Here is a 72,089-nt window from a genome sequence, read left to right as displayed (position 1 = left end):
ATACCAACCAGATTCCCACTTCAAATCAAGATATTCCTTTTCCAGCTGCTAGAAAGTGTTGGCTGATACAGGTAAGTCCTTCCCAGGGAACTGCCCTTGGCTGAAGGGAGCTGCCTTACCCAACTTCATGTTCCTCTCTCCTGGAGCAGCTGGCCCCCAGTGACTGAGGGTTGCAGAGTTATAAGGTGCAGCAGCCCCTTGTCTCAATTGAGACTTTGAAGGCCCCTCCCCACCCCAGCTCCAGAGCCTCTTATGGGACTGGCTGAAGCTTCTGTTACAGCTACATCACAGCTGAACCTCACTCTACCAAGACTGCTTCCCTCAGTCCATCACCAACATTGCTCCTTAGAGCACTCACCAATGAAGGACCATAAATCCCCATTTCAGAGCTGTTTCCAGAGGGCCCAGTCAGAGGCACTTGGTCACAGAAGTGGTCCTAGGGAATAGATTCTAATATGGGATTTTGGAGATATATTGCCCACTGGCCAGCTGGCAATGAGGACCCCACCAAGGGTGGTAAGTGCAGAACTGAGATCCTGGCACATGGTAGGGGTCAGTTGTCAAACCGTTTAGCTGATGTTGAACTGGGATGGGATGAAGGAAAGGCCGTGCATGGGCTCAGGCATCTGAGAGGTGCACTGAGCATCACTGTTATCAGGACTATGGAGTAGGGGAAAGCTGATTAATCGGGGAGACAGACTTCAGTGCAGAAGTGACCAGAGTTCAAGCCAACACTAAAGGGCAAGTGTGTGTGAGGGGGAGGAATGATTATAAAAGAGCCTTCCAGCCAAAGGAAATGGCATCTACAGAAACTTTGATACAGAAAAGTGCCTGGCAGTGAGAGGAACTGAGAGTGAGACAGATCTCTGGAGAGTGGAAATGAAGCAGGGGAAGAAGGGTGCCAGATGAAGCTAGGGGACTAGGCAGGGGCCAAATCACAGCATGGTAGAGATTCTCGTCGTTCACAGCAATGATGAATCACTGGAGGGTTTGGAGCATGAAAGCTACAAGATAAGATTTTCCTTAAAAAAGATCTCTTTAGCTATTTCTGAACTGAGAGAAGAGAACAAAAATGTACACAAGGAAAGCCTTTCTGCATTGATCAGAACCAAAACGCAATTTTATGTAGGAACAGTGAGTGACCTCCTATTGAAGAGGCCTGCACAGGTGAGTCTGTGTCCTCTTACAGGCCATTGGAGTGGCCCATACTGGGAGGCGGTGACTCTCATTAGAGTCTTGTTTACTCACTGAGCTCTCAAACCGCCTTCTTGGTGATGGGAAGTGGAGATGCACTTACTGGTTGATGTCTTCAGAAGCAATCTGGGCCATTTCCCTTTAGTTTAAGATTTTAATCTCTATTTGACTGGAATATGGGCTCCACTGTTAATGGACCTTTTATCTGTTATGTCACTGCTGTATCCCCAGCTCTTAAAATAGTGCTCTGTACTTAGAAGATGGTACTCAATAAACAGTTGTTGAAAATGGCATAAATTACTTTAAAAGGAAATACTCCTAATAAAAGTGTAGCAAATTCCTACATTAATACCTCGACATCAGGATCCCCGGGTGGCGCAGCGGTTTGGCGCCTGCCTTTGGCCCAGGGCGCGATCCTGGAGACCCTGGATCGAATCCCACGTCGGGTTCCCTGCATGTAGCCTGCTTCTCCCTCTGCCTGTGTCTCTGCCTCTCTCTCTCTGTGTGTGACTATCATGAATAAATAAATAAATAACCTTTAAAAAAAATACCTCGACATGAGTGATAACTGTGAGCATAGGCTTAAATGGGCAGTAGAGAAGCAATGAATGAGGAGGCTTGCCTACTTTATTATATTATATACTTCATTATATTTATATTTATATTTATATTTATATTTATATTTATATTTATAGAGGTGGGTAGGTAGGGGAGGGAAACAGGTAATGCTTGTAGGTTGAAAATCTTCATGGGACTGGCTAATGATACACTGAGTCAAGCTGTAACCTTGTGCTGTTAAGCAGTTCTTTCAACGTGAGAGCAATTGTCCTGTTTTGACATAAACTGGTCATTGAGCCTTGCTTTTCATTTCCTGTTTTGTTTTCATGGAAAGATTTCAGTGTAATCTTCAAAGGTAATCTAACCTATCAGTGAAACCCAAAGGACCTCCAGCCCTCGCTTCCAAGAGTGGGCCTGTAGAAGAGTCAGTCACTCTTGACTGAAAGATAAATGGCAGCTGTGTCCCTTCTCCTGAGCGTTGTTTCAGTGCTGAGTCTGAGGCTTGAGAGCTGCACTTGAGATCACTCGTATCTTCTAAACTTTTCTGTGCAGCTCAGAACTGAAAATCAATTTTATGTAGGAACAGAAGTGGCCCCATATTGAGGATCCCTGTACAGGTGAGTCTGTGCCCTCTGTCATTGTTGTAAACTAGGATATTGCATATTCATACAGGGAGAGACCGGCTAGGACACCCAGACTCAGGAGCGTGTGAGAACAGTGACATCCAGCGGCCAGTCCAGTGCATTTCTGACGCACGGTGCACCCAGACTTCACCCAGGTGAAGAATGGAGCTATTTGCTCTAGATGCTGACTTCAGCTTTGTCCTTCCAACCTGGGAACCCTGGGACACTCCAGGGAGATTCTGATTTCAGACCAACCAGGTTCTACCAGTAATATTTATCCTTCCACATTTCTGGGTTTTTCTTTCAGACTAATCATTCATCTCCCTCCAGAGTTACAATGTTTTAAATTGCATCAAAAATTTAATAACTGTTAATGTTCAACACTTGAAAAAATGTAAAGTTCCAAAATTACATTTATTCTTAGTTTTGAAAATAAGGTTTCAACAGATTTTTATTGTGCACCCACTAAGTGCCATGCAGTGACCGAAAAAAGAATTCTTACCCTCTTGGAGGTCATACTCCTACTGGGGAAGACACACAGTAATGTACATAAACTGTACATACATACATATAGACATGTCCAGTCATGGTACATGCTAAAAGAAAAAGAAAAAGAAACAAGATAAAAACATAGAATCTGACAAGGGGATTGGTGCTATTTGGTCTGGTGATCATACAAGGTCTCTCTGAGCACATTTGAGCAGCAGTCTGAAATGAAGGTTCAGATAATGTGTATATCAGAGGAAGAACGTTCCCAACGTAGAAAAAAAAGCAAAAAAAGAATAACTGTCATAAGAATCGAAATTCTAGAGAAAATTTAAAATGAGATCATCAGTGTTGAAATAAAAATAATTATCCCTGAAAGCCTAAGCTATGAACCTAAACTCAGCTTTCATATTGTAGACAGAAGAGTGCAAATGTTAATTACAGTCAATCTTTGAATTAGGAATTCAGACTTAAAGTAAAATCCTGCCCAATAATCACAAAATGCTGCTATTTACAAACAGTTTATTTCAGTGAAAAAGCCAAGGGTCGGGAATGTAGATAGACTCTTGCTTCCATCAGTCCCCTCCCTTGCCAAGTAGACTCAACAGGACATAACACAGGCTGCCCAGTGGTAGCTGAGGGCACTACCTCTGTCGCTGTCTCTCTGTCTCTGTCTCTCTGTCTCTCTCTCTTTCACACACACACACACACAACGGGGAAAGGTTCACATTCATCATGTTATATAGTAAAGATACAACTTTAGGAAGGATAATTTGTGCCTTTTCCTTCTTTTTGAGGTGTGATATATTTTTAAAGGTACAACTGGCTTAATTTTTACATCTGTTACATATGTATGGGTTTAACTACCACCCAGATTAATATGTAAGACATTCCCAGCTCCTCAGACTTTCTTTTGTCCTCTCTCCCACAACCTCCAAAAGGAATCATTATTTTGACTCTGTCACTATGCATTTATTTAGTTTAGCCTGTTCTTTGAACTTATAAATGAAATCATAGAGTGTATATTCTTTTTATATCTGCGTTCTTTTGTTCAACATCATGTCTGTCAGATTCATTCACGTTGCTATACGTAGCAATAATCTGTTTTCATTGCTGTCTAGTATTCTAGTCTAAATACATAATATACAATTGATATGTTTCACCCGGGATAAACTTTTGGGTTATGTCTTGGTTGGAGTTATAATGAATAAATTTATTATTAGCATTTTTGTACACGTCTTTTGGCAAAAATAAGCATTCATTTTTGTTGAGTACATCCTCAGGATTAAAATTCCTGATTCATAAACTGGGCCAGCTACATAATTTGCAGGCCCCGGTATAAAATGAGAATGCGAGGCCTCTTGCTTAATAAAAAGTAAGGGAAAAGAGGGACACGTGGGTGGCTCAGTGGTTGGGCGCCTGCCTACGGCTCAGGTCATGATCCTGGAATCCTGGGGATCAAGTCCCACATCGGGCTCCTACGAGGAGTCTGCTTCTCCCTCTGCCTGTGTCCCTGCCTCTCTCTCAGTCTGAGTCTCTCATGAATAAATAAATAAATCTTAAAAAAAAAAAATGTAAGGGAAAAGTGCCATCCACAATGCTAAAATAGAAAACTCTTTCCTTTTTTCCATGATCTCTCTCAACTTGTCATAGCATTCTTTTATTTGCTATTTAATATCGCTTTAAGTAAAGAACAATTAAAAGGCTTAGATATTAGCATGAATTTCACCATTCACCTTTATATTGTACATTGGCAGGTTGTTTTTTTTTTAAGATTGATTTATTTATTATTATAACTATTATATTATTATTATATAAATATATATTTATATATTAAATATATTATTTATTATATTATATATTATATAAGTATAGGAATATAATTATAAATAATTATATATTTAATAATATATATAATAATATATTATTGTTATTACAGGGGAGGGGCAGAGGGATACCGAGAATCTCAAGCAGAGATTCCCAGCTGAGCACAGAGCCCCACGCAGAGTTCAATTCCACTACCCCAAGATCATGACCTGAGCCGAAATCAAAGAGTCACTCAACCTACTGAGCCACCCAGGCACCAGGAAGGGGCAGTTCTAAATGTGAATGTAAGGGTGTTTAATCTGTATGCAGAACCACTGCAATTGCACAATTTGTATTTCATAGCTTGTACATGCCTATAAATTCCATTCTTCTTCTTTTAAAAGCTTATTTATTCATTGGGGGGAGAGCTGAGGGAGGGGCAGAGGGAAAGAATCTCAAGCCTGAGGTGGAGAGGTGGGGCTCAATCCCCAGATCCCTACCCAAGCCAAAGTCCAGAGTCAGCGCTCAACCCAACAAGCCTGCCAGGCGCCCCCTGGATTTCATTCTTAGCAGAACAGTGAAAATGCTGCACTGAACTAAATCAAATATTTTTATTTTGTTTCTTGGTACATGCCCCTTATACCAATGCTTCCTACCCTCAGCTTACCAGTGAGAAAGAAGGACTAAAAGGAAAAAGAACTGTAGGTTACCCTATCTTTTCCTTTCCTTCCATGTTTTCATTTCCAGCGTGTGTATTTGGCTACTGCAGGGAAGTAACACAAGTAAGAAATGATATGATAGGATTCCTTGGTTTTTCACGTTCTCTAAAACAGCATTGACTTCTGTCCACATTCAGTGCAAGTTCGGGTTCTAGTGGAAACGAGGTTGGCCAGGGATGTCAGTGGCCCCCACGTACCTTGTACTCCTTTGAGTCTCGCTGAGCTCTCGGGCATGAGGTTGCACAGAACTTGGTTCCCCTGGGCATGCGCACACCGTAGGGGAATCAGGCCGCAAAGAACAATGGCAGGTACACACGCTGCAGCTGCCTCCCTGCTCAGGCACATGCTCCAGGGTCTCAACAGGACTTCACTTAAAAAAAAAAAAAAAAAAAGTTTAAAGAGAAAATCATGAAGAATTTTAAGATGTGACCAGCCGGGCATTAAACTATGCACAGGGCCCTTCTGAGTTTTGTAACCTGAGTGATTACGCAGGTCATCTAATCCCTGAATCTGGCCCTGTTTGGAAGCAGTTCTGCTAAACAATATTCCAAGGTAGCTTTACTGATTTAACTCCCACCAGCAACATATGAGAGTTCTGGTCACTCCAATTCCTCACCAATGCTTGGTACCATTTTACCATCATACTGGGAGAGGATTAGTAGCTCTACTGTGATTTTAGTTTGCATTTCCCTAGTGATGGATGATGCTGAAGTTGGGAGACCTGTTCTCCACTTTGATAGCTTCTTTTGCTAAAGTACCTGTTAAAACTTTTCCCCCTTTTTATATGGAGTTGTCTATCTTTTTCTCATCAATTTGTAGGTGTTGCTCATATTTTCTGCATTCTCTCCATGTACATATATATTGCAAATATCTTCTGCTCTGTACTCTTTCACTCTCTTAAGGACTCACTCAGTGCTTTTTCAAGAACAATAGTTGTTAATTTTAATGAGTTCTAGTTCATCAATTTTTAGGTTTCCAGTAAGCTTTGATATCTTGGTGTCAGTTGTCCAATTTCATTCTTCTTCAACATTATCTTGGCTATTCCTTTTGAAATAACCTATTTGCCAACCTGGCATTTTCAAAAGTCTTCAAATCTGAATTCCTTAAATTACCCAGCAGAGGGAACTATGCTACAATCGAGTAAAGCCAGACTACCTCTGGATTCGGACCAAAGCAAATTATTAATGTTGTGCTTTGTCTTTCCATACCAGAAAAGAGGAATCTTTAGTTTCTTTTCACATACTCTGGCTAATTAGCACTCCCAGCAGGTGTAACCACTAGCTGACTTATTACACCAACAGTTGTGTTGAGAACTTTCTGGTGATTGTGAACGCCAAGGTCATTCAATATTTGCAAGGATTTTCATCTTTATTGCCACCATTCTTTATGGTACTGACTAACGTAACTTCTGTGGCTGTTTATGAACTCTTTCAGAAGCCATTGTTTCTGCTAGGAGTACCGGTCCATTTTCCCCAGCAATTCTGAACCTCAAAGTAGAAATGACCAAAATAACATCACGAATCCTAGTTAAAAATATTCCTTGAAATTAAATGAAAATTGCCTAGTATTCAGAAATATACACATATACCCAACAACATGACATATATATATAACATACTACATACATACAATGTGTATATATAACATACTATTCTGCATAATATATGTCAAATATGGTCAAATAATCTTCCAGTTGTAACTTGTCTTTTAACTCTATTTTATTGTCTTTTGATGAGCAGAAATTCTTAATTTTAATGTAGTCAAACTTATCAATCTTCTTATTTTTATGCTTAAGAAATGCTTTCCTACCTAAAGTTCACACAGCTATTCTACAATATCATCTTCTAAATTTTTTCTGGCTTTGCCTTCACATTTGACTCTTGGATTGATTTGCTAGCACTGCCATTAAAAAGGTTGCCAATTACATCAGTTTGTTGTCTCACAGATCTGGAGGCTAGAAATCTGAAATCGAGGTTTTGGTAGAGTTTGTTCCTTCTGACAACTGTGAAGGGGAATTCTGTTCCAGGCCTCTCCCCTAAGCTCCTGATGGTTTACCAGTAATCTTTGGAGTTTCTGGGCTTGTAGATGCATGACCCCAAGTCATGTGCTTTTATGTTCACATGACATTCTCCCTGTGTGCATTTTTGCATCCAAAATTCTTTTTTTTTTTTATAAAGACCTCATTTGTATTGGATTAAAGGCCCATCGTACTCCACTATGATCTCATTTGAACTAGCTTTTCTGAGAACTGGGCAGTGGACATCATTTAATCCATAACAGCCCTTTAATCCACCTCTAATTATTTTTATATGTGACATGGCAACTTTCCCAGAAGCATTCACTGAAAATCCCATCCTTTCTCCACTCATCTAAAATACCCTCTTTTCAGGGCACCTGGGTGGCTCAGTGGTTGAGTGCCTTCGTGATCCTGGGGTCTTGGGATCGAGTCCCACATTGGGCTCCCTGCAGGGAAGCCTGCTTCTCCCTCCACCTAAGTCTCTGCCTCTCTCTCTGTGTCTTTCATGAATAAATAAATAAAATCTGTTTAAAAAGCAAAATAAAATAAAATATCTTCTTTTCATTTATCAAATATCTGCAAATGTTGGACTCTATATACCGTTTCATTGATCTTTTATTCTACCACATGGTCTTACTGTACCTTTATAATAACTCTTGAAATGTGAAAGAGAAAGTCCTCCCATCTGAACTTTTTATTATTTTTTATTTTTTAATATTTTATTTACTTATTGTAGAGATAGAGGCCATGTGAGCAGTGTCGGGAGTAGAGTAGGCAGGGAGAAGCAAAGGGAGAGAGACAAGCAGACTCCATGCTGAGCACTGAGTCCAACATTGGGCTCAATCCCATGGCCCAGAGATCATGATCTGAGCCGAAATCAAGAGTTAGATGCTTAACCAACTAAGCCACCACGCACTCCATCAACTGAACTTTTTAAAAGATGTCTTGATTATTTATGGAACTTTGAAATTCCCTATGAATTTTATAATCACCTTGTCAAGAATTTTATAATCACCTTTCACAAAAATCTGTTAAAATTTTCATTGGAATTGTATTTTTTTTTTATTTGAGAGAGCAAGTGAGCAAGAGAGCTAGAGCTCTGTTCATAAAAATGAACAGATATTTAAAACTTATCATAGAACACTCCTTGCAATAAAAAAGGTTAAAACTACTCATATGTGGAACAATATGAATGAACTTCAAAGACATTATGTTGAACAAAAGAAGCTAGAGAAAGAAGAATATATACTGTATAGTTCAACCAATAAGAAGGTCAAGAAGAGTCAAAACTAATCAAATGATAATGAAAATCAAAACAGTGAGTTCCTATGTTTGAGGTATATGAGAAAAAGCATGAGGGAATCTTCTAGAGCGCTGGAAGTATTCTGTTTTTTGATCTCTGGTTGGTAACATGGTCATGTATATATGAAAAAGGTTAAGATTAGTGTGCTTTAGGCACCTTATTTTATGTATGTTATGACTAAATAAAAAAGAACTTGAAAAAAACGCTCAGCCAGTTGTTTTGTGGGAAGTAAAAAGTGATTCTGAAATTTATATGGAAATACAAAGGTCAAAAGATAGCCACGGTACTCAAATAAGAACAAAGTAGAAGGACTTGGTCTACCAGCAAAAAGAAAGGAATTAAAATAGTATGAGATTTGGCAAAATAATAGACAAAGAGACCAATGGAACAGAGAATAGTCTATAAAAATACCCATTAATGAATGACATTTAGTTTATGAAGAAGGTGGAGCTTTAGGGAACAGATGATTTTTTTCCCTAAACAGTGCGGGGTTAGTCAGACTTAAATAAAAATTAAATTTGAACCCCTAGTTTAAATCATATAAAAATAAGTTCAAGGCAGATCATAATTTTACATGTGAAAATAAAGCAATAAAGTTCTCAGAAGAGAATTTAAAGAATATCTTCATGAACTTAGAGTGGGATAATATTTTTTAGACAGGACACAGAATACAATGACCATAAGAAAAATAAGTGGTAAATTAAACTAGATTACATTTAGGAACTTCTTTTATTACTCTATTGAGAGAGCAAAAAGGCAAGCCACAATAAGGGGAGAAATATTTGCAACATTTACAACTGCCAAAGGTTTTACATTCAGCACATGTAACAAATTTCTTCAAACAAAAATAAAATTAAAAGACGATCTAAAAAAAAAAAAAAAAAAAAAAAAAGACGGTGGCTTAGCGGTTTAGCGCCGCCTTCAGCCCAGGGCGTGATCCTGGGGACCAGGGATTGAGTCCCACGTCGGGATCCCTGCATCAAGCCTGCTTCTCCCTCTGCCTGTGTCGCTGCCTCTCTCTCTCTCTCTTTCTCTCTCTCTCTCTCTCTCTTTAATAAATAAATAAAATCTTAAAAAAAGAAAAAAGAAAAAATAGGCAAGAAACAGGAGCAGATCCCTGACACAAGGGTATATCCGAATGGCTAATAAACTTATGAAAAGGTTCTCCATGTCATTGTAACTGATGGGAATGCAAATTGTTATCACCACTTTGGAAAACAGGTTTGGCATTATTTACTTAAGCAAAATATGTCTGTCCCATGATCTAGTAATTACACTTCTGGGTATGTACTTGGCAGAAATATGTGCACCTAGGCAAGAGACATGAGCTAGAATGTTCCAAGAAGCACTACCTGCTAATATCTCCAAACTGGAGACAATCTAAATGTTATCAAAATAGAATGTATAAAGGAATTGTAGCATTGTCACATAATGGATAACTTTACAGTGCTGCACTAAAGCTTTAATGTAGTAACACACATTTCTCAGCATAATGTTGAGTAAAAGAAGCCAGATACAATGGAATATCACTGAAGGACTGACTTGGGGGAGAAAAAAGGGGGCAAGAAGACAGCTTCTGTAGGACTAGCATTGTTCTATTTCTTGTCTTGGACGATGTTTGCTAATGCATTCTCTTAGTGAAAACTCACTGAGCTATAACCTCTGTCTTGGTGCATTTTTGTGTTTGCGTATTATACTTAACTATTACAAAAAAAAATTTAAGTGCATGGACCACTTCTCCAGAAATATTTCTGGAAGAACTGGAGGAAGATCTGACGAAACAGGATTCCATAACATTTAACTATTTGATATTATTTAGATTTGAGCAGAGCGCATAATGTAAACACTGTTAGTGGTCCCAACTATCCACAATGAATGTCAGAGTAGACTAAAAGGATTTCAGAAACCTCCTAAATATTAGATGCTTATTATCTCCCCAGGACTCTCTCCCTTTCTCCTTCTTCCCCAACCACCACCTACTCTCTAATCTTCAGACTTACTTTCGGAACCTCTGTATATTTTGAACCTACCCCTGATTATACTTGTATGTCCAGGGAAGGGCATCTGTTCCCATTCACGATGTACTTTATGAAATGGAAACACATCAATGTTGCATTTTTCATAAATTAATAATTATACATCTTCATATATGCATTATTTTGCATAACAGTTTTTGCTTTATTTTTTTAAATGCAGAGGCATATAAGGAAGTCATTATGAACGCAGACTTTGGAATTAGATTATCCAGGCTTCAGATCCCAGTTCTGTTGCTTATAAAGTGAGCAACCTGACCTACCATGTTTCCTCATTTTGTCATTTAGGGTAATGTGACTAATTCATAGAATTATTGTAAGGACCTAAGAAGGTGGTAAGTGTAAAATTCTTAGCATAGTACCTAACTCAAAGTAAGAATTCAGTAACTTCCCATGACAGTGATGATCATGATGTATCATTCTTGGAAGCTCTTTAGGAGTTCAGCTGGACTAGGAAAAGTTTGTATTTTTTGTTTGTAGTATTAGTGCTGGGATTGAGGGAGAAAGGTATTGGCCTACAGCCTTGCTGAACAGAAAGCTCAAAACCCATACATCAGACTCCACAAAATCAGGATCTCAGCAGGTAGTAAATCATGGCAAGAAAAATTGTCATCTAGACATTTCTCCAAAGAAGACATACAGATAGCTAACAGACACATGAAGAGATAGATGTTCAATATCATTTGTTATCAGGGAAATGCAAATCAAAACCACAATGAGATATCACCTCATACCTGTTGGAATGGCTAAGTTCAAAAACACAAGAAACAACAAGTGTTGATGAGGATGTGAAGTAAAAGGAACCCTCTTGCACTGTTGAATGGGAATGTAAACTGGCGCAGCCACTGTGGAAGACAGTATGGAGTTTTCTCAGAAAGTTAAAAATAGAATTTACCCTACAATCCAATAATTATACTACTTGGTATTTGCCAAAAAAAAAAAAATACAAAAACACTAAAAGAGATACATGCACCTCTGTGCTTATAGCAGCATTATTTACAACAGCCAAATTATAGAAGCAGCCCAAGTGTCCATCAATAAATGAATAGATAAAGAAGATGTGGTGTATATAAACACAGTGGAATATTATTTGGCCATAAAATAGAATGAAATGTTGCCATTTGCAACAACGTGGATGGACCTAGAGGATATAAGCTAAGCGAAATAACTCAGTTAGAGAAAGACAAATACCATATGATTTCACTCATATGTAGAATTTAAGAAACAAAACAAATAAGCAAAAGAAGGAAGGAGAAAGAGACAAACTGAGAAACAGGCTCTTTACTATAGAGAACAAACTGGTGGTCACCAGAGGGGAAGTGGGTGGGGGGATGGATGACATAGACAATGGAGATTAAGAGTACACTTATTATGATGATCACCGAGTAGTGCATAGAATTATTGAATCACTGTATTGTACACCTTGAAATAATATAACACTGTATATTACCTATACTGGAATTAAAATTTAAAACTAGCAAAGTAAATAAATAAATAAAGCACCAATCTTGGGGGGAAAAAAAAAGAAAGAAAAGTTGCAATCTTTATGATAGAAGAATATATCAGTTTGAATGTGTTGAGTCATTTCAAAAATCTCCTGAAGGATATACTAGGATTTATTTTGACTGGGAGGGAACCAGACTGCCTCTTGTTGAAGTTCACAGGGTGGGTGAGACAGTAGAATTTGAAGGTACAAAGGAAACTCCCTAAGGTGAGTTCCAGGGCACAGGTAAAAACAAAAGAAGTCATGACTCCACTCTTTAATTTAATGCATGGGAAACATCAACTGAACATGTAGCAATTTTTTAGGTCACGCTCATCCTATGAGAACCACAGGCATCTATTGAGGACAGAGTGATGAATCTGTTGACATGTATGAGACCAGTGAAATTCTGACCTGCCATCTGACAAGTGCAAAGGGGAACATGCACTTAAGAAGGGTAGAGTATGAGGGAGGGCGAGCTATGTGCCTGTCTGCTTTAGCCCCTTTAGGTCCACAAATGGTTCCTATTTGAACAGAAGCACACATAAGCCTTAAAGTTTAGATACCAAAAATGGCCCCAAATACTTTTGCAGCAACTATATGTCAAATTTAACTCACTAGACTTAACATGATAAGGATGAAGACTTACTAGTATAATTTACGGTCAGTAAGAACAACAGCAACTCACCACAATGCTGATGATGCGCTGCTAAGATAGAGTGCTTCCTAAAATGTTCAGTCCTTCCTAAACCTTACTGAATCTGAAAGGCCCCAGCCGGGAAAAGAGAAATCATACCAGTTATTTTAACAGAAAGAATATCCTATGTAGAATTGATGAAACAGATGTTGGAGAACTAACAATGTAAAAGGGCCGTGGAAGTAACTAACTACAGAAAGCAACTCTCAGCCTCCAGGGCTGAAGGAACAAGGGAAGAAGTGGGGGTTACATCCTGGCAAAGGAACCCAGGAAGCTGGAACTCGCCTCTGAGAATGGGCATGGCCAGCCCATTGCTGGTGTCTCTGAGGGGGCACAATGAAGCTGATTCTGGAAGAATGGAACCAGCTGCTCCTACCAGGGTGAGGAGACACTGTGGGACATCGCTAAGGAGGGCAGCAAATAGGAAGCCCAGTCCCCTCGCTTCTCGTCCGGCTACCAGCATTCCTCCAGTGCCCCCAACTGGTGGAACCTAAAGACCTGGCTGACAAACACCTGTTTCTAGAGGCCTAGGTCCTGAGTCCCAAGGCTGAGTCCCAGCCAAAGGGGGACGGGAGCTGGATTTATTCTGTTTCCAAGTCTTTCTGGGGAGAAGGAAGTAGCATAGTTCAGGGACTCTAAAAATCCAACCCTTCCCCTCCCTCCCTTCCCAGCAAAAAGACTTCTTTCTTTTCAATTACTCTAGGTTCTTTTGTTGAAGATGAAAGTCGTTGATGCAAGTGTAGGGATCTGTTTTTGCACACTCAGGTTATCTGTGAGGGAAAGAGGGAACACGTGCGAGGTGAATGGTTTATTTCTCTATTTTAAGGCTGTGCCCAACCTTTACATCTCCCTCTCAAGGACCAGAGCCGAGACTGGTTGTCAGGTTTTCTTTTTTTTTTTTTTTTTTTTTTTTTTTTTTTTTTTTTTTTTTAATTTTTTTTTTTTTATTGGTGTTCAATTTACTAACATACAGAATAACACCCAGTGCCCGTCACCCATTCACTCCCACCCCCCGCCCTCCTCCCCTTCTACCACCCCTAGTTCGTTTCCCAGAGTTAGCAGTCTTTACGTTCTGTCTCCCTTTCTGATATTTCCCACACATTTCTTCTCCCTTCCCTTATTTTCCCTTTCACTATTATTTATATTCCCCAAATGAATGAGAACATATAATGTTTGTCCTTCTCCGACTGACTTACTTCACTCAGCATAATACCCTCCAGTTCCATCCACGTTGAAGCAAATGGTGGGTATTTGTCATTTCTAATAGCTGAGTAATATTCCATTGTATACATAAACCACATCTTCTTTATCCATTCATCTTTCGTTGGACACCGAGGCTCCTTCCACAGTTTGGCTATAGTGGCCATTGCTGCTAGAAACATCGGGGTGCAGGTGTCCCGGCGTTTCATTGCATTTGTATCTTTGGGGTAAATCCCCAACAGTGCAATTGCTGGGTCGTAGGGCAGGTATATTTTTAACTGTTTGAGGAACCTCCACACAGTTTTCCAGAGTGGCTGCACCAGTTCACATTCCCACCAACAGTGTAAGAGGGTTCCCTTTTCTCCGCATCCTCTCCAACATTTGTTGTTTCCTGTCTTGTTAATTTTCCCCATTCTCACTGGTGTGAGGTGGTATCTCATTGTAGTTTTGATTTGTATTTCCCTGATGGCAAGTGATGCAGAGCATTTTCTCATATGCATGTTGGCCATGTCTATGTCTTCCTCTGTGAGATTTCTGTTCATGTCTTTTGCCCATTTCATGATTGGATTGTTTGTTTCTTTGGTGTTGAGTTTAATAAGTTCTTTATAGATCTTGGAAACTAGCCCTTTATCTGATATGTCATTTGCAAATATCTTCTCCCATTCTGTAGGTTGTCTTTGAGTTTTGTTGACTGTATCCTTTGCTGTGCAAAAGCTTCTTATCTTGATGAAGTCCCAATAGTTCATTTTTGCTTTTGTTTCTTTTGCCTTTGTGGATGTATCTTGCAAGAAGTTACTATGGCCGAGTTCAAAAAGGGTGTTGCCTGTGTTCTTCTCTAGGATTTTGATGGAAAGTCTCCACCCCAAGATTGCTAGAACTCATACAGCAATTCGGTAGCGTGGCAGGATACAAAATCAATGCCCAGAAGTCAGTGGCATTTCTATACACTAACAATGAGACTGAAGAAAGAGAAATTAAGGAGTCAATCCCATTTACAATTGCACCCAAAAGCATAAGATACCTAGGAATAAACCTCACCAAAGATGTAAAGGATCTATACCCTCAAAACTATAGAACACTTCTGAAAGAAATTGAGGAAGACACAAAGAGATGGAAAAATATTCCATGCTCATGGATTGGCAGAATTAATATTGTGAAAATGTCAATGTTACCCAGGGCAATATACACGTTTAATGCAATCCCTATCAAAATACCATGGACTTTCTTCAGAGAGTTAGAACAAATTATTTTAAGATTTGTGTGGAATCAGAAAAGACCCCGAATAGCCAGGGGAATTTTAAAAAAGAAAACCATATCTGGGGGCATCACAATGCCAGATTTCAGGTTGTACTACAAAGCTGTGGTCATCAAGACAGTGTGGTACTGGCACAAAAACAGACACATAGATCAGTGGAACAGAATAGAGAATCCAGAAGTGGACCCTGAACTTTATGGGCAACTAATATTCGATAAAGGAGGAAAGACTATCCATTGGAAGAAAGACAGTCTCTTCAATAAATGGTGCTGGGAAAATTGGACATCCACATGCAGAAGAATGAAACTAGACCACTCTCTTGCACCATACACAAAGATAAACTCAAAATGGATGAAAGGTTTTCTTTATACCATTGTAACTACTTGAGCACATTTCTTCATTTCCACCACCGCCATCGCGTTCTGAAGAGCCTGGGACCTGGAAGCGAGCCTGGGTGGAAATCCTCAGGCCCCTGCGCACAAGCTGGGGGGGGGGGGGGGGGGGGCTTCATCCAAGCAGATACCCTGACTTCCTGAGTCCCCCTTCTCAGGATGGGGGTAACGCACAATGGGATGATCCCTGGCTGCCGCCGGGGAGGATTGCGTGAACTCCAATGCAGTGCATGGCAGAGTGCCTGGCAGGACGTTGAGACATAAATACCCATCTCCTTCCGGCACCGAACTCTGACATTACAAAGTTTAGAGGAGTGACTCTCCGGTTCTGCCCCAATCCCAGACGCCCTTTCCCGTGGGCTCAGCGGCTCCCGTCTCCCCGGGGCAGGTCTGACCGCCGGTCGAGCCGCGGGGCTGGGGACCAGGAATCTGGTCGCTGCCTGGGCGGCGGGGATGTGACCCGGGCCCGCCGCCCATGTGCGCCCGCCCACCCCCGGCGCCGGGGACCCACCGAGGGGTCCGGGCGCCCGGGCGCCAGGCCCTGCGGCTGCTGCTGCTGCTGCTGCTGCTGCTCGCGGCGGCGCCGTCGGGACGCGCAGGTAGGAGGGTGGCGGCCGGGCCGCCAGGTGCGGGCGGGGACGCTCCCGGGCCGGGCCGCCGACTGCCCCCCGCGCCCCGGGGCGCTCCGCGCGCGGGTTTCGGGTTCGCTCGGCGGAGCGGGAGGCGCGGGGGTGGCGCTGGGAGCCCCGGGAGACCGCGCGCCTCGGCTCCCTGGTCAAGTGTGCAGGGCTGAGGGTCTCACACTTTCCATTGCGGGGGAGTGGGGCGCAGAGGGGGAGCGAGTGTGGCAGTGGCGGCTCCGAGTGGAGCCTGCGGCCGGGGCAGTGACCGCGCGCAGCGCCCGCGCCCGCGCCCGCCCCGGCTGCCGCCTGAGCCGGGACCAGGCCCGCGCCCGCCTGCCCGCCGCGCTCCGAACACCGGACCCCACCCGCAGGGTCAGCCCGGAAAGAGCAGCGTTCTCTGGAGCACGTCATAGTTTTCCCTTTGCAGTTACGACCCTGTACAGATATGTGCTCTTTGGCTTTTTCGGAAGTAACAAGACTTTTACCTGATTTATGACACAAGGTAACTGAAATCTGTTTTGCTGTGTTTTTAAGTTTAAATTCTACCGAATGGAATCCAGTAAGCCAGGATGATTTGTTAACCTGATTTCTGTTTTTTCCTTCTGCATTTCTAGTATATGAGAAAAAGATTTAAGATTTTTAAAAAGCAAGATATCTGGGATTTTTTTAAAAAATTAAAACCAGCAAAGCTTCCCAAATACTGTACTTTGTAGGTGGTTCAGGCTTTTATGCCTTTTAACCCAGAGCTGATCAACAGTGAATGCAGAAAGTTGTCCTCCAAAGTGCAGTATTCTTTTTTTTTTCCAGTATTCTTAATAGTCCAAGAAAAAGTTCCATACAGAGTTTAAGTTCAATACAGTTATTATGGAAGCAACTCCAATGTCCATGATAGATGAATGAATAAAGAAGATGTGATACACATACACGCATGCACACTTCACATACAGGAATATTACTCAGCCATAGAAAAGAATGGGATCTTGCCATTTGCAACAACATAGGTAGACCTAGAGAATATTATGCTAAGTGAAATAAGTCAGGCAGAAAAAAGACAAATAACATATGATTTCACTTATGCGTGGAATCTAAAAAACAAAACAAATGAATAAACAAAAAGCAGAAACAGTGAGATCAAACTGATGGTTGCTAGAGGGAAGGGAGGTGGAAAATGGGCAAAATAGGTGAAGGGGAGTGGGAGATACAGCTTCCAGTTATGGAATGAATAAGTCACAGGAATAAAAGGTACAGCACAGGGAATATAGTCATTAGTATTATCATAGCTTTGTATAGTGATAGTAGCTATACATGTAAGCATGGCCTAATTACAGGTTGGTGGGATCACTATGTTGTATACCTGAAACTAATGTAACATTGCATGTCAACTACACTTCAATAAAAATACAGTAATAATAAGTTCAATACAGTCACAAAAGAGGTTTGCATATTGATGTTGGAGAGATTTTTGAACAATAGAAATACCCTCAAAATGTTTCTCTTCTAAATCCTAAATTTATCAAGACTTATAGTTATTTTATTTTATTTAGTATTTATAAACATATTTATAATATTATGTTATATTATTTTATGATTTTATATTGTTTTATAGTTGTTTCTACATATACTGTATAAGAAGAGACTATTCCTGGCTTATACAAATATTGAGCTTTCAACTAGCAGATACGAATTTGCTTGTTTCTATATTTAATCAAAGAGAGAAATAAGGCTTGCTCCAAAATTGCGTTGGGGGGCTGGCATTAGAAAGTAGTAATATTCTTGGTGTTAAAGCAAAATTTTTTTTTGGGGGGGGGAACCCAGAAGAAATTCTTTTCTGATCCATAAGATCCAGGTACTTACTTAGCTCTTCCTTTTTTTTTTTTTTTAAGATTTTATTAATTTATTCACGAGAGGCACAGAGACACAGGCAGAGGGAGAAGCAGGCTCCCTGTGGGGAGCAGATGCAGAACTTGATCCCGGGATTCCAGGGTCACACCCTGAGCCAAAGGCCGATGCTCAACCACTGAGCACCCAAATGCCCCTTCTTAGCTCTTCTTAAGGCATTTATTTCTCTTCTGGGTCTTCAGGCACCCTAAGGACTGCTGGAAAAATCAGGTTGGAAGCTACCTGGATATCATACTTACCCCCGAATAGAGAGTGATTTCTATCCTGATGGAGTAGCCACAATATCCGCTAAGCAATGTGGGCTTTCGAAGGGTTAGATGACGCTGCCAGGCTGTCAATAGATCAGGCTGTATAAACCAAACATTCAAAGAGAAAGAAAAAAATGTCAACGTAGCATCAACATTCTAGGAAAATATTGATATTTAAATTCAGATAATCTTTTAACAGAATTCAGAACATCTGTGGTGTTCCCTCAAGGCAGGCATGACACCCATATCCATTCACTTTCACTCTAAACTCTCCAGAGACAGAAGTTTTGCCAGCAAGTTTATCCCTGTCACATGTCATATTCTGCCCTGTGGGCCCATTCCATGCTTATTCTTCAGTGAAGATAAGGAACTACGGTCAGCATTCTATAAACAAGCTTCCGGAGCCAATAAGAGAGAGCAGAGAAGATGACTTCCCAAAGTCATGTATCTCCTCTCCTCAAGCCCTCGAGAAGTATTCATTGCTATAGAATAATTCTGAACTCACCTACAAGGTTTTTTGTGGACCACTCCTCCATCTCTCAGCCTTACCTCACACCACTTACTTCCTTATCTACTGGCCTTTTTCCAGTTCCTAGAGCAAGCCAAACCATTTTTTCATCTCAGAGACTTCATACTTGTGCTCCTACCCACTCCAGCCCCAGCTAACTCTAACTCCTGATCAGACTTGGCATCTTACCTCCAATATGCCTCCCTCAGGAAGATCTGCCCACAATCCTCAAAGAAAGACAAGAATATGGAGTTTATGTTTAGGAATAAATGAACCTAGCTTTAGTTTTGGAGCTTTTAGAATATAGCCAAATATTACTACTATATCTATGCTTATTAGAACTAATTTACTATAATTAACACAGTGATGGTATTTGTTGAAGTGTCTCTTCTTTAATATCAACATAGCAGCATTTGGATATTCTCTTTCACTGAGAAGTTATTTGTACACACAGATGATTCCAGTGGACTAATTAAATTCCCTTCATTATTTTTTTAACTTTTAATTTTGAAATAATTTGAGACTTACAGAAAAGTTTCAGAACCAGTAGGCTATCCATAAATCCCTTAGCTGGTTTCTCCCGTTTAACATCTTACATAAGCATTGTATGGTGTTCTAAACCAGGACACTAACATTGGTGTGATATATTCACTAAACTATAGACCTTGCTCAGATTTCAACCGTTTTTCCACTAAGGCTCTTTTTCTGTTCCAGGATCCCACTTTACATTTACCTGTCCTGTCTCCTTCATCTTCTCCAATCTATGACAGTCCCTCAGCCTGTTTTTGCTTTCATGGCACTTTGGAGTGTCATCTCTTCTTAGAATATCCCTCAATTTGGGTTCATTTGATGTTTCTTCATGATTAAAGTGAGGTTATTCCTTTTGAGCAAATTATATTGTCTTTCTCAGGGCATCATAGCAAAGGATTTATGATATCAATATGTCTTCTTTGTGGTGATGTTAACCTTGATCACTTGGTGAAGGTGGTTTCTACATGGATTTTCACTGTATAGTTACTATTACTTTGGAGCAGACATAAAACTATTTCTTGTACATTTGCATGGCTTCCACGTTTATCAGCTAGAGGTGCATCCCCAACCTGTCTAGGGAACATCATGTATCCCAGATCCAAGCGTGTGGCTAGAGTATCACCAGCTTCATATCTTCAGAATGTATGTGTACCTACTGCCTGTAACTATTTATTAAACTTCCTATAGGACAAACCCAGGAAAGACAGTATGCACTCTCAAAAGAACAACTAAGGGGATTTGTTACCTCGGTGAGGTGGCATGGATTAGGAACAATGTGGAAGGGCTGAGGAGGTACCCTAGTTCTCTGAGTGTACCTTTTTGTACAGCTCTGGCTGGTAGAGCCATACGTAGGACACATATTTCTCATTTAAGCATAAACTTTGGTCAAGGGACTAGGCAGATGGAATTATTAGTGTTTTAAATATGTTAGGATAAGCAGTTCAACGTAAAACATTTTTGTAGTACTTTTTAAAAATATTTTTTTTTAATTTTTATTTATTTATGATAGTCACAGAGAGAGAGAGAGAGGCGCAGAGACACAGGCAGAGGGAGAGGCAGGCTCCATGCACCGGGAGCCCGACGTGGGATTCGATCCCGGGTCTCCAGGATCGCGCCTCGGGCCAAAGGCAGGCGCCAAACCGCTGCGCCACCCAGGGATCCCTTTTTAAAAATATTTTTGAATTCATTTGAGAGAGAGCAGGAGTGGAGAGAGGAAGAGAGGGAGAAAAACAAGCTGACTCTGTGCTGAGCACGACGTGGGACTCTGACATGGGGCTCGATTCCACGTCCCTGAGATCATAACCTGAGCCAAAATCAAGAGTCAGATGCTTAACTGATTGAGCCACCCAGAGGCCCCTATAATATTTTAAATAAATAAAACTGCATATCTGTGTGTTGCCTTTGTTAGTGCTCATGCATAGTACTTTTCACAAAATATTACTCAGTAAATTTGTGATTTTTTGCTTAAAACCACCTTTAATTTCATGCATGATGTGTTTAAAATGATTTTCTATTTGCATCATTTTCCTCACTGTACAGTTTTACCAAGTATCATTGACACATTTATCTCCATGATGATTAAAAGAAAAAGACACCTTAGAATCAGCTACAGCTTAATGTAGCATACGTTTTAATGAATAAAATCATTTTATCCATCTTACTAACATTACACTTATGCTAGGATTATGATATTTTGAAAGCATTCTGATTTTTCTTGGTCCATATTTACGACTATTTAACACAAAAGCTGATGCCAGAAAAGTGAATTAAACCATTCTAAACAATTCCAAAGTACGTCAATTACTTATAAAATTGGAGAATAAGAAAACTTTAGGAAAAAAATTACTGGCTGAAGACATTAAAATTAAATACATCCTCTATTTTAGTTTTCAGAATTCCTGTGTATATAGAAACCTGGAGTTGACAGGACATGAAAGTCCCATCCAACTGCTTCTCCTATGAATCTCCTTTGGAGCACATTTCCAGATTATTACCTACCTGCTATTTGATTACCTGTCACCATGGGACATTCACTGTCTGACACCCAAAGCAGGATGTCCCGTCTTGGCAAACTTCCAGCTATTAAAATGGTCTTCCATATAATGAACGAAGGTCTTAATCTCTTGGATCTTCACCTCACTCTATACTGCTGAAGCCAAGCAGAACAAGCTGTGCCGATAACTGCATGGAGCATTCTGTGTCTTCTCTCCTCTTAGCTAAGCACCTTCCCAGATGTGCCACGTCGGCCTGTCTTGATCTTTCTAACATCTGTGTGTTTGTCGGCAAGGTCCCAGGCTGCCTCCCTGCCGATCATGATGAGATGGCCGGTTTACTAACATTTTAAGCACTGCGCCTGGTATGTTTGTCCTTGAATGATTCAGCATCAGGTTCTTGGTGAACATAGGGTTCTGGAAGCCTGAAAACTGCCCTCCTTTTCTTTGTTGTCCTCTCCTCAGAGACACGGACTCTGAACCCTCTTCTATACTCAGGCTTTCATATTAAGACAAGTTCACTTTGTGGAGGTTAGTTTTCTGTCTGCTTCTCGAAGGCTAGAAGATGGAAATACAGCATAATGTTTTATCAAAGCTTGGGTCTGTGATGGTGGTCTTTAATTTAACCAAAGATACTCTTTTCTGAAAATAAAAATGTTTACTGGGTATCTCTTCAACTCTAGGTTGAAGCTTTTAGAATATAGCCAAATATTTTAGAATATAGCCAAATATAGCCAAATATTGATTTCTGACTGTGGTGGTCAGCACATTGCATGTTGAGCCACAAAATGGCTTCCATACGGCTATCTCAATCCCTTCATGCGCTGCTTTTGCAAATGCCAGCTCTACCTCTAGTCCCAGAGACCTGGCATCCTTTTGTCCTGTACAGACGCGTCAGTAAGTTGTCCTTCTACTTCCTGATTCTCAACATGTATGCTTTTCATTCAGCTTCCTCAAAGTTCCATCCCATATGGTTGCATTTGTGTTTTGGTCATATGAGGTGTTTTGGCAACTGCGTTGTCCTAGTTAATGCATTTGTTTACATTATTTCCCCCATTTGAATTTCCTCCTCCTTAACTTTGCAGATATTTTCCTGCTTTCATCAATCCCCTCATCTTTACTTTCTGGAGACTCGGCAGCCCTTAAAGCATTCACCGTTCTCCTCAGTAAACACTGTTCATTTTTGAGGATAGATACAAGCAAGCAAAAAATACGTCCTGTATTAGTCTTCTGAGGCCGCTGTAACAAAGTACCACAAAACAGGTAGCTTAAAATACCATAATTTATTATCTCATGGTTCTGGAAGCTAGAAGCCTGGAATCAAGATATTTGCAGGGTTGACGCCTTCTGAGGTCTCTGAGGGAGCATCCGTTCCATGCCTCTCTCCTAGATTCTGGTGGTTGCTGGCCATCTTCGCCATCCCTTAGCTTGTTGATCATCATTCCAATTCTCTGCCTTCACATGGTGCTCTCCCTGTGTCTTCACACAATCTTTCCTCTGTGGATGTCTGTCTTTGTGTCCAAATCCCTCTTCCCTTTTAAATATTTTATTTATTCATTGGACAGAGAAAGACAGAGCACGAGCAGGGGGAGGAGCAGAAAAGGAGAAGAGGTTTCCTGCTGAGCAGAGAGCCCAATGTAGGGCTGGATCTCAGGACCCTGGGATCATGACCTGAGCCAAAGGCAGATGCTTAACCAACTGAGCCCCCCAGGTGCCCCTAAATTTCCCCCTTTTATAAGATACCAATCGTATTGGATTAGGACCCAACCTAATGACCTCTTTTTAACTGATTACCTCTCTAAGGACTGTGTACCTAATTAAGGTTACTTTATAAGGTACCAGGGGTTAGGATTTCAACATACTTTTTTCGGGAGGCACAACTGAATTCATAACACCTACCCTCACTCACAGTCTTGAATGTAGGGCAGGATCCGTGGCCTTGGCTTGCAAAGTGGAGAAAAGCTCCCTTTTCAGCCCCATGCGGTGGCTTTCTCATCCTCAGCATGTTTATAGTCTATGTCTATTGCCAAAGAATGCAGAAGTGTCATGACTGAACGTCTCTCCTAAGAATGTTGAGGGCGGAGATGAGGTCTTCTCTTGTACTTTCCATAACATGAAGAGAGATAAGAGAGAGCCACCATTTGGTAATATATTCAAATATGGAATTATTATTTTGTAAGCCTAAAACTAATATGATGTTATAGGTCAATTCTAGCTCAGCAAAAAAAAGCAGGTGAAGAGTCATCCATGGTGTGTAATAAAGCCAGTGCAGTTTAAAATTCTTCAGCAGAGGGGCTCCCTCTCCTCAGACCTCTACCTCCTGCCTCGGCTTCTCTGAGGTACACTTTCACTGCAAAATCGTCACTCTTGCTCCAACAAGGACCGTTTTCATACTTAAGGCTAACTATCCGTCTAATTCCAAGCCAGTCCTCCTTCTCCATTTTAGATTAAAATATATTTGTTGCAAAGTGCTCTACTTTGTTATTTTAAAAATTAGCTCATAATTTCTAAGTGTGAAATAAATTATCACATGCAACTCAGGAGCAAATAACTTTAGGGGAATAAGGTATTCCAAGTGACCAGATTTAAGGAAGAAGAATTACCCTAGCACCCCATGCATCTATTTTGGGTGTTCAGAAGTTAACATATACCTTGACATAATGTGATTTGAGCACTTTTCATTCATTCAGTGTCATTCATTCATATATATCAGGAATAGTTGTAGGCATCAAGGTGAACAAGAAAACAAGGTCTCTTTTGTCACATAACATTTAGTCTCACACAGGTGATTATTATGTTAAAGTATAAATGCCAGAATTGAGAAAATCATGCTTCTTTAGAAGCACAGAACAAGATAACCAATTAAATTTAGAAGGCAAGTGGGGCTTCCCATAAAGGGGCCCTTTAAACTAGGGCTTACAAGATTTGCTGGTAGATAGATGATAGATGATAGATAGATAGATAGATAGATAGATAGATAGATATTTGTTATGGCTATTTGTGGTCTGTGATCAGTGAGTATGACCTGCTGAAAGCTCAGATGATGGTTAGCATTTTTAAGCAATCAAGTATTGTTTTCATTAAACTATAAACATTGTTTTCTTAGACATGATGCAATTGCACACTTCATAGACAACTGTATGGTATAAATATAACTTTTATATTCACTGGGAAACCAAAAAATTCATTTGACTCACTTTATTGTGATACTCACTTTAGTGCCGTGGCCTGAAACTGAACCTGCAGTGTCTCCAAGGTATACCTGTGAAGCTAAATCAGGGGTTAGCTTCTATCTATAAATTACCAGGTAGTTAATATTCCTTTCCACATAGAATATTCTATCTATAAATTACCAGGTAGTTAATATTCCTTTTCACACCTGAAGTTCTTTCTTTTAAGCCTACAAATCAACAAACAAAACGTGGGCAGGAGTAAGGAGCTCTGTAACTATAGGACAGCCTGACTTGATGGCCATTGGCAGGCTCAGGTCACTGTGGTCTGTGGCTCTTTGCAATACCAGATCAGACCACAAACAGTTATCAAAAGGCACAATTGTTATAGCTGTGGTTTTGCAAGATCAGGCTAGTGTCCTAGGTGCTATTTCCTACTTCCTTAATCAAACAGTCCTTTGAAGGCTCTGTTGGCTTTAATGAGCAAGTGCAAAGGGAATGTCTTAATTGATCCATTCTCTCAGTTATTCCTGAAGAAGTTCCAAGGCTGTCCACGCAGCAGTGCCTGTGACTCTTCTTTATGGGTGGCCTCTTCATTGTCGCTCTGTTTTTCTCTTGACCAGTGGTTTTTTACATCTTTGTGGCAGTTAAGGATCTAAAAGAGCTGATCTTCAGTGTGGCCTATGTAGTGTAGAGGACTTCTGTTCATTCTATTGCATATAGTTATGCAACTTCATCCAGGCATAATTCAACCCAAAAGAGGCCTGATCTTAGCCCCAGCAACCCTCAAAAACATCACTTGTCACTATAGAGAAGAGATAGCCTATTGCAAAAAAAAATTTTACCTTTCTGACAGTGTTGGGTTTTTTTTTAAGATTTTATTTATTTATTCATGTGAGACACACAGAGAAAGGCAAAGACGTAGGCAGAGGGAGAAGCAGGCTCCCTGCAGGAGCCTGATGTGGGACTCGATCCCAGGACCCCATGATCATGACCTGAGCCAAAGGCAGATGTTCAACCACTGAGCCACCCAGGTGCCCCTCTGACAGTTTTGTTTTTTTGATGGCTACTGTACACTTGTCTTGGTCTTGTTCAATTGGAAAATCTAAGATGGCAACTGGTGATCACACCATCAACTTCATTTACCTCAGAATTCCAGTCAACAGTGAACAGAAGCAAATACTATTAATACTTCCAAATCACCACTAAGTATTTACTTCCAAGTTACTTTCCACTAAATAATTATTTTTAAAACTCTCTTAACTTTTTCTATTAATTATTTTCTTACAATTTTATCTTGTTGATTTTCCCTCTGAAAATTTCAAGTGATAGAGATATTAACGAAAGAATGACTTTGCTTCTGTAAGGATAAAAAGAAGTACTAGTTGTGAATATGATTTGAAAAATAGATGGTATTTAATCAATACCTGCTGATTGAACTTGGAATTCCCAACACTATTCTTTTCAATACTGTAGAGGTCCCAAATGGGTTGCCCTTGACTCTCTTCTTGCTTTCATCTTTTCATTTCTAAGGCAAGATATCAAGTAGTAGAGGCCACCAACCCACACTCAAATCTGTTTTTCCATAGTTACTATGATGTTCATTATTACAAATCAAGGTACTTTAGAGATCACAAAATGTGGAGAAAATCAAGTTCCTGTCCTGAAAGGGCTAATTTGTAAAAGGGAAAGGAAGACATTTGTATAAGAGATGATATAAGGTAGTACAACTGGTTTTCTAACAGCAAGGTTGACATAGACAAGTTAATAATGGTGTCTTTAAAATAGGCCCTTTGGAAGGTGATGCACAAAAACCTTACCACAATATATTTCTTAAACTCCTTTTTTCCAAGTTCCAAGTAGAGCTCACATGTTGGTCAGAATAGCCCATCAAGTGGCAAACCTTTACCTTGGAGGTATTATTTAATTTTCAAAAGCATTCCAAGCTGTTTCCAACAAACTTGGGTAATCAGGCTGGAAAATCAGGTTACAATTGGACAAAAACAAGGTATGACTATAAAAAAAGTGAGATGGAATTTTTTGCATGTTTATAAGCTACCTCTGAAACCAGTTATACCTGAAAGAAAGTGTGCCCCAAAAGCCATGAGCTGAGCAGTACTATAGGAATAATTATAAACCCTCCCCTGGGAGCTTCATGGAAGATGCATACTCTGCTATGGGTAAACTTCAAAATGTTTCTTTTAAAAAGTAGTCTCAGCTTTAAGGTTTGCTTGCTATCAGGTACCAACAGCAATAACCAAAAACATGTTTAAGCACATAAATGTATTTATTGAGGTGTGGCTATGAAGAAATAACACTGCTTTTTCTGTATGACTCATGCATCACTCATCCACATAAATGTTCACATTTCTGGCAGGGAAAGCATATACTGATGGATTGTGTCCCAAATTCAAATATATGCTCATTCCATGAGAGCACGGCCTTTTATGTGTTTCTGTCTTCTGCTGCACGCTGGTGCCTATCAGTTTGTATTTCTAGTGCACAATATGTGCTCAGTAACTATGTTGAATGAATGATGTGACTGTGTACAGTTCTGACCAGGAAAAGCTTCAATGAAGAAGAAATACTTGGGTTTTCCTCATTGAATTTCTTCTCTCTCTCCTTAGAAGCAATCATTTATAACATGCAAAATTGATAATGATCATACAATCTCTTCTTCCCTCAACAGTGCTCTTAGGAGCATTTCCTAAAGGCAGTAGGTAAGTATCCTATAATAATAGGAGCCCTGTTATAGTCAGAACACTTGGCCTCAGTCAAGTATCCTCCAAATAGCTGAATAACTACAGCCAAGTCATGCAGCTTCTCCTGGGCTCTATCTAGTTAGCTGTAAAGAGAGAATAGTAACCATGGAGGACAACATTGAGCGAATAATGATTGAGCTCTTTCTTTGTGCCAGGCACTATTCTAGGAGATCTGTGTAGAGATCTTACTTAATCATCCCATCAGTCCTATGAAGCCCATAGTATTATTTTATTTTACAAAGAGGAAATAGAGGTGCAGAGGTTAAATAACTTACTTGAGGGTGCATGGCTCGTTAAGTGGTAGAGAGTGGCCTCCAGTATGGCTCTAGAACTCTTGTTCTTAGAACTTCTCTCTGACCTACTCACCTAAACAATTACTAGAAGACAGTGAAAGAGGGCAGGTGGCAGTGCCATGTAATGTGCAGTATTATTAGAGAGAACATAGAGACAGCACCCACATATAGCAGAGTGAGTGGGCAAAGAAAGAGTAGAGAAGTAACTGTGGAGATGGTGGTTCAGGGAAGACAATCGAGTGTGCAGGAACTAATGTTCACGCTAAACCATGCTCTCTCCTATATAAAACACAGCTGTGTATCTTTTCTTAGGTAAACAGTTTCTGAATCAGATTTTAAGTGCTGTTTTTAGATGATTAGTTTTTAAGGGCCCTTGCCGGATATATAATTAGAAAGAAGAGGAGAAAGAGGAGTTAATATTTTTCAGGAGAACTAATTTACAACTTAAGACAAAAGAAAATCTGCTTTTCCTTTCAGCATGATGAAGTCAGAACAAGACCTGAGATAATCTGTCTAAAGGCAGCAATACCGTTTGGTTCTCATTTGGGAGTGGTTAAGATAAGTAACTTATAACTCATGGTTTCAGAAATTGGTTGATCACCTTCTTGTGCTTTTTGTTAACTCTTTTAACTTCACTCCCCACAATAAAGAACTGATACAAGTGTATTAAGGTATTTTCCTCTTTCAAAAGACACTTGCAGTATGTAGCAACCACTTGCCATGCATGGACTACTGTTCCTTCATTAAAAAGCATCTGTGGAGTCTCTTTGGACTGTGTTAATCCCCTGTGTACAGTGTGAGTTGACCAAAGTGGTTTCAAGATACCAAGATTTGGCAGATCAGGTAGTTCCACCCCCATTCAGTCCTCATGTGAATCTGGGTCCTGCACTCCTCCATGGTTTATGTGAGCCCCACCAGTCCCTGGTTAGTTCTCTTCAAAAGCATTTATTTGCCAGATGCTGGGGATAAAAGACTCTGAGACATGTCAAACAGCTCAGAACCTGGTGATACCTTAACTCTGCTTGAGCTTCAAAAGAGCAGACGGGGCCACGGAGACTGGAGACTTTCTCTGGGCAAGGTTGGGCAGGGGTTCCTCTATGCCAGGGTTCCCTGGTTAGTCATGAACTTGAGAAACCTGAATGGTCCCAAAAGGGAATTCACCGGAGGTGGACACATTTGACTGTTGAGCCTCTTACAATCTGGTTGTTTTCCTCACTGGTGGATGAACATACAACCATAATAAGAAAGTCAAATTACCTCAGCACCCAAAGACAGAGATTTGGGTAACCACGAGACTGATTACCCTGACCCTTCATGAGTTCACTTTGAAAACCTCACCACTTTGTATGGGTGTACATCAGGCACTAATTTATGCATGAGCTTTTCCCATAGTATAATGAAATAGAAATGCCTTTTACCATCAGGCATATAATTAAAATTTCAACATTCTTAGAAGATGTAATGTCAGCTTTGAGGCCACCAGGAAAATGTTGCATACTGTTTTTGCTATACCTAGAGATCTGTATTTATAAAAGATAACTCTTAGAATAAATGTAGTAGCCACATTTTATAATATTCCACCAATGAAGTTGTCATAGATTTATCCCTTTTAAATGTCATTTATCTATTGTCATCCTACTAGAAGGACCCAAGGACAGAGACAGGACTTTCTCCTTATGGTGTGTAACATAAATGAGGCTGGGCTAGAAAACTTTCCCAAAGGCCAAAATGTTACAAACAGAAAATAAACACTGAGAGCAGAAACAAATCTGAATGATGTGACTTACAGATATAGCTCATCAATCATTACTTGGAAGTTCATTAAGTAGACTCGTCCTTGCTGACCTCTTGTAGCTTTGATAAGGCAGAGGCCATGCTAAATAACCACAATTCAAGGGGCACCATTAAGTATTGCTCAAAGTCCATACCTGGTCAGGGAAGCTCAAAAGGAGCCCAGAAGTCCCACCCCTTTTTGAGGTCTGCTGAGTTCCATTTTCTCTTCAAAGAGCAGCCTCATACCCAGATGAATATCATCAAGAATGCCTCCCTCACTTCAGTGGAGATCATGCATACTCTACATAACTTCACAGTATTGTCATGTCATTAAAATAGTATAAGCCAATATTTATTAAATGGATGCACACATGGAGGAATGAGGGGTCTTTTAGTTCCAAAAGATGCTCTAAGAGGAGGACACCAGAACCATAAAGGCGCAGAACAGTGGAGCAAGTTAGGATATTGCAGGTAATTTGGTGTGGCTGGTGAACAAAGTGCATTTGGCAGAAGTGCAAAAGGAAAGGTCAGGCCCGACCTTGAAGAACCTTGTGTTCCATTCCAAAGTTGTAATGCTACAGAACCCCCAGAAATAAAACTCTGTGTGCCAGTCCAACAGCTTTGTGATTTAGGATGTGAAATGGATGGACTATCAGAGAATCAGAGCTGTACTTAGAGGCCATAAACCTATGTGAACAAAAATGCCTTTGTTACTCATAAGTTGGCCCATGACTCCTGACATTGATGTGGGTGTGACATATTTTCACTTCAGTGTTGGATAAATTATCTTATCAGTACTGGCAGGTTAGAAAAATGACTTATCTCAATTTAAATGTTTACTCAGGAGTGTCTTCCTTTATGTTTTCCAAACCTGAAACAAACATAATGCCTAAAAACTTCACAAAGATTTAAAAACAACAAGAAAATACTAGTTATCAATTGTTTTTGTTTAGGTGTGCTATTTCTCCTTCTTAAAAAAAAAGTGTGAATTCTATTTTTTAGCACTCCTTTGCATCATCAAGACAGAAAAAAAAAGGGCAAATATTCCTTGATAAATCCTAATTTGTTAACTTAAGCTTTCACAACATGGTAATTCTGTTGCTGATGAGACTCTTGCAGCTCCACTTCATCAGGAAGTCCTGTTGTTTCTACTTTGAAAAAGAGTTTTGAGCTGCCCACCCATCTCCATATCCATAGCCAGCATGGGGGGGGGTGGGGGTTGGTGGCAAGCCCATCCTTCCTCACTAGGACTACTGTAATTATGGTCTTAGTGGTCTCTCCAGTTCGATTCCTGCCTCCTTCCAATCATTTCTCCTCTCAGTAGTGATTTAATCTATTTGAAATATAAATAGGCCCATGGCGTCCCTTATTTAAAAGGCGTCAAAAAAAAAAAAAAGGCTTCAATACTTTCCCACTGAATTTCAAATGGAATCCATATTCCTTCCCAGGGCTTATAGAGATGAGGACTCCAGCTCTATGTACTTCTTCAATTTGTTCTTGACCACTCTCCTTTTCCTCACTTTTTTTTTCTCCAAACACCCTTGTCTTTTGACAATTTGAACTGCCTTTTTGGATGAGATTTTTTTCCATCCAAGGGGGTTTTGCCTGGAATACTGCCCTCCCACCTGAAGCCAACTCCTAAGACTCCACCTGAGTAGGTTCTGTGACCCAGACCCAACCTTATACTGCCTTTCATAGCTTAATCATCAAATTTATAAGTATTTATTTATTTATTTATTTATTTACTTGTTAATAGTGTCCCTCTCCCTGCTAGTATGGGAACTCCAGAAAGGCAGGAACCCAGTCTGTATTCACCACCAGATATCTACATAGCAGCATCTACATTCATTTCCTGAGGCTGCCCTCATGAAGGACCACAGGTTGACTGGATTAAAACAACAGAAGTTTATCTTCTTATAGTTCTTTATTTTCTTGTACTAGAAGTACAAAATCAAGGTGTTGTCAAGGCTGTGCTTCCTCTGAAGCCTTTAGAGGAGGCTCCTCCTTGCTTCTTCCAACTTCTGGTAGTCCCACATTATTCCTTGGCTTGTAGGGAATCCATGCCCTCATTTTCAAATAGCATTCTCTTTGTGTCACTGCATCTTCATATGGCCATCTTCTTAAAAGGACAACCAGTCATACTGGATTAGGAGTCTCTTTACTCCACTATGATTTTAACTACTTAGGTCTACAACTCTATTTCCAAATAAGGAAACACTTTGAGGTACTAGGTATTAGGACTTCAATATATCTTCTTTGGGAGGACACAATTCAACTCATAATAGCGCCTAACAAATATTAGTTGAATGGATAAATAAGATGCCTCTTGAACTGATGTTTCTCATCAATATAAATGGGATTGACTGTAGTGTATTCTCTATAGGAGACAAAGAGCTAAAGGCCAAGGCAAAATGTATTATTTCTACATCTTTAAATTTTACTGTGATTTCAAATTGGTAGAGGGCATGTACTCAGCAACTAAAAAGATACCAAAATCGATTCAAACATAGCCTTCTAGGAATCCCTGTTTTTCTAGTCACCATACACTGTCTGGGGATTGGCAAAGTAGAAATAGAGTTCCTACTTGCATTCTCCAGGCTCGGATATGGGCTGAAATAAAATACTCTGAGAGGAAAAGGAAAAAGAGTTTCCTACTACAGATTGTAGTGGGATCTAAAGAAATGTACTGACTACATCAATATCTAATATTTATTAATATTTAAATGATTTTATATATGAATATCTGGGATAATATGTATTTTCTCATAAGTCTTCTTTTTGTTTAAATTCAGATAAGGATTATCTGCAAGTTTGCAAGGGTAGCAGATGAGTGAGGAGGTTAAGAGTGTGGGTTCTGAACACAACTCCTCCACTTACTAGCTGTGTGAACTTGTACAACTTCTCTGTGCCTCAGTTTCTGCATCTGTATAATGGAGATGATAATGGAGGTTCTTTCCATACAGCTGTTATGAGAATGTGTATGATTTGATTGTATAAGGCACATAGAATTGTGTCAGCCACATGGCAAAGCTTCAATAAATGTTAGTTACTGTTTTCATTATATACTAGCCATTTGCCTTGCTTCAGTTAAATATAACATGTAAAGGTTTTTCACGATATGTATTATATTTTTAAAGTCTTATGCAAATTGGCTTTTATTCACATTCAGTATCTACTTTTAAAATAAAATTTCTTAGTCTGTCATGAATAGATCTCACTATCAATATAACTTTTAATCATGCCAAAAGACTTCTCATGTCCTACTGAAACCAGAACAAACCCAGTCCTTAGAAGGCTTCTTTGCAGAAAGGTCAAACCTAACCACAGCAAAAAGCATCTATTTCCATTGATCAAAGGTAGATCATTAAAATTCCATAATTGACAAATATTACAAATGATACAGATAAATAAATTACTATCAATCCCTCATCCCAAATTGATAAATATCCATTTCCGAAATACAAGCAGAGAGATAAGGGTGATGAAAGAAGATTACATGGCTTAATTTGCTCTGATTAAAAAGGGTTCAGAAATTAGCAGACCATCTCTGGGGTGACAGAGATGGGCTGATACTAGAATGTGACCTCCTTTGTCATGGTACACAGCTCCTAGATAATATTTTGATTTAATGACAAGGGAATGATCCCAAACTGATATATTTTCCACTTATGTATTCAGATAAATAATGTCAATCAAACAAAGGCTCTGCAGGACTAAAAGCTGGAATATTCCTTCCCCAGAAATAGTGTCCCAAACCACAATATCCGTTTTAAAATATATTTCTATTAAAGGTGTTCACTACTCTGAATCCTTGTCAATGTACAGTGAGCTTAACTAAGCATTATCTTTAAAAAAATCCAAAAAGATGTCGCTGCAATCTTTGCTTGCTACTAAAAGGCTAATAAATTTCCAGTCTTTTCACTGGGTTTTTAATTTTTGTTTAATAAAGATAAAAGCAAACTATTAAAACACAGAGACTAACCCAGATACAATGTGGAAGGGGATTTACAGGCTGTGAATGCCAGGAGGAGGGGATTATCAAGGGCTATTTGGAGGGTAGCTACCCAAATTGTGGTGATACATGTGATTTACCCATAATGTAGACTTGCAGAGGAGTTGCATGTGCATGCATTTCATAACATTTGCAATGAAATACATTTTCTTTTCAAAAAATAGAATGACATGAGAAAAAATGTTTAATGTTTTAATGTTATTGCTCACTATTCATTTTCTTTAACCTATTTTGATAATTAGCAGAGCATTTCTGGAGGATCATTTAAACAAATATAAACATGAATCAAGATGTCTGTTAAACCAATGAACATTAACAATTGACAGCACATTCCAGAGCATAGTTCATTTCAGAATAGCAAAATTGCTTTGGTTCCTCCTAATAACAATGACCAAGGAAATTAAGTTACATTAACTTGAAATGAGTAATCCATTTTTTTCCAGGTTATTTCTTAAAACTGTTTTGAGTATGTTTTAGGCATTTTGAGAATTCTGTAAATCATATACTTACATTAAAGATAAGCAGAAGGGCACCTGAGTGATTCAGTCCATTAAACAACCCACTCTTGGTTTGAGCTCAGGTCATGGTCTCTGACTCTTGAGATGCAGCACCCCCTCCCTCCCATCACGCTCTGTCCTCAATGTGGAGTCAGCTTGAAATTCTTTTCCTTCTTCACTCTCCCTTCCTCTCTACTCCTCTCCACCACACACGTTCACCTGTGCATGATCTCTAAATAAATAAATAAATAAATAAATAAATAAATAAATAAATAATTTTTTAAAGCCAAAATCGATGTTGTCAAAGATAAAGATTTATATAGATTAAACATTGGGACATATGTCTGGACTATAATATCTAACATAACTTGTGTTTTATATCTCCAAATTCAAGTTGCCACAAACTGGAATATCCTAGTTTCTTATCAGTTAGTTCTATGGAGCTATGTTTTGGTAATATCTTCCATCTGTGATATTATAATACATTGTCTATTTTAATTTTCTTACAAGATGCTAACTACTCTTCATGTGCATGTGTCATATAAATGTAGAGAATGACAGGTTTTAGATATGAAAAGACCGTTGGAACTTTTTGTTAAAAGTGTTCCTCACTTTTGAAGGGTTGGGAAATATGATGCTTCATGGCACTGCCTCCCCATGTTCTCAGCTTCGTACTCAAATATCTGATTAAAAATCAGAACCTATTGGTAGCACAGAGCAGTATTAAGTCACTGATAATTATTTTCTGGCATATGATCTCCAGAAAAAAAAAAAAAAAACAGTTGATACACAAAGGCTCCAAAGAGTTAGAAGGATAGAGAGACAGACATTGGGCAGGCTGTTTCTTTTTGAGATATTCTCTGCTCCTACTAGATACAAACCCACACAGTGATCAGCTGATACTGCTTCTCCTTGAGTATTTAACCTTCTTATTAAAAATAAAACAGAGATATTTAAAAAATGATCAAGGTTGAAAGCAGAAGCCATTACAAATATAGCATATGTATACACACCCAAACAAACACTCAACCACCTATATATTGGTTACTCTGCTATGCATTAAAGAGCTTATTCTGAGTTAGAATTAGAGTTACATTACAAAGTTTAATTTTAAAGCAAAAAATTTTTCTTCTTTCTTTTCATTTGGTTTGTGGGATTACAATACATTGTATAGAGCTAATCTTAGCTAATCTTAGCTGAGAAATTAGTTTTATCCCAAGGATAAACTGACATTAGTCCCAGGTAATTCACACAAGAATTATGGGACTGTAGCTAAGATTAGACCAGTTTTTGGTGACTTAGCTAAATTTCATTTCCTAAGGTTGGTTTGAAGTATCAAAATTTGTTATTTTCCAGTCCATTGACTAAAATATGCATATTTCTGATAAGATATGTTCTTCCTAAAATCTGATTGTTTATTATCCAGGACTTTGTGATCTCTCCAATATTTTAAGTTAACATTTTGATTCTTGCATGTTACCAATGATTTTTTAAATTTAATTCAAAGATGATCCTTGTTTTCTTTTTTTTTTTTTTCCTTGTTTTCTTTTATAAGAAATTATCCTCCACTTTCCTTTTGTCCTTTACTTAATTTGTTGGTAGTATCTCAATTCTTTATTGTTTTTCTACAGCAGATTTCTACAAATTAATCCTCTAGGATACAGTTTTCTTAGATCACAGTTGTGTGAACATATCCGCATTTAATTAAATACATTGTCTTCTTTCACTGGTTTCTTTTCCAATAATTGCTTTATTATATCCTTTAATAAAGCTAACCCTAACACCAGCCTCCAAAACTTGAGACTTTCAGGGCCATTTATCCTAAATTTGATTTCTGTATCTAATAAGGGGATTGTTTCAGTTATCTGCTGACACATTAACAACCTAGCCCAAAATGATTTAAAACAGTCATTTTATTATTTCTCACAAATCTGAGGATTAGCTGGGGCTCAGCTAGATGCTTCTTCTGCTGGTCTCATTTGGAGTCTCATGCAGCTTCATCTATGGCAGAAGTGGCTTCATTCTGGCCTCCTGGTTGGAATGCTAGGCTCAGCTAGGACAACTGAACATTTCCCTCTGTGCATGGCCTCTTGTGATTTCTCCAGCAGAGTGGCCCAGCTTTTTAGATGGCAGCTCAGGATTTCCTTTTTTTTTTTTTTTTTTTTAAGATTTTATTTATTTATTCATGAGAGACACAGAGGGAGAGAGAGACAGAGACACAGGCAGAGGGAGAAGCAGGTTCCATGCAGGGAACCTGATGTGGAACTCAATCCTGGGACTCCAGGATCACGCCCTGGGCCAAAAGCAGGGCCTAAACCGCTAAGCCACCCAGGGATCCCCAGCTCAGGACTTTCAAAAGAGCAAAAATAGATACTGCCAGATGTTCTTAAGACTTAGTCCCAGAGTTACTTCTGCCAGAGTTACTACTTTGGTTGAAGTAAGTCATGGGGTCAGCCTAGGTTTAGGAGGAAATAAATAGGACATGAGTACTGGAAGGTGCACCTTGTTGGGGCCATGTCTGAAGACCATCTACCACAGGAGTTATGTTTTCCTTTTTCTAAGACCCTAATTCCTCTCTACTCCTTTTTCAGTTCTCTGCATCTCTGGTGGCTTACCCAAGCCTACGAATATTACCTTCTTATCCATAAACATGAAGAATATCCTACAGTGGAGTCCACCAGAGGGCCTACAAGGGGCTGAAGTTACTTACACTGTGCAGTATTTTATGTAAGTTGGTTCTTTTCCTTTTGGCTAATTTATAAACATAAGATTCAGATACCTGTTAACTGTGCAAAGATAAACCATCTATTGTACTAAACAAGTGGGAAAAGAAAAGTTTTAGATATTCTATGCTAAATTTTCTTGGGATGTTCTGTTAGATTAAATTAGAAAACCATTTCTTGGTGAAGATAGAAACATTGGGTGATTAAGTGAGGGAAAGTTACTTAAATGGGGAAAAGAAATTGGTCAAAATGTTATTCCCTGGCTGAGAAAACAAGGAAATCCATCATCTCTGAAATGTCTAAACTTATTGGAATTACAGACATTTTTAAGTGAAACTGAGTGTAGAAGTCTGTGCTACTAGCTCTTCCTATAAAAGGTAGTAGTGAATGGACATTTTCACATTTCACAAGTCCCGCAAAACTCATTGCAAGCAAGAAAGAATGCAAAGCACATAGATGATGCCCATCTTCAGAGAAACAAAGGAAACGACCAAACCCCAAGCCACAAGCTGTGGAACCTACAAGCCAAGTACTGTGAAATCTGAAGGAAAACAGCTGCAGAAACTGAAAGTGAATCTACCTTATTGAACTCCAACAGTAGAACATAATTTCATAAGAATAAATGTTACAGTACAGTCTAAGGATGTGAATCTAAGGATTTCTCCTACCAGAAATTAAGGAAATGTCCCCACGAGCCCCAGTTTGGTGCCACAGAATGTCCGAGAAGGAGGAGCTGAAAGGGAAATCACGTTCAAGTTACACATTCCCTGTAGAGGGGCCAGTCGCCCTGTTAAAGTGAATGCACAAGCAGTGAGATGGCTTGTATGATGGTGGCTGGGAGGCACCCTAGGGACTGTGATGTCACTAATGTGCCTTGTGGCACATCAGCTTCCTGCAGTTCCAAAACTTGAGGATGGGCAGGCTCTCCAGCAAAGGAAATGATATGATTTGGAGAACAGGTGTGTGACACACCCTCACTCCTATACCCATTTGCCTAATATTCAGTAAATAGCTGGCCCTGTTCAAAGAGTAATAGTCCCAAAGAGTCTGGCATAGCATCTCTCCATTATTACTGGGAAGGAGAAAGACATACACACACACACACACACACACACACACACACTGAAAAGTTCCTGAAAAGCTTTCTCATGGAAATAGGAGAAAAATTCAGATGAATAATTGTTCAGAGTTTGAGTCCATACACATAATCTCTAATGGTAAATCTGAAGGAAAGGAAAGGAGAAGAGAGGGAAGGGGACAGGAGGAGAGGGGAGGGGAGTGGAGGGGAAGGGAGAGGAGAAAAGGAAGGGAGAGAAGAAAGAGAGAGAAAAAAGCAGTTAAAGATTAAAGATTAAGTTAAAGATTCTAATACAAGAGGAAGAATTTTTTTAAGCAAGTGGGTGGAGCTTAGGGAAAAGATGGAAGATCAAAATATTATATAGAGAGTAAAACCCTATGGCTAACTGATAGTAGTAACTGAACAAGTGATAATGACTCTCTGGACTCTCTGGAATTGTGCATTGTAAATGCATGCTCAGTCCAGGAAAATGTAATAAAAACAATAGGAAGACCTATCCTGGTGAGGTTCTGAACTTGAAGAAGATGAAATACTTTATGACTGTCATAGCAAAAGCAAGGCTCAAGGGGGGCAGGGGAGAGGATGATTTGTGTCTGGCAACACTCAACAAAAGACAGTGATACATCCTCTGAGGGAAAAAGGGGTGTAATCTAGGATTCTTATCAAGTTCAACAGATGTATTTTCAAGCAAGCGAGATGTCAGGATAGCACTCCCCTGAGATCTTCTTGAGGGGGAGAAAACCACTAACTAAAGATGATATCCGCTGAAAGAGGTAAAGATGAACCTGAACAAAGACCTTAGTACTGACAAGATTATTTGTTATTGTGGAAAGACTGCTACGCATATTGAGACCATCTAAGTGAAGAACTGAGGCTAAATAATGATAGGAAATGTGGTTATTGAACTTTCTTGTAAATGCTTGAAACCTAAACAATAATATAACAGATTAGAAGATGGGAAAAAAAACTATAAGTGTACTGAGTTTCATAGCAGGAAGCCATTAAATGTGATCTAAAATGAAAATATTTCATCATCTTGATAACTAAACTCTCAATATTTTTATAAACTATTTTCTTAATTTAAAAGATCTTTTAGGAACTAATGTCTCTTGTGATAAAACACGTGAACTACAGCAATTCCTTTCATTTCACTTCAATTTCTTTTTCTATTAAAGTTCAAATCAGGGGGCAGCTGGGTAGCTCAGTTGGTTAGGTGTCTGACTCCTTGATTTTGGCTCAGGTCATGATCTCAGAGTTCTGGGATTGAGCTCAGGGTTGGGTTCCAAACTCAGCATGGAATCTGATTGGGATTCTTTCTCTCCCCACTCATAGTCGATAGATAGATAGATGATAGATAGATAGATAGATAGATAGATAGATAGATAGATAATAGAATCTTGAGAAAATATAAATTCAAATCAGGTTAAATTTACAACTTTGATTAAAACCATAAGTATGGTATGATCTAGTTACTGTCTGTGTATACAGCTATTTAATCATTCCTATGTGAATAAAGAAGCATAATGAGTTGTCCAGAATTATGAATGCCAAATGTTTCAGGCAAATAGGTTTTAGAGTGATTTGTTTCTCTCTTGATTACACATTTCTGATTGTTTGAATTTTTTAAAAGTACCCTATTTACAAAAAGAACACCAAAATCATTTTTCTCTAAGAAAAATATATTCTGATCCTTAAAGGCAGTGAAATACTTCAGCAGCTCTTCACAATGACCTCATTTTCATTTTCGAGGAGTTTCTCTGAAAGTGTTTTAGGAAAGAAGATGTCACTCTGCAAAAAGAAATGGCTCTTGAGTTTGCCCTGGATTCCTTTTCTATTAGGTGAAGCAATGAGCTTGTTCTGTCCTTTACATGTTTATTTGATTCTAAAAAGGCTAACAAAAAAATTGAGTCATCATTACTCTATGAGAGCAAATAATGGAGATAGTACAACTTTCAAGAATGAGTATTGAAAAAGAAACTTGCCATATTGGAGGTCTTACATGCTTATGCATGTCCAAGATGGACAGGAATACAGGGCAGTGTTGTGTCACCAGTAGGACTCCAACCTCAGCTCCAAGGTCACACAGTCCTTGGTTTGTAGCCAGGCTGTGAACTTAGCCAGGTAACCTTGGGCAAGTTACACATTATGCTTTTACACTTTGGAGTGAAGTTTGTTTCCAAGTAAAAAATGAATTTTAACAAAAGTTTGAATTCTACCTGCCAAAAGAATTTAATGCAGAAAATATATAGTGCAGTTTTACATGCACAAGCTGTGGCCCAAGCTTTGAAATGTGGTTCAAATCCCAGATATGCCTGTTATTAGTCATATCAACTTGAGCAGTTCCTTAATCTCACTGAGTCTGTTTCCTTATCCATAAAATGGGGTGAAAATAATGGCACCTGCCTCGTAGGGTCATTAGGATAATTAAATGAGATAAGGCATAGAAATCCTAAGCATTAGTCCCAATACATAATAACTTAATAAGCACTTGATAAAAGCTTTATGGAATTAGCAGAAAATAGTCAGAGACCATTGAGGGCCTCACATGACTTTTTGTCATGCATTAACATCATTACTGAAGTCGTCATTGAATGATTTATGTCTATCAGTTTATCAGGCGTACAGAGCATAATGCTCAGAATCCAGTAAAGAGTATTTTCTCCTCCATCGAACTCTGTCATGGAAAGCTGCCCTACCCTTGGCAGAGTAAGGAAATTAGGGGAGAGGAGATCAAATCGGTGAGGGCGATATTTGCCAAACTGTAAGTCAAGACTTGTTGATGGACCATGAAATCAATTTTGAAGAACATAGCTAGCATTATTTTTAATGGAAAGGACTGGAATGGTGTGAAGTAGATTGGAATGGACAATAACTGAATTCATGGCATGTAGTAAAGTTTAAATATCATCTTATGAAATCTTTGTATTAGTATGTTAAATATATGTATGTTTATAGGAGCTGGGTCACAATGTAAAATGTATTTCTTCTTGTGGCTCACAGCCAAAAAAAGTTGGAAAGCCTTAGGCAGTGGTGACTGCTTGATGGAAAAGTTGGTCAACAAGATCTGAACTGTATTTCTAATGTCTTTTCAGCAGGTATGGTACTTGTGAAACAAGATACATTGTCTTTTGGAAATCTGTTGCTATATTACGAAAAGAGAGGACACCCTTAAGCTTTGACAACACTTGAGAAAGTCCACATTTCCTCATCCTCAAGATATGCTCTTGCCTTGACTTATGTAATGTCTGTTTCTCATTCTCCCTCTTTAGCTGCAATTTCTTTTCCTTTTCTTTTTTAAGTAGGCTCCATGCCTAGTGAGGAGCCCATGTGGGGCTTGAACTCACAACCCTGAGATCAAGACCTGAGCTGGGACCAAGAATTGGAGGCTCAGTCAACTGAGCCATCCAGATGCCCCTTTAGCTGCTATTTCTAACTGTACTTTGGAGCCAACTTTTTAACCTTGATGATCCTGGAATTGTATCTTAGGCTTTGCTGTGGCTCCAGGATAATTTTATTCACACCTATGCCTTCAATGAACAATTTCATGCCTTTGATTTCAAAAATCACTGCCTCCCACTCACATCTCTGTGCTGAGCCCCAGTGCCTACTGGGCATCCGCATCTGGGTATCTTTCACATACCTGAGGTTCAACAGGTGAAAAGCTGAACCTGTTATCTTCCCTTCCTCCCACCCCACCTCCCCATTTCTCAAACCTATTTCTCAGGATTCCTCATCTTGGTAAATGTTACCACTGTCCCAGATGGAAAGATATATCATCCTGAACACCTTCATCTCTCTCATCTCTTACCTACACTCCATTACCAAGTCCTGTCTCCTAATATTTCTTCCTTTGGTCCTGTCATCTATTCCACTGCCACCACCCCAGCCCAAGCCACCTACATCTTCCACCTGGACCACTGCAGTATGCCCTCAAGGGATCCCCAGGCTGCCACTCCTACCCCACTGCTTTCTCCATGCTACACCAGTTAGCTTTCTAAAACCCCAGCACACCTGCTTTAATCCCTTCATAGCTTCCCATGCAACCCTGTCTCTCTTTGTGGCTCTTCAACTCTCTACATCTCAGTCTCTCCCACCTGAAAACTGTTAAAAATATTTCCCCCTCCCCACTTGCTTTGAGTGTTGTGTCTTTAATAAAGAAAGGAGATATCTATATGAACACCCAGTCACTATCATCACCATCACTATAATTACTGTGGCATGCACTCCAATCTAGTGAATTTTCCCTAGAACCTTTGATAACAAGTACATTTTTAAATTTTATGGAAATGTCAAGGTAATTTTTCTTCCAAGAAAAAAAATGACTAATATTTCTAAAAATAGCCCATCAAATTGACCTTCATAGACATGGTGGACTAAAAATCTTACATAGATAATTACTAGAAGAACTGATCACACAACATGTACATTTTTCTGTAACCCAAGAATAATAAAAAAATACATGCTCTCAAATGTGCTATCCATATTATAATTCACAGAAAAGAGAGGTGATTGCAGAAATTCTGACTCATATTCCTGACAGCTAATGAAAAAAATTGCTAGCAGCAAACATGGATTCTTTTTATCTCAATGACAGGCACTTTTGTTCTGAAGTGAAGGTCTGAACTTCCATTCAATTTTGTATAATGACTGTTTCTCCCCCCTATTGGGATCACAGAGGGCACGTCATTATTAATTCAGTTTCTTTCTCAGCAGATATGGGCAAAAGAAATGGCTGAGTAAATCCGAATGTAGAAATATCAATAGGACCTGCTGTGATCTCTCTGTGGAAACTTCTGATTATGAACATCAATATTATGCCAAAGTTAAGGCCATTTGGGAAACGAATTGTTCCAAATGGGCAGAAACCGGACGATTCTATCCATTCTTAGAAAGTAAGTAACATGATTGTCTGTAAATACAGAAAATATCAAGTTCATCTGACCATCAAGTGTGGCGTCTCGGCCTCACAGACAGCATTGCCCAAGAGGCCAGTGCTCTGGTGACTTTGTTCTGTTCTCTGTCCCTCAGCTGCTAGAGTGACCAGCCCACAATGCTCCACCTTGCTAGTACTCAGTTTCGTCTTTATAAGGAGAGGTTTGGCTGAGTCATCCCTAAGATCTCTACCAGATCCAAAATTAACATTAGATGCCAATATTATCAAAATTCAATTTTGTTTCATTATTTAGTGAAGACTGTAATTTGAAGAACTGACAGTTTTTTTTTCATTGCTGTGGGTTTATACACCATGGATATAGGTGCACAAGATTGACACAAGATTGTTCTGCTTGCCAAACTAAGTCTCTTCTTGTTATGAACAGGTTAGTGTGATGACATCATTTCTAGGTGTAACTCAGAATTCAGGCAACATCTTCCTGATATTTGCTCTTTAGATTTTTCCATGTCTTGTTCTGTGCTGATTCAGCTGTAGAGGACCCACTCAGAGCTGCCCTAATGCTCCTAATGCTTACGAGTGCTCCTCCAGTCCTGGAGTTGGAACCTCTCTTCAGATGCCCTTCTTAGTGTGGCACTGCCCCTTTCCATTTATCTGTAGGCCAAGAGCTAAGAATGATTTTTACATTGATATAAATAAGAATTGCAACAGAGATCATATGCCTATAGAGCCTAAAATACTTCCTATCTGTACCTTTATGATAAAAATTTGTAAGCCTCTGCTCTAGATCATTCCAATCACATCTTCAAAAGTCTTTAACACTGCTTCATTCCTCCATGGCTGATTTCCACCACTTATTAAATCATATTAATGTTATTGATCACCAATTTTTCAAGTCACAGGAGTGTTGTAAACACTTTTAATTGTGTTTACCATCTGTTCATCCATGGGACTAGGAACTAAGTAAATACATACTTGAATTTTGTGTTTTAATATTGTGTCAGGGGTGTGAAAGGACTGTTTCAAGATGTGGCAAAACCTTAGAGCATTCTGAGTCATCTCAACTAAGAGGGTAGCTTTAGGGCTTTGATTCCAGTAGGATTATACTGTAGTTTCATACATAGTGATTTCTACATGTGAACATGATACCTCCCTCTCCCCACCCCTTTAAGCACAAATTGGACCACCAAGGGTTGCTTTGACTACAGATGAGAAATCCATTTCTATTGTCCTGACGGCTCCAGAGAAGTGGAAGAGAAGTCCAGAAGAAAGTTCTATTTCCATGCGACAGATATACTCCAACCTGAAGTATAATGTGTCCATATATAATACTAAATCCAATAGAATGGTAAGTCTGGAATGGAATGGGGGCCTCTAATCTGGTGACTTTCTGTAGCTAATGCTGAATAAGCAGCCCTGAGGCACGGGAATCTGGGAAGATGTGATATTCAAAGACATGCTAGACAAGACACAGTGGAAATTGATATGTAAAATTCTCAACAGTGCTCTTCAGATTTCCCTTACAGAAACTCTGTCAGTGGGGTGTGATGTTGCTGTTGGGTGTAGAACGACTGTCCACCTCACTTTGATGGAGAACTTTGTCTTGCATATGATCTGTCAGTTACTCTCCAAGAAAGAAAGAAATGTCAGTGAGAACACAGGGCAAGGTTGAGCAAGAAATCTGTCCTTACATTATTATTTAAAATTGTTCCCAGAATGGTTCCATTTCCTGACCATGCTCGGCTGAGCTCAAGGAAAAAATTATTTTAAAGATATTGCTGAAAAAAAAAGCTTATAGTGATTATGAAAGATTCAGTGGTATCTCAGTGTTTTATTTCCTTCTGGAGCTATCTGTCTGGGGTGGTGCTGGAGTTCTTTGGCCCTAATTGCTGTTTCCCATCCCCTGCCCTAGTGGTCCCAGTGTGTGACCAACCACACACTGGTGCTGGTCTGGCTGGAGCCAGACACTCTGTACTGCATCCTTGTGGAATCTTTCGTCCCAGGGCCACCTCGTCTTGCTCAGCCTTCTGAGAAGCAGTGTGTCCGCACTTTGAAAGGTATGCTTAAAAACCCTCAGCTAGTCTAGAGAAGGAAATCTGATAAAACTAGAAGTGTGGCAATTATAAACAAAGTTTGGACAAATCCAAATCTACCAGAAACAGGTTGAGACAAAAGCGGAGACAACCATCACCAGATGTGCATTGAGAAGCCTGGGACTCTGCCATTGAACTTGACCCGCATTAGGGTGTGTTTACATTCCCCCCGGGGAACTCTTACCACCTGTCCTGATACCTGCTTGCCAATAATCCTCTTCCGTGGGAAAATGACAATTAAGAATTTTTACACGCCTCTTTTTTTTTAATTGTCATCCCTTTCATCAGTAGAAATTCTGTGGTCCTCCAGAACATCAAGTTTTAGTGCTAGAAACAAAACATTACCCTAAAAACACGAAGACGCTAGCTTTTGCTCACTCTCAGGAATACAGATTCCAGGCTCCACAAGTTGCATTCAGATATCACTCACTGGCTGCAAAAGCATCTGGGATCAGCAAATCCACAGTTACTCCCTCACTTACATTGCTTCTCTCTCTTTCCTTTTGTCTCTTCATTTTTTTCTGAATTTGGCTGAAGACTGTCATTCCTGTTAGGAGAGAAAAGAGTTCGGAACTTGGCATTTGTGTATTTGTTCTTCCTGAAGGGTGAGAAGACCTTGAACTCAAAACCTGAACATTGCAAATAAACTCTGACATTTACCTTCATCAAATGGCTCATGATTCATTATTCCTCCATTTCCCTCTTCCAAACATGCTGTCCTAGAATTAATGTCACACCTTTTCCCCCATCACCAGCTGTGGGATGGCCATGGTGATAAGACTCCTGCTTTCCTCTTCCCTCTCACTGAGCCCATCACAAGATGAAACTGTCCTAAAGAATATAAAGGGGATTTTGTGAGTACCTATTGAAAGTGAAAAGCTTTATTTTTGAATCTCTATCCTTTCATACTTTCCCCTTAAAATGAAGGCTTCCTTGCCATATGTCAAAGAAAACTGAAATGCTAAGCAAGCAAAAGACAAAACAAAGCAGATTGGCCACTCTCGGCATACACTAGCTCAGCCACCTCCCTACACACATCCCAAGCTCCAGACCTACCCAAAAAGTTTAGAAGGTGATGCCATACATTCCTGTCTTCTACTTAATATTTGGAAAAGGTTGAGTCAAATGCGTATATGGAAAAGTGGGGGCAGCTTAATAGGATCTTATCAAGAGGGTTTCCATTTTGGGTTTAAAGTGTATATGTTGCTTGAATATTAGACACACTTAGCTTCAAATATAAGACCTGCATGAGTCTCATAACCAGACATAAAATGTTGGAATATCTGCTGAAAGTGCCATGTTGAAGTCTACTAGTATTAGTGTATTATTATCTAAGTCTGTCTTTACTTTAGTTATTAATTGACTGATATACTTGGCAACCTCCCACATTAGGGACATAAATATTCATGATTGTTAGGTCTTCTTTTTTTGGTAATTTTATTTTTATTTTGAGGAACCTCCATATTCTTCTTCAAAGTGGTTGCACCAGTTTGCGCTCCCGGCAACAGTCCGGGAGGGTTCCCTTTTCTTTTCTTTTTTTCTTTTTTTTTTGTGTGTGTATTTTATTTTATTTTATTTTACTTTATTTTATTTTTAAATTTTTTTATTGGACTTCAATTTGCCAACATTTAGCATAACACCCAGTGCTCATCCTGCCAAGTGTCCCCCTCAGTGCCTATCACACAGTCACCCCAACCCCCGCCCACCTCCCTCTCCACCACCACTTGTTCAATTCCCAGAGTTAGGTGTCTCTTATGTTCTGGCTCCCTCTCTGATATTTCCCACTCATTTTCTCTCCTTTCCCTTTATTTCCTTTCACTAATTTTTATTTTCCCCAAATGAATGAGACCATATAATGTTTGTCCTTTTCCAATTGACTTATTTCACTCAACATAATACCCTCCAGTTCCATCCATGTCAAAGCAAATGGTATTTGTCATTTCTAATGGCTGAGCAATATTCCACTGTATACATAGACCACAGCTTCTTTATCCATTCATCTGTCAACGGACACCGAGGCTCCTTCCACAGTTTGGCTATTGTGGACGTTGCTGCTATAAACATCGGGGTGCAGGTGTCCCGGCATTACACTGCATCTGTATCTTTGGGGTAAATCCCCAGCAGTGCAATTGCTGGGTGGTAGGGTAGCTCTATTTTTAACTCTTTGAGGAACCTCCACACAGTTTTCCAGAGTGGCTGCACCAGTTCACATTCCCACCAACAGTGCAAGAGGGTTCCCCTTTCTCCACATCCTCTCCAATATTTGTTGTTTCCTGCCTTGTTAATTTTCCCCATTCTCACTGGTGTGGGGTGGTATCTCATTGTGGTTTTGATTTGTATTTCCCTGATGGCAAGTGATGCGGAGCATTTTCTCATGTGCATGTTGGCCATGTCTATGTCTTCCTCTGTGAGATTTCTCTTCATGTCTTTTGCCCATTTCATGATTGGATTGTTTCTTTCTTTGCTGTTGAGTTTAATAAGTTCTTTCTAGATCTTGGGGACTGGCCCTTTATCTGATAGGTCATTTGCTAATATCTTCTCCCATTCTGCAGGTTGTCTTTTAGTTTAGTTGACTGTATCTTTTGCTATTCAGAAGCTTCTTATCTTGATTAAGTCCCAATAATTCATTTTTGCTTTTGTTTCTCTTGCCTTCATGGATGTATCTTGCAAGAAGTTGGTGTGGCCAAGTTCAAAAAGGGTGTTGCCTGTGTTCTGCTCTAGGATTTTGATGGAATCTTGTCTCACATTCAGATCTTTCATCCATTTTGAGTTTATCTTTGTGTCTGGTGTAAGAGATTGGTCTAGTTTCATTCTTCTGCATGGGGCTGTCCAATTTTCCCAGCACCATTTATTGAAGACTTTTTTTCAGCAGATAGCCTTTCCTGCTTTGTCAAATATTAGTTGACCATAAGGTTGAGGATCCACTTCTGGGTTCTCTCTTCTGTTCCATTGATCTATGTGTCTGTTTTTGTGCCAGTACCACACTGTCTTGATGATCACAGCTTTGTAGTACAAACTGAAATTCGGCATTGTGATGCCCCCGGCTCTGGTTTTCTTTTTTAATATTCCCCTGGCCATTCGGGGTCTTTTCTGATTCCACACAAATCTTAAGATGATTTGTTCCAACTCTCTGAAGAAAGTCCATGGCATTTTGATAGGGATTGCATTAAATGTGTAAATTGCCCTGGGTAACATTGACATTTTCACAATATTAATTCTTCCAATCCATGAGCATGGAATATTTTTCCATCTCTTTGTGTCTTCCTCAATTTCTTTCAGAAGTGTTCTGTAGTTTTTAGGGTATAGATCCTTTACCTCTTTGGTTAGGTTTATTCCTAGGTATCTTATGCTTTTGGGTGAAATTGTAAATGGGATTGACTCCTTAATTTCTCTTTCTTCAGTCTCATTGTTAGTGTATAGAAATGCCACTGACTTCTGGGCATTGATTTTGTATCATGCTTCACTGCCGAATTGCTGTATGAGTTCTAGTAATCTTGGGGTGGAGTCTTTTGGGTTTTCTGTGTACAGTATCATGTTATCTGCAAAGAGAGTTTGACTTCTTTGCCAATTTGAATGTCTTTTATTTCTTTTTGTTGCCTGATTATTGAGGCTAGGACGTCCAGTACTATGTTGAATAGCAGTGATGAGAGTGGACATCCCTGTCTTTTTCCTGATCTTAGGGGAAATGCTCCCAGTGTTTCCCCATTGAGAATGATATTTGCTGTGGGCTTTTCGTAGATGGTTTTTAAGATGCTGAGGAATGTTCTTGTTGGGTCTTCTTGTTGAATAGACCCTTTAAGTATGATATAGTGTCCCTCTTCATCACTTACTACAGTCTTTGGGATAAACTTTAATTATCTGATATGAGGATTGCTACCCCAGCTTTCTTTTGAGGATCATTTGAATGGTAAATGGTTCTCCATCCCTTCATTTTCAGGCTGGAGGTGTCCTTAGGTCTAAAATGAGTCTCTTGTAGACCGCAAATAGATGGGTCTTGCTTTTTTATCCAGTCCCATACCCTGTGTCTTTTGATGGGATCATTTAGCCCATTCACATTCAGAGTAACTATTGAAAGATATGAATTTAGTGTCATTGTAATACCTAATCAGTCCCTGTTTTTGTGGATTATTTCTTTGGGTTTCCTCTTTCTTTTACAGGGTCCCCCTTAATATTTCCTGCAGAGCCGGTTTGGTGATCACATTCTTTCAGTTTCTGCCTATCTTGGAAGCTCTTTATCTCTCCTTCTATTCTGAATGAGAGCCTTGCTGGATAAAGTATTCTTGGCTGCACGTTCTTCTCATTTAGGACCTTGAATATATCCTTCCAGCCCTTTCTGGCCTGCCAGTTCTCTGAGGAGAGGTCTGCTGTTAATCTGATATTTCTCCCCATATAGTTAAGAATCTCTTGTCTTGCGCTGCTTTAAGGATTTTCTCTTTATCTTTGAAATTTGCAAGTTTCATTATTAAATGTTGAGGTGTTGAATGGTTTGTATTGATTTGGGGGGAGGTCTTGTCTATCTCTTGGATCTGAATGCCTCTTTCCTTCCCCAGATTTGGGAAGTTCTCACTATGATTTGTTCAAATATGCTTTGTGGTCCTCTGTCTCTCTCAGCCTTCTCTGGAATCCCAATTAAATGTATATTCTTCCTTCTCAGGCAATCCTTTATTTCCCTAAGCCTTTTTTCATGGGCTTTTAATTGTTTTTCTCTTTTTTCTTCAGCTTCCTTCCTTAGCAGCAACTTGTCTTCTATGTCACTCACTCTTTCTTCCACCTCATTAACCCTAGCAGTTAGAACAACCAGTTTGGATTGCATCTCATTTAATCTTTTTTTAATTTCGGACTGATTAGATCTCAATTCTGCAGTAATGAAGTCTCTTTCTCTTGTAGTGAATTCTTCCTTCTAGTGCAGAGTGGCTGTATGAGTGGGCTGAGTCAAAAATATCAACCATGACCTAAGTAAAATACACCCTAGATGATTCCAAAGAGGTCAGAGACCAGAAAATAAAAGAAAAAGAAGGACGGAACAAAATAAAACAAAAAGACTACTAAAGTGAAAAACAAATTTTAAAACAAAGTAGTATAGGGGGGACCCCTGGGTGGCTCAGTGGTTTAGCGCCTGCCTTTGGCCCAGGCCGTGATCCTGGAGTCCCGGGATCGAGCCCCACGTCAGGCTCCTGGCATGGAGCCTGCTTCTCTCCCTCTGCCTATGTCTCTGCCTCTCTCTCTCTCTCTCTTTTTCTCTCTATCATAAATAAATAAAATCTTCAAAAAAATAAATAAAACAAAGTAGTATAAGTAAGAAGCCAAAAACTGAAAACAAAGAAAAAGTAACAAGGAAAGGGGGGTGGAGATGTTGGTGGTGAGAAAGTGGTAGTGGAAAAAGAATGTAGTCTCCCTGAGGGGTCCTAGAGGGTGATCCTCTTGGTTCTGAGTGTATTTTGTTCTGTATATTAGAATATGCTCAGTCCCAAATTTATATAAACAAGCAATACTTATGTAAAACCCCAACATTGACCTCAAAAACATAAACAAGATAAAAGAGGGGGCCAGAATGGGAAGGAAAACGATATAATCTCACAGAATGAACCATCACGGTGTCCCACTTGGTTCTGGGTACATGTTGGTCATGTTTTAGATGGTACTAACTTCCACCATTTTAAAACAAAATGAGGCAGAAAAAACAAAAAACAAAAACCCATATCTCGTATCTACCAAAATTAAATTGAATATATTGAAGGGAATCCAGAAGTGGAAAATATATCTAAAACATGTAATTGTAGAAATATGAAAGTCAAAAAGGAAAAAACTTAAAAATGAAGAGCTGGCTGGTAAAATACTGTAGTTAAGGTGGGAAAAGAGAAAAATATTGGGAATTTTTAGTCTGATATAAGAATGAGTTGTAATGGAAAAAGTAAAAAAGAAGAAAAGAAAAAGGAGCCTCTAGTTCTACATACTATTTTCCCTCAGTCCTGGAGCTTTCTAGCACTGCTTAGTCAAAAACTTGCTCTTCCCCTGTCCTTCCAGCTGGTCTCTGGGGGAGGAGCCTGCTGTGCTGATTCTCAGGTGTGTGTACCTGGGGGAGCTGCCCCGCCCTCTGCCAGTGCCAGGCACAAGGTGACACCAGGAGGAACAGCTACACTGGTGGGGGCCAGGTCTCCAGCTCTGGAGTCAGCTCCCCCAGTAACTACCGCAGCTCCCAGTCTGCACCGGCCTAGGTGCTCCCAGGGCAGCAAGGGGCACTGACCTGCACAGCTCAGGGGCGCCCGGCGGCAGGAGCGTCCTCGCTGTCCTGTGCCCTCCCTGCCTCCGCCTGTCCCGGGGGGAGCGCAGGATCCTGGCTGTGTCTGTTCGGTGCCCTGTGCTCCTGGAATTGCGCTCCCAGGGCCCTCTCTCCCACAGGGATCGGGGCTCAGCCACCTCTGTCCAGAGCCTCCGCCTGACCCCTGGCTTCTCCCCGATGCCCCAGGGCTGAGCGCTTTCCCCTGGGTGCCCCTCTTCTCATAGTGACCCCGGGGATCTGGAGGCTTCCCTGCCCCTCCTGCGGTTCTGCCCAATCTCCCTGCTGAGCACGTTTGTGTCCAGGAAAACTCGGGCGCGGATTTTTAAAGTCCCCGCTTCCCCAGGGCTGGGCTTTCCTACCCCGAGGCTCCCACCCACCCGGCTCCTCCCCGGGGCCCTCCTCCTCCCCGGGGCCCTCCGCCACTTGATTCTTTTTTATTTTCTTTCCACCTTCCTACCTTGTTAGAAGTGAAAACTTTTCTCTCTGTAGCGTTCCAACTGTTCTCACTTTAAATCTCATGACGAATTCATAGGTGTTCAGGATGTTTTGAAAGTTAACTAGGTAAGTTTGTGGGGCCAGGTGAGTTGAGGACCCCTACTCTTCCGCCACCTTGCCCCTCCCTGCAGAATATCTGCTGATTGGGTTGTTGATGCAGCCATACAGTGAGGTCTACAAGTCCAGATGATTCTTAAAAACCAGCTCTTGTCAGAAAGTAAGAATTCTGAACATTATATGGTCTAATTCATTTGTGGAATATAAAAAATAGTGAAAGGGAATAAAGGGGAAAGGAGAAAAAATGAGTGGGAAATATCAGAAAGGGAGACAGAACATGAAAGACTCCTAACTCTGGGAACGAACTAGGGGTGGTAGAAGGGGAGGAGGGTGGGGGGTGGGGGTGAGTGGGTGATGGGCACTGAGGGGGCACTTGATGGGATGAGCACTGGTTGTTATGCTATATATTGGCAAATTGAACTCCAATATAAATAAATAAATTAATTAATTAATGAAAAAAAGAATTCTGAGACCCCTTATCACTTTTCCTACAAGCTTCTCCATTTATAAATGAAAAACTGAATTCCTGAATGTAAGTGATCAGCCCAAAGCCACCTGACATTGCCAATATTTTCCCACCACATGGAATCATAACCCTCTATCCCCCCCTCCCTTTTTTTACAGACCAGACATCAGCATTGAGGGTTAAAATCATCTTCTGGTATGTTTTGCCCATATCTGTTACCGTGTTTCTTTTTTCTGCAATGGGCTACTTCATGTACAGATACATCCATGTTGGCAAAGAAAAACACCCAGCAAATTTGGTGAGTGCTTAGCGTGGCAGGAGTCGTACACACTCCCTTCCAGAAAAGTAGAAAAGGAGACTTTAGAACTGACACTGGTCCCTTTTACAGGCAGAGTGGGTTTAGAGTTGATGAATTAAATACTTTTGCTACTAGATTCACTCAGTAACATAACCAAAGAGAAGGATTCCTCAGCTTTGACGATGATTTTACATGTAATGAACAGATTAGACTAGGTCTTGAGGTACACAAATAAACTTAAGTCAGGATCCATGCCTTTCCAGAGGCTCTGGTTAAGTTGGGGACAAGTATTTCAAAATGATGCACGAAGGCTAAGATGGAACCAGGCACTGAGGACTGTGAAAGTTCAGGGAGTTATGGGGAGGGTGCTGAAACCCCACAGGGGGGCCAGGAGACGATTTACATCTGGCTTTGATTATGAAAATGGAGTAAGAGTTAGAGCACCTACTGCTGGCAGAAATCCCAGGGGAACCAAGGTGAGTGGATGTTTGGAAAACCACATGATACTGCTTGACCACAGGTTGCTGATAAGGAGCTACAGAAGTGAGAGTGGGAAGGAGGGGGAGGGCCAGGTAACAGGAGAATTGGGTGTTATTCTAATGAACTTGGGCTTTGCATTCTCTTCGAAAAGAGAACTCTCTGTAGGGTTTTGAAGAGCGTCAAGGTCAATATCGTGTTTTAGATCCAGATGGAGAGGGTCTAAGATAACATTGGAGGAAGTAAGATTAGAAACAAAAAAAGCAGCTAGGAGACTCTGCAGTTGTCCAGGGAACAAAGAGGAGAGTCTGCAAGAGGAGAGTGGGATGTAGGGCTGGAGACAGTGTGGAATGGGAACACATTTTGGAGGGAAATGGCCAGGACAGGCATTCACAGCAAGGAGAGCAGGAAAATATTAAGATGGAATAAACCTATACTTCTGGACGGTACACTGAAGGTTTCCCATGAGCTGGGCATATTTTAACCACAAAAATAATTTATCTGCAAATTATTAAAATATAACGTTTACATATGCATGATGCATACATGTATTCCTGTTAGTTTGGTTTTTAAATGTTTCTCTTGTTCTGCCTGCTTTTAGGCTTCAGAGGTAGCTTCCTATGGCAGAGGGATACCTACCTGGGAGGAACAGTCCCAGGAGAATTGAGCACATGTCACTTTCTGAAGCCAAATGTTGAAAAGAATGAGGCTAAAGGTCCTGTTTTGTGATGTTAAATCACATCAGGGGGTGCACAGTGAGGATTGAAACACAGCTCATGACAGGCCATCTCAAAGGGCACCTTCCACTTATCCCCAGTACCAGTTTAATCTCCACCCAGTTTTCCTGGGTGACATGATTTAGAGTATGTCGGCCATAACCTGGCACATGGAGTGCCCTTTTTGGCCTCATTACAGTATGATTAGAATGGTATAGGGGGGAAGTGAGGAAAACCATCCCTACTCATGTGCCTCTTTCCCTCTTTACATCCAATTTTTATGACCGTCCACATTTCATGTCCAGGGCATGTCCCAGTCAGGTCTGGGAGCACAGGTAACCACTGCCACCTGACAAATATGTCGTCAACAGTAATTAACAAAGCAGTTTCCAAACTATCTCACTCAGTGCTCGCCGCTTCATACGTGACAGAAATTCTGAGTTTACAGAATTAAAAACTGAGCCTCAAGAAATTAAATAACTGCCCTGAACTCCCTGGGCCAGGTAGGGAAGGGGGCAATGACACCCAGATCTTTGGACTTGATACACACCCCCCGGGAACCACTTTGCACTTCCATATGCCTTTTTTGTATGTCTTGGGTCTCTTGCCTCCATGTGAATGAGGCTTTCTGTTTATTCCAAGAATAACTTTCACTTCCATGAGTTGGTAAGAATAGGTCTTTAGAACTATGTGATGACAGTATAAGTTCTACTTAACAGCTGTTTTTCGTGTCTCTCTCAAGTGAAAAGGTGAAAACCGTTCTCTTCTGTCTTTACAGATTTTGATTTATGGAAATGAGTTTGACAAAAGATTCTTTGTACCCGCTGAGCAAATTGTGCTTAATTTTATCACCCTCAATATTTTGGAGGATTCTAAAATTTCTCAGAAGGATTTAAGTGTAATGGAAAAAGGCAACGATGTATGGGATCTGAATGAGCCCCACCAAGACCAGGAGCCACATCAGGCAGAAATGGAGGTGAAACAATTGGGGTATGCTGTACATTTGGTGGACATTTTCTGTAACTCTGAGGAAACAACCAAGGGTCTGCCCCTAACTCAGCAAGAATCACCCAGCAGGACAATGCCCACAGGTGAATATGAGTATGCGGTAAGAACTGCTGACATGTGTGTGGGGCCTGGAGATCACGACCTCAATCTGCAGGAGGAGGTGTCCCTCCCAGGACAATTCTTTGAGCAACAGGCAGCTCTGACCGACGTGGGCTCCCCCACACCACTGTATTCCTACGTCCCTCAGCTGCGAGACTTGGACCAGCGGCAGTGGGAGCACCCAGACACGAGAAAGGAGCCAGATGAAAAGTCCTCCACCACACTGGTGGATTGGGACCCTCGGACTGGTAGGCTGTGCATGCCGTCATTCTCTAGCTTTGAACATGACTCAGAGGGATGCTCACATCCTGAGTACGAGGAGTTCACGGAGGAGGGCCTTTTGTCTAGACTCTATGAGGAGCAGGCTCTAGATGAGCCATCAGAAGAAAGTGAAGTCTATCTCATGAAATTTATGGAGGAATGGGGATTGTATGTGCAAATGGAACACTAATCCTTGAACTTCCCTTTGCCACACCCCTGCTGTTACAAGGCTCGTGAGTGTAAACATAGGAGTGATCAAACAATAAAGTACGTGGAATGAAAGACAGTTTACTCAGATTTTCTGTGTTGCTGAGAATTACTGGTTTCTTCTCTATTCTCATAGCACTTCTTTCCTTCTGCCTCATATGGAGGGTTGGTTCATGCATGTGGGTGTCTTGTGACATCGGTGGGTACCTGGAATGAAGGCGCTGACCCATCATTTTGTAAACATTCAAAAATGTTTGCCAAATTGGATGAAGAATTCACTCAAGTGAGCATGTATGGCTTTTATTTTCTGGGCACTTATCAGGTGTACAGCACCGTAAAAAAATATTTCATGAAGCCCATTCATTTTATAAATACTACATTTTTAGAATTTGGTCTCCTGTCAGAGCGATGAAATAGATCAAACAAATACCACTAAATTGGTGGCAAGTTGGTCATATTTAAGCCCAACACACTATTCAATCACAATAATCCAAGTTCAGAGTGAATAAATCACTCACAGTTCTTGATAGTACACACTTTTAGCTACTTTAAGTGGCCATATTTATATTTTATGAGAATTTCTGGAATGTTAATATAAATTATTGCTATTTTGTAGTCAGAAAATATCCTCTCAATAACTTAGTAGGCACTTTTAGTAAGAAACCTACCTGAAAGAAAATGCCACCTTTTATGATAGAATAGTACATTTTATTTCTGGAAATTTGTATTTTTAAAAGATTTTATTTATTCATTTGAGAGAGATGAGAGTCAGTGCAAGAGAGAACAAGCAGGGGATGCAGTAGAGGGAGTGGGAGAAGCAGGGTCCCCATAGAACAGAGACACCCGCCCCCTCCATGTTCAAGCCCAGGACCCCGGGATCATGACCTAAACTAAAGGCAGATGCTTGACCAACTGAGCCACCCAGGTGCCCCTGCAAATATGTCTTTAAAAAGATACTATACAATGGAATATTATTTAGCCATCGGAAAGGACGAATACCTACCATTTGCTTCGATGTGGAGGGAACTGGAGGGTATTATGCTGAGTGAAATAAGTCAGTCACAGAAAGACAATCACCATGGTTTCACTCATATGTGAAATATAAGAAATAATGAAAGGGACTATAAGGGAAAGGAGGGAAACTGAGTAAGGAAAAATTAGAGAGGAAGACAAACCATGAGAGACTCCTAACTCTGGGAAACAAAGTGTTGCAGAAGGGGACGTGGTCGGGAGATGGGGTGACTGGGTGATGGGCACTAAGGAGGGCACTTGATGGGATTAGCACTGGGTGTTATACTCTTTGTTGACAAATTTGATTTAAATTAATAAATGAAATAAAATTTTTTAAAAAGATACTAACATAGTCTATAACCTGGAATATGTTTAGCAGCTGAAGTATTATGTTACTATTATAATATCAAATATTCTATTTGAATGAACGATGCCTCAAAGACTCCTTGGAGTATGTATGAATGAATATCTGCTATCTACATAATCTGAAAGTCAATAAACAAACAAGGATATACAAACAAGGATATAAAACAAGGATATAAAAATATACAAACAAGGATATACAAACAAGGATATAAAAATATACAAACAAGGATATACAAACAAAGATATATAAAATATACAAACAACATACAAAATATATAAACAAAACACAAACAGGTATACAAAAGAAAAAAGTTAAATGACTAGAATATGTAAGGTAGAATGTATTAAAATTTGACACAATTTACTGTGGAAACTAAAGTGTACCATAAAACAATACCATCCTAGTTAATTTCCAGTAACTAGGCCCATCGCCTTCACCATTCATCACCTAGAAGGTTAAATTCTTCAGACACTGCATTAAAATATGAAAGGATCTATAAAGTGGAACCGTATAAAATTACTTGACAGTTTTTGACCTGCAGAAGCAGCAATATTTTCATATTTTACCTTAATATATATTTGTTGATGCTTTTGCAGGAAACAGATAACATCCATATTTCCTTATTTATATTTTGGGTACAGGCAAACAACTCTGGTAGGAGAGATGGATTCTAGAGTTGTGATCTTTAGAAATTGTCCACAAATCCAAACAGTTTCTAATCTAATGATTTAATTAGACCATAATTATGTTAACCAGAATGTTCTGTCCCTCTCAATCTTGGTAGACATGATTCTGCTGGTTTTAAAGAACAAATTTACAATACTAACTGTAAAAGAAGCCGAGGAGTGGAAAAGAACAAGTCATGATTAAGAGCAGAAAGAAAACAAAGTGATTGATGTGTCGTACAGTGTCCTCATCTTCCTCACCTAGGAAAGAAGGATGAGAACTCCCTCAGGGCTGTGTTGAGGTGAACAGAGTTGGAATACAGAAAGCACTTAGAACAGCGCCTGGCACCTAGTGAGTGCCGTGGGTTTATTGTTATTAACAGCCAGAGCATGTGCTTAGTGCCAGAAAGACAAGCCATTTAGACACGACTATTTCAACTTAAAGCCAGAGTGTGCCTCACCTTATTTTCCTAACTGAAAAGTACAATCATAATTTGCTTCCCACTTTATGTCTTCAGGTTGAAGTCATGGGTGGTTTTGTAAAAGGGAATCTAATTCTGAGTTGCTCTTACATCTCTTGTCATTCTAAGCATGTCAGTAGAGTTGAGCATTTCCAAACTTTTGTTGCTTCTACCTCTTCCACATTAGGTGAGTTTTCCTCATGAAAACATCAATTAATGGCCCTATTTTTGTACCCCATAAATTCTAAGCAGAGTGAATGAAAATATACCCACTGCAGAGTGAGTGAAACCTAGTGCCACATCATGAGCATGGGAAGAAGGATGTGAAAAGGGGACATTGAGTGCTCAGCCTACAACATGGGAAAGATCTGGTGCCCCCAGGCTGAGCTAACTCCCAGGAAATCAATGCAGAGGAAAACTATTTGTACAGCCAAGAGCGCAAGTCCGTCCAGCATGGTAAATCTAATCAGAACATTAAATAGAGGGCTCCATCAGCATGGATCAGTGCACCTGGATCATAACCACATCCTTTCTGGCCCACACATTACCACCCCCATGTCTTGAGGGGAATTTTTGCTAACTTATCTTAGAAGAACGGTTTCTATTTTCTTTGTGGTTCCCTTCATGATATCTTCCATAAATCTTCTATCTACAGAGTTGTGTTTTTTTAAAGACTTTACACAAAAGCGTGTGCCTATAATTTTTTTTTACCAAAGAGTGCTATGGTTGTAGGTATTTTAATAGTAGTTGTTGTTTTTCACTATAGAAGAGTAATGTACACATATTAATTGTAGAGTGACTAGAAATAGAGGGGAAAATTACCTGTAATATCCCAGATTTAACTACTGTAAACATATTAGAGAACTGAAACTCAAATAGGAGTGATTTTGTGCTCCAAGGGATATTTGGCAATGGCTAGAGACATTTTTGATTGACAAAACCTAAGTGAAAGGTGCTGCCAGTGTGGGAGCTGGTGGGGAAAGGCCTGGAATACTGCTAGCATCCTAGCATGCACAGAGCAGCCCTTCATGACAAAGAGTTCTCTTGTCTAAAATGTCAGTGGTGCCAAGGCTGATCACCTTGGTTAGAATTTTCCAGACATTTTTAATGTATATATGTATAAATTTAAATGTATATATGTATTTTTCCCCAAAGGAGGGATCATACTGAACTCTTTTATAAGTTGCTCTTTTTTCAATCATAAAATATGGCGAACTATTTTATTTTATGTATACTTAGATTAACTTTATGAAGCATCAGTCATAAACTAGAGCTATTGAAATGCAGATTAGGAATTATTTTTTCTACATTTAATTATTTAAATTTTTTTGTTGAGCAGCAACCAAAAGTTGGAGTTATTAAGGGCAAAGAGCTGTGAGTCCTTTACAGATAACTGAACCTCTCAAAACATTTTCTATCATTCACTACCTCTGCAGAGTGGCTGGTTGATTATTAGATGGTCATTTATCTGCCTTTTGAGGTATTGGCCTTCCCGCACTTAGTTCCTACTACTGTCCTGCAGTCTTTATCTTCAGTGACAGGTGCTTGAAAGCAACCTGGGCTTTCACTATAAATCCTGGATAAATAGTCATGTCTATCACTGATATTCTTTTAGACTCCTTTACCTATAGTAGGTGCAAGATTTCTTTCTTACTTTGTTAGTTTTAGTCTTTAAAAGATCTTCCAGTTGGTGTTCATTTCTGAATGCCAGTAAAGATACCAGGTTAAGGTTCACATTGCTAAGGTCTTTATGTAAAGACTCCAAGGTTTTCTTTAGAAAGAGGTGAGGGCTGATGTGTTGTGTCTGTACAGATAGAGAAAGGCTCCTTCTGTCCTCAAAAATGGTTGCCTGTCCATGTTTTTACCTCAAACCTGTCTCAGGTGCTTTGTTAAATTTGGAAGCAGATGAGATATTTTCTCCCTTACCTACTCAACAGATTTCGTTTGATTTCTCAATCTGTCATTCTCTGGATTAGGTGGTACTTGGAGGCTTTCCGGCTACTCAGAAGATGGACATATGCCTCATGTTTATGTTTTCATATACAGGCCACTGAGACAGTGAACATTGATGGAGATAAATGCCATCCTCCATTTGTCTGTCCCTGGAACGGAGTCCATGAGACATACAAATTAGTCACTACTCTTAAAAGGCTCATATAGTTAAGATAGTTTACATAATATTCTTTCTTCTCATGAAGTGCATTCCTCCACATTCTGAAATTGATTCAAAATGCAGATACTTCAGAATATTTGATGTAAGGGGGAGAAAAATAATAGGAATTTTTAATCTCAACCCCAAAAAGGAGATATGGGACATTGAATCTTTATTAGATTTGTCGGCTTTGTGCTTCTAAAAGAATTTACTAACAAAATTGACTAGCTTACTAATAATTTGGCTAACAAAAGTATATATAAACAAATGAAGAAAAAGCCCTAGAACTTTTCAAATTGTCTGAGTGATTGATTAGCTGAAGAATTGGTATGGTATACTAACAAAGTATAGACTCTGGAGCTAAGAACCTTGGTTCAAAGTCTAGCTCTGTCTCTTCTTAGGCTTGTCACCTTGGGCAATTTACTTACTCTCTTTGAATCAAATACCCTCATCTATGAAATGGAGATAATGATTATACCTACCTTACAGAGTTGTGGGAAGTTTGAATGAATCAATACATTTAAAGTAATTAGAGGAGTACCTGGGACAAAATGAGTGCTTGATAAATGTCAGTAATGGAAAAAGTACCAGGAGGCATATACAAAAATTTTCATAGAAGCATTATTCATTGAGAAAAAGAAACTTTGAAAAAGTGCTAATATTTATCAGCAGGAGAAAGCTGTGAAAATGAATCAAGTACACCTATACATGAAACATGAATGAATCTCACAAACATGTTTAGCAAAAAGAGTGATTCCTTGGAGAATATAAAGAATAATTCCATATACATAAAGACCCCAAACTTATAATATTAAACACTATTTTTATATTTGTGGTAAAAACTGTAATAATTTGAAAGGCAAGGAAGAGTCACTTGGCTGACTCAGTTGGTAGAGCATGGGACTCTTTACCTCAGGGTTGTAAATTCAAGCCCCAGGTTGGGCAAAGGGCTTACTTAAAAAAAAGATAAAAGAAAGAAAAAATGAAGGAAGGGAGGGAGAGAGAGAAGAGGAAAGGAGAAAAGGAAAGGAAACGAAAGGAAAGGAAAGAAAAAAAGAAAGGCAAGGAAATGGTTAACAAGAAAGTTCAGGATTGTGGTTCCCCGGAGGACTGAAAGATATGGGAAAACATGGGGATCATAGGGGCTTTGGTTCAATGTCCTCTTTAAACATGGGAGAAAATGAGTATTTCTTTGATTATTCTTCTTTAATCTGAGGATATATATTGCACAAGCCCTAATGTATGTATATTTAGTTTAAAAAAAAACCTAACAGAGATACAGAGCCTCCAAAATTTGTATTATTCTGATGAGTTCCATAATCAATGTCAGCTTCATACCATTGGTCAAAGCATTTGGAATCTGAGAGCTGTTAGACATTATCCCTAGTAAGTCAGAATCAAGTACACTTAGGTTATATTCTGTTTACAAAGCTTCTTAGTTTCCAACATTTTGATTATGTTTAAAATCCAAAACTAGAAAGAATCATTGACAAATTGGTTAATTGGATATGCATGGTGAAGGGCATGAGCTGAAAACCTTAACTTTGCTGAGAACTGCCGTTATTCAAAGAGAAATACCTGAGACCTGGCAGGAAGTGAGGAGACCTGGCAGGATGTGAGGAGGACACATGATTCACACAAACTTTAGAAATGCTAGCATCTTCTCCCACTCATGGGGGAGTAATGAATTAATAAGTAATAAGATCTCAGAAAGGCAGACAGCCCCAGTGACAAAAATTGGGACGTGTAAACAAATTCCTTCCATTATGTAGCAGCTAACAATTGATCTCTGCTAACTGATTTTAGCAGGCAAGGAAGAAGGTTAGGATTTCTAAATACTCTGCTTTTACACGTGAACTAACCGTTCCTTTCTGTAACAAGCTTACCTTGGTTACAAATGTTTAGTGATCATTAACAAATAAAATGTGTTTGCTTTTCCTAAGTCCCATATTTGCTGCCAGCCTGCTGCCACCAGCTTCCAAAATGAGAGATTTGTAAAATTACAGATTTAAACAACACTTCCAAGTGGAAACACCTTTAATTCAGGCTAATTACGAACTTTAAACATTTAACTCTACTCCCCAAAAAAGTATAAACTGAAGTACAATAGACATTTATTGATCTTTCTTCCTAGAAGCCTATATCATTTGAACTTTCAAAAATCTGCAACATTTGTTCATTTTGAGCATTGTGGGTTTTTTTTTAAGATTTCATTTATGGGAGATACACACAGAGAGAGGCAGATACACAGGCAATGGGAGAAGCAGACTCCTCGCAAGGAGCTGGATGTGGGACTCAATCTGGATCCCAGACCCGGATCACGCTCTCAGCTGAAGGCAGAGCCTCAACCAATCGCTGAACCATCCAGGTGTCCACAAGCATGTGATTTTGCAGAGGCTTTAACCAACAGAAAACACCTCAAAGAGGGTCTGGTAAGCAGGACATAAGAGGAAGTGTGGAGGGAATCCAGGCTTTAGTGAAGCCTAGAGAGCTACCATATGCAAAGGACTTCCTACGAATGAGGACATTAGACAAGCATTTGTTGCTTCAGAGAATGGAATTAAAACACCTATGTGGGATTTGCTGGAAGGCAGAGCTCAGCTCAATGCTTTCTATAATTAACAGGCAGCTCTTAATTCTTGACCATATAAAGTATTTACTTCCCTGTTTCAGGAAGGGTTCAAAGACAAGCTGGTGTCTGCTGAGGCTTCTGCAGAGGAGATTCCTCCAAGGAATTAGAAAAGATGGTCTCTAAGGTCTCTTCCACCTCTAAATGTCTACTACAAAAAACAATATTTAGAATCATCTTTACTTGCCCCTCTTTTTCTTTTTTTCCAGGTAGTTCACTAGCTAGCAACTCATTCTGTTTTTCAAAAATCATCATACACCTACCCTTTGTGTATAGCTAAGGGAAGCCAAGCCTTTCCTTCAATGTGATACACAAGAGCTTAGAAACTCTTAGCTAGACAGACGGTTCTGAGCCCTCACCCTTCCCCAAAATTAGACTGAGCCTAGAAATGTCATCCTTTTTTTTTTAATTTTCCATTTTTACTGCTATCCTGCATAGCAAGTCTCTTTTATTATTTTTTTCTTAAGTTCTTGGGTTGTCAGAAAGGAGAATATTACACACAAATGAGGCTCAGAAGACAACTTGTTTCTGTAAATCTCTTTCTGACTCCTGGACCAGGACCAGATATATAGATATTATAGATATTTGTAGTATATAGATATTACTAGGACAAATATATATCTATGAAATACAAATAAGTGATAAAGAGCTGTTCACATTATGAACTGTCTATATCATCCTTCAATCTGAATAAATATTATCTGTTCTTATCCCAGTTATCCAGAAAACCCCAAGGCCAATGGAGTTTCTGTGCTGGAAGTATCAGAGTGAGCTGTGAAGTATAAAACCTGTATCTCATTTTGTACTGCCCTCAAGATCTAAGATATGCCTAAATCTAAAAATAATATTATAGTGGGTTTTTTTAAGACTTCATTTATTTATTCATGAGAGACACAGAGAGAGAGGCAGAGACATAGGCAAAGCGAGAAGCAGGCTCCACGCAGGAAGCCTGACGCGGTACGGGATTCCAGGACTCCCGGATCATGCACCAACCCAAAGGCAAATGCCCAACCGCTGAGCCACCCAGGCGCCCTAAAAATTATATTACAGTTGATCCTTGGACAACACAGGTTTGAACTATGTGGGTCCACTTATATGCACATTATTTTCAATAAATACAGTACAATAGTGTAAATATATTTTTCTTATGATATTAATAACATTTTCTTTCATCTAGCTTATATTATTATAAGAATACAATACATGGTACATATAACATACAAAATAGGTGTTCATTGACTGTGTTATTGGCAAGGCCTCTGGTCAACAGTAGGCTATAAGCAGTTAAGTTTTGGTGGAGTCAAAATTTATATTTGGATTTTTGACAGTGCAGGGGGCTGGTACCCCTAACCTTTGCATTGTTCAAGAGTCAACTGTCTTGTATTTTTCCAATGAATAGGAAAAGCAAACACAGAATGAAAGGTTGGAGGGAAGGGAACACCTTCAAATTCCCAGCACTTTGCACAGTGAGCATTTGTGATGTTCAAATTTGTGATGACCAAATGCTTTGAAAAATATGAGCAAAGACAGTGGAATTTAAGTGCATACTATACTTAGTTGTGAAAGAAATGTGAATAACTCTAAAAATATTCTCATATGTTATATATTACTTGACTTCTAGAATATGAATTCCATGAAGGCAGGAACCTTTATTTTTTTTTAACTAATATTCTCTCAGCACCTAAAACAGTGTCTATCATATAGCAGTTGCTCAATAAATATTTGTTGATGAAATGTATGAATCTTAAGAATTATATGAATTAGCACCCAGAAATCGGCCCATTCAAATATATTAACTGATCTTTGACCAAGACATGAAAACAATCAATGGAAGATGGAGAAAGGATAATATATTCAACAAGTGGTGTTGGAGCAATTGGACATTTATCTGCCAAAAAAGATTCCAGAAAAGGTCTTCACAAAAATTAACTCAAAATGGATCATAGGCCTAAATTTAAAATGCAAAACTGTAAAATTTCCAGAAGAAAACAGCTAGTAGAACAGGTGATCTTGAGTTTGGCAATGAGCTTTCGTTATAACACCAATGACGCAATTCAGAAAGAAGTTCTTAGCTGAGGGAAGGGCAAGTGCAGAGTCTCTGAGACATACATGCATTTTTACTTTGAAGGGAAGGTCAGAAAGAAGGCAACCAGGGCATAGTGAGCCAAGAAGAGCCTGGAAGGAGATGAGGGTCGGGGCAGGTGAAAAACAGGCTTTGCAGTGTCTGTATGGCATTTGGGTTACACTTTAATTCCAGTGGGAAACCACTAGTGAGCTTTATGTTGGAGATTGATATGATTTGATACAATCAATAAATGTCAATTAAATGAATCTGGATGACTGTATGATGGTGAATGAGGGGCACCTTTATTTTAAGAGTGAGCATCAAAAAGAAAAGAAGTTGTTTGGGTTTGGGAGGGAAGGGGTTGCTTTTATCTTTAATTTTATGTTTGTGTTTGTTTTGCTCAGAGTTTGGAGTAAAGCATGAGTGTAGTCTGGGGAATACTAACTTTGAGACACCTGCATGTGTGAAGGTGCTCAGGTGGTGGTCAAGAGCACATGTTGAAGAATTGAGGGAAAGACTAGAAGCCAAAAATTAACCATTCTCATAAACTAGAATCAGAGGGGGAATTGGTTAAGGGAGTGTATGACCTACAAGGAGAAACCATGGACAGAATCTTGGGAAATGCCGGCATTTAAAGAGAGAGCAGAGGAACAATGTTGAGAGATAGGAGAGAACAGAAAAATTCTAAATATAACTTTGACTGTTTGTGTTATTGGCAAGGCCTCTGGCAAGCTCCATATAATCTCCAGTAAAGGAATAAAAAATAAAACCCAAATGAGGAATTTCCAGAGATAAAGGAACTAAAACAAAGATGTCAGGTCAGAGAACTAATTGGAAGAATCCAGTAGAGGCAATACTATCTTCTGTGTTGGCAAAATCAGGTCCCATTTCAGGGGAGGCAAGATAAGGCCATGAGCAGAGCTACAGTCAAAAAGAAAATGGGGGTTCAGAACATTCATATTACAAAAGATTTGAGCAAATGCATAAGAAGTTAGCTATAAGATGTCCATTTACCATAGAAAATATTTTTAAATAATTTGAATCTCCAACAATAAAATATTAATTGAATTAATTTTATTACATCCAAACAAGGCAAAATCAGGCAGCCATTGAATAAAGAAACGTGTTCATGTTATAGTCAACAGGAAAATATTATAGTGATGAAATGTATCATATTTTTCCAAATATATATGTACTTTCTCATAGATACATATTTATAAATAAATTTAAATGCATAGTGTTTCTTCCTGCTTATGTGTTTTCTCATTTTCATCATGGACATGTATTGCTTATGACATTTTAAAAAGAAAAGTGTGGAGATTTTATTATGAGCACATTTACTCTCTGTTATCAGCACCACTCTCAGGAACAGAGAGGCCTGTAGGCTATTGAATTTTTAAAGACAGAGTCTCATAGAAAAAGTAATTAGGATAGAATGGTGAGAATTACATGAATGATATCTTTCCAATAATATTATAAGGACAGTATAGAAGCTCAGACAGAAACATTCAAAAACGTGTTTGTGTTTGAAATAAGGGAGTAAAACCAGATGAATATTGCAGAAGATGAATAATCCTCTGAGAAGTCTATCAGCCTGAAATTAGGAAATAATAGAGTCTATGAACATTGAATTATGAGAGCTCTTCGACTCAGTCACACACACAAAAACCAAAACTGTATACAACCTTGTGAACCTTCATATTTTAAACGTTTAAAAGGACCAAAGTAAGCTTTAATTGTAAGTGAGATGAGTTTTCTGGATATTTTAACACTGCTAGGTATAAAACTATGCTTACTTACAAAAGCTATGTTTGGTTTGTGTAGAATCTGAAATAAGAATATACAATTTTATAAGCAAGTCTCCTAACCTTCGATAAGTCTGCCTTGTCAATACACTTGAGGCTAGATGGTCAAAATGACAGAAAAGAAGTATTAAAATTTCAAAGTTTATAAGGATTTAATAAAGACCCCACCTAACCTCATGGGGGTAGTTGGTAAACATAAATAGCTCTGTGTTGGGTCTATATTTCCAGAAGGCAGTGCCTAAGGATTAGGTTTTGAGTCACATTCCCTTTCCCCAGCCACAGTTCCAAGAAGCCCAGAATTTATCTGAATGCAGAAACTCAGCATGTCTCTGACAGAGAAGGCTCCTGGGTTTAGTTCACACACTGCCCTCAATTCCAGAGCTGCACAAGCCGTCTTCACATCCATGGCAGATGGCCTCCTCTCCACCTGTTTGACTTCCACTCTGCTCTCCTGCTTGAGAATCCAGAGAGTCAGAGACGCCCACTGAGACAGTGGGAAAGAACCAGCAGGTACAGCCTCTGCCTCCTTTCCCTCCTCTCAGGTCTGTGATCAGCTTCAAGGAAGGTGGGTGGCTCGGTGCAGGAAGAGGGGTGGAGGGAGACAGCACACAGCAATGATGTCTTCCCATTTATGTCCAAAAATGGCTTGTTCTGATCCCACAGGCTTCCCAGAGGAAAGTCTGTCATGTCCTCATCACCCTCCACTAGAAGCAAGGGTTGTTCCTCACAAGAGGGTACATTGGCAGTGACCCCCCACCTTGAATTCGGAAATGCAATAAGGTTAGTCACTGTGGCCAGGGCTGCTACCCATATCCTGCTGCCCCACACATGTCTCCTCTGCCTGCCAATTTCCAGGCCACACCTGCTTCCAGCGCTGCCTTTGGGTTGACGTCTCACAGTTGCCAGGCTCCTGCTTGGGGACTGCAAGTCCAAGGAGAGGTGACAAGCACATCATCCCTCCACAGCCTCCCTCTGCCCCCAGGAGCTAGGCCGTGAACCCTTTCCTTGGTAGCCTCCCAGCTAAACGCGTTCAGGGCAATCTGCCCCACAAAGAAGTGGCTGGAGGGGGGGAAAGGCTCATCTTGCAGAGTCCACTCTCTAGGCAACTGGCCAATAACACTTACTGAACAACATTCAGGTTTGCAGAAAATCATGGCCACTTTAGGAGGACTCAAGAAATTTTTAAAAACATGCATTCTGCAACCGAGAGACGTAAAACTGAACCAAGAACACCGACTAGCCAGTGTTGTAGTTTAACTACCAGGGCCCTCCCAACATCATGCTCTTCCAACCAGAGATTTTACAATGACAAAATTTGCTATTCAAATTTGCAAATTCGGCAATCCGATATAAAGTTATATTCCATATGCAGGGATGAGCATTCTTGGGAGTGTTTTGGAAGCTGGTTTTCCTTTTGCAATTCGGTTCTTGTTTTATTTTGTTTTTGTTCCTGCTTCAACCAACTGAGATCTTATAGATCATTTTTTCAGACATATCAACCGTGACTCACAGCTATTTGATAAAGGATAAAATGCTTCTATTTCTCAAGCTTGGCTTTCAAAATTAAACATCCAAATGAAAAAATAACTGCTCCAGTAGATGTCAGTGATTAAAATCATGAAAACAGTTCTTTTCTAGAGAAGCTCCATAGTGCATCTGGACTGTTTCTTCCCTTTGTCCAAACCTGACCTAATTCTGAGCTTTTCTTTTAAGTGCATCCTGACTTCATTGTTTACAAAGTTGCCTCTCAGAGTTGAGCTTCTGTTCTGAATAGAAACCCCTGAGGAAGCTTCTAGGGGTGAGGAAAGTTCCAGGGGACTTTATGCTCTCTGAAGTGGGAGGAATGAGGCCTCCTTTCACTCAGGGAACAACAGACTTCCACTGAGTGCCTGCCCCTGGATCTGTGAGCATGCAGTGCCTGTGGGTACCAGGGCCGTTCCCCGTGCCCTGAGGTGCCACTGCCTGCCTCCCTCCGTACCCCATAGCGTCTGCTGAGGAGATGGGAAGGCTGCTTGTCAGGCTCTTCAGAAGATCTGATCCAGTAAGACAACACGGACCTTTTGATTCCCGTAAGGACAATTCTGTTTGAAAGAGAAATGTGTCTGGAGCCAATAGCTATCTGCTCAAGGACAAAAGACATCTGTAAATTGCCTCAGACTTATCTTACTCCCTAAAGGGAACTGGTTAGAAAAGGTCAAAGCGATTTTAATTGGTTTCTATAAGTCAAATAAATAAATTACTCTTCAGCATCTACCATATTTGAGCACTGGAGACACAAGGATGAATGGCATGTGCCCTGCCCTCAAGGAACTTACAAGGACTCCTCCCATGTAGAATGGGGTATTTTTATTCCCCAGCAGAGAAAATCATTACTAAATGGATTTCACACTTCTCTGATCTTTTGTCAGTGATTCCCAAGTCTTCTTTAAAATGTCAGCCCTAATAAGATGATGCCCTCTAGAGAGACCGGAGCCTTTTGTTTCTTCACACCAGCCAGAAATCTGAGAGACATCCTTGACTTTTCCTTCTCCCTCACCCCTCACATCCAATCAGATATCCTGAACCGGAAATTCTACCTTCTCGATCTTTCACATCTTACTCATTTCTGCATTTCCACTGCCACGGTCTCAGGACTTCATTGCGTTTCACTGGAATATGTGAAACGCATTCTGGTTTATCACTCTGGCTTCGGTCTTATCTGGCACTTGACCATTCTCCATGCTATGTCATAACTGCTTTTTTATCTGTCAACCATTCTGCTAGATCATAAATTCTTGAGAGCAGGTGCTGAGTTTCCAATCTCTGTCTCTGGACACCTAGCGCAGCAATAGATTAGTAGCAGTCATTCAGCCTATGCTTATCAAATGATGTGAGAACAGTAGGTGGAGTATGTCTGCATTGAATGTCTCCAAACTACTGGGATTTTACAGTTTCTCCTTTTCAGTTTCTTTTCTGATGTCAATAACCACACTGTATGTTTTGACAGCATATATCCTTTTCATTCATTTATTTCCTCTACCCTAATAAATTGTTGGTTTTAATCTGCTGGCAAAATCAGATCATCAAAGTTGTTTAGAGAGTGTATAATGTAAGGTGAATAGGCTCTGACTGGGTCCCCCTTCCACAATTAAAGCAAATGAGCTTCAGAGCACTGATTTTGTGGAGCTGTTTCAACACCCCAGGGAATTTTGTTTCATTGCTGTATTCCAAATTGTAGAAGTTGTGAATAAGCCTGAATTCCAGGTAAGTAAGGTGTTGCTGCGATAATTTTTTTTTTGTAATCAGTGATTTTAATTTGTGATTTAATCTTTCAAACTTTCTTCTAGAAATTTATGGCAACTCTTGATTTTATTACATTTTTTAATGATAAATATGAATCTTACCAAACAAAGTTATTGAAATGTATCTCACTGGAAAGTATTTATGTTGCTGCTTTTACTTATACACTTGCTATTTGACTCTTACAAACACAACTTGAGATTGTGAGATGGCAAAAAAAATGAGATATCAAAAAAATCCATGTTAAAATGAATTTAGAGTATCCTCAACTGAAAACACCTGGACATTGCACTATTCTGTTGAAAGTCTCCACCCAATCCTATTCTTAATATGTATTTTGTCATGGAGAGCTGAGCCACACAGCCCTGAGATACTTCTCAGCACAGTGCACTGATTTCTGCTTTTCCTTTTTAAACTGTGGTTGGTTATATTTAGGAGTGGAGATGCTGAATACCCTTGGAAAAGGAAGATGAATTTGGAATTGAGGCCAAGTTATCCTCCACGTAACCATTTTAATTGCCCAGTTGAGAACACAAGCCCAGCCCACTGCACCTCCTTTGGAAATTGCCTGCCACCTAAGCCCCTGCAAATGTAGACCTGGCCAGCCAGATACATGTGTGTGGCCCCAGCTGGTTGGAACAAATGGACCTCCAATACAGAACCAACAACTCCATACGCTGGGCTAAGCCAGTTACATTCTTCCTCCCAGAAATGGAAAGTCAGGGCTTTGAGGCAGGATGAATGGGTTGATGTTGAACACTTGATGAAAGGTCATGTAGTCAGGATGAAAAGGGATTTGTTGGGCTATATATAACCAGGAAAAGCTGATTTAGAGAGAGAAGAAACAGAAGAATCATTTGAAACCCTAGGAAAGGCATAGAGTGTGACCTCAACAAGGAGAAAAGCCAGCTATATAATTTGGGATCCCGTACAAAACGAAAATGGGGAGCCCCTGTTCAAAAGCAAGGGGTAAATGCCATAAAAGGTGCTATATGGGCAGCCTGGGTGGCTCAGCAGTTTAGCACCGCCTTCAGCCCAGGGCATGATCCTGGAGACCCAGGATCAAGTCCCACGGCAGGCTCCCTGCATGGGGCCTGCCTCTCCCTCTGCCTGTGTCTTGGCCTCTCTCTCTCTCTCTCTGTGTGTCTCTCATGAATAAATAAATAAAATCTTTTTTAAAATAAGGTGCTATAATACGAAGACTTTTCCTTAAAAAATACTTTACTAATATTTTAGTTAGAAAATGTATAGGGGTATATAAGCTCAGACAGCCATAACAGAACAGTGCAGACTGGGTGGTTGAAACAGAAATTCATTTTCTCACAGTTCTGGAGGCTAAAAGTCCAAAGATCAAGGTGTCATCAGGATTTCTGGTAAGACTTTCTTCCTGGCTGGCACACAGCTGCCTTCTTGCTATATTTCACATAACCTCACTTCTGAGCATGCATGCGTGGGCGCACATACACACACACACACACACACACACGTCTAGTGTCTTTTCTTCTTATAAGGACAAATCTTATGACTTTATTTAACCATAATTATCTCTTTAATGGCCCTGTCTCCAAATATAATCACATGGAAGCTTAGAACCTCACATATGGATTTTGCAGGGCAGTACAATTCAGTCCATAAGTAGGATAAGAGTGATACATAGGGAATAATATAACTTACAAACTGAAGAAAATATTTTTGGTGTCATGAGCGTTAGAATACAATAAAACTTATTACTGTGATAGCTTGATTGATCCTAAGACTCTTCTGGTTCATTTATGTAAATATATTTATTTGATTTATAAGTCATCAAAGCTTATAATTTTAGTAACTTCTTTTTCAACTGATATCATTGAAAACAATGTGAGTTGCTCTTGGAAAATTTAAGATTGCAAACAATTTTTTATTTTTTTTAATTTTTAGGAGGAGCTGTCTGCCGATGCCACAGTTATTGAAACTGTTAAGAGAATTTTATAAGCTACGAAAACATTGGAATAAATTTCCGGTTTATTATTTTGAAATGCAAATATTAGTACATCTGAAGTTGATGATTCTTGAAAATTTCTCTGAAAACCCTGTCTTCCTACAAATCAGTTTTGTGTAAGTCTGATATTAATTTTAAATGTAAATTTATACCACAGCATTTAATATTTCTTTTTACATTTCCTGTAACTTTTGGAGGTTATACAAGAAACTGACTTCATGATTTATAATAATTCAAATATTTGTTTATACATTCCATCACTGTATCTCCAATTACAAGAGAAAATTAATTTCAAAATTACTTTTTCAAAATTACTTCCACTAATAATTGTCTCATATGATGCCTTATATGAAAACAGTGTTCTTTTCCATGAAATGTGATAATCATTCAATTTAATTTATATTTCTAAGCTTATGGATATTTGTTTTCCAATGTTGCAGCAGTTTTCAAAACCA

At 39.6% G+C, this 72,089-nt stretch overlaps 1 protein-coding gene across 3 annotated transcripts; it reads left to right on the top strand.

Moving 5' to 3' along the window:
- The first annotated feature begins 16,053 nt into the window (after nt 1-16,053).
- Nucleotides 16,054-55,297, top strand: IL20RA (interleukin 20 receptor subunit alpha). 3 transcript variants are annotated; one of them, XM_025422383.3, is made up of 7 exons: nt 16,054-16,365; nt 36,665-36,800; nt 42,585-42,766; nt 43,938-44,113; nt 44,678-44,822; nt 52,315-52,454; nt 54,426-55,297. In XM_025422383.3, the coding sequence occupies exons 1-7, from the start codon at nt 16,242-16,244 to the stop codon at nt 55,203-55,205; spliced, it is 1,683 nt and encodes a 560-aa protein (XP_025278168.1). In that variant the 5' UTR covers nt 16,054-16,241; the 3' UTR covers nt 55,206-55,297. The 3 variants fall into 3 exon arrangements, with proteins under 3 accessions (XP_025278168.1, XP_025278169.1, XP_025278170.1); XM_025422384.3 differs by having other exon boundaries at nt 16,056-16,365; nt 42,588-42,766; XM_025422385.3 differs by lacking the exon at nt 16,054-16,365 and adding an exon at nt 16,696-16,891.
- Nucleotides 55,298-72,089: the final 16,792 nt, after the last annotated feature.

This window comes from Canis lupus, chromosome 1 (assembly GCF_003254725.2).
Source record: "Canis lupus dingo isolate Sandy chromosome 1, ASM325472v2, whole genome shotgun sequence".
Lineage (NCBI taxonomy): Eukaryota > Metazoa > Chordata > Mammalia > Carnivora > Canidae > Canis > Canis lupus.
This window is presented reverse-complemented; position numbering and strand designations above follow the sequence as displayed.

What these genes read in the sequence shown, in the direction of transcription:
- IL20RA (XM_025422383.3), top strand. Translation starts at nt 16,242, where the DNA reads ATGTGCGCCCGCCCACCCCCGGCGCCGGGGACCCACCGAGGGGTCCGG. An exon ending in TACACTGTGCAGTATTTTAT is followed by an intron (nt 36,801 to 42,584) that starts GTAAGTTGGTTC and finishes TTTCTTTCTCAG; the next exon opens with CAGATATGGGCAAAAGAAAT. An exon ending in ATTCTATCCATTCTTAGAAA is followed by an intron (nt 42,767 to 43,937) that starts GTAAGTAACATG and finishes CACCCCTTTAAG; the next exon opens with CACAAATTGGACCACCAAGG.